Source organism: Solanum dulcamara, chromosome 1 (genome assembly GCF_947179165.1).
Source record: "Solanum dulcamara chromosome 1, daSolDulc1.2, whole genome shotgun sequence".
Taxonomy (NCBI): domain Eukaryota; kingdom Viridiplantae; phylum Streptophyta; class Magnoliopsida; order Solanales; family Solanaceae; genus Solanum; species Solanum dulcamara.
Window position 1 is genome coordinate 65,255,890 of NC_077237.1, and position 72,089 is coordinate 65,327,978.

General features: G+C 38.7%; 1 protein-coding gene and 2 pseudogenes across 1 annotated transcript; all 3 read right to left on the reverse strand.

The window, feature by feature from the left end:
- Positions 1–4,911: 4,911 nt before the first annotated feature.
- Positions 4,912–16,437, reverse strand: LOC129893531 (uncharacterized mitochondrial protein AtMg00860-like). Its single transcript, XM_055969083.1, has 4 exons — positions 16,375–16,437; positions 16,084–16,179; positions 15,626–15,724; positions 4,912–5,181 (listed from the first exon to the last, which is right to left on the reverse strand). Exons 1-4 carry the CDS (start codon positions 16,435–16,437, stop codon positions 4,912–4,914), a joined length of 528 nt encoding a protein of 175 aa, XP_055825058.1.
- Positions 16,438–25,132: 8,695 nt separating this feature from the next.
- On the reverse strand, positions 25,133–25,254 carry LOC129904984 (5S ribosomal RNA; annotated as a pseudogene).
- An 8,395-nt stretch (positions 25,255–33,649) lies between these two features.
- On the reverse strand, positions 33,650–33,771 carry LOC129904200 (5S ribosomal RNA; annotated as a pseudogene).
- Positions 33,772–72,089: the final 38,318 nt, after the last annotated feature.

The following is a 72,089-nucleotide window of genomic DNA, read 5'->3' on the forward strand; positions in this document are numbered from 1 at the left end:
TAATGGTTTCATAAAGAAATTGACCGAAATCCAGTCCACCAAAATATTCATGGGGTAACTTTCACGACCTGATTTCTCAAGTCATGATGACACCTACTATAACCCACTAGTAGGTAAGCCAACCCGACACTCGGAAAGACAAGTAATTGGTTGAGGGCAGAAACTAAACTATAAAAGGAAATTCTAAAATAAACAGAGGTCACACATACATAGTTACTACAAAATAAAAGATGAGTAAAAATTCCAAAAGTGGACCATAATATATACAACAACTAGGTAGTCTCAAAAAGGTAAAAGACGTGCAGCCCATACTGAATCAGATAAAAATGATCCCAAATGTCAAGTGCTCACCCTGGTCTCTGAAGCTGACGGAAACATACTCGATCTATCCGTGATGGTAGGTGGTGCTCGATCCTGCATTACAAAAGTAGATGCAAGGTGTAGTATAAGTACCAAGACAACAAGTACCTAGTAGGCATCATAGGCTGACTGAGCAGGAAAGGTAAAAACAATATGAAAAAGAGGAATAAGCCTAAATAGGAATCATAATAAACATCTAAAGTAAAAAAGGTACCATCTAAGAGTACTACAGCTAACTATACCCAACTTGGCCCCCAAAAGCTCAGCTGAGACACTCGTGCATAATTTTAAATAAAAATCCAGATGAACCCCAGAAGCCTGTCAGTTACACAGAGTGGCTACAACTACTAAGGCTAAAAACCAGGAATCTGCGATGCCAAGAACTGAAGAACCATGTCATTTTCGATCCAAGAGTCTCCAAGAATCGATGAACCAAGAATGGTCTACGTATTGAGGCTGGGGATGGCTACCAAGATGCTCAACCTAGTTCTCAATGTGGTCAAGGCCAGGGCTGGAACCCGGATGCTTGCCTGAGATGTCAAAATGGTCAAGGTCGGGCTTGGAATCCCGATGCTTGCCCGAATACATCGGTATGATCAAGGCCGGGACTGGGACACAAATGCTCACCATACTAACAAGTTAGCATAGGCTGGGACTGGGCCTCGGATGCTCCCTAATGGAATTTTAGAATGGTGGCTGGGACTGGAGACCGGATGCTCACAGATAATTTATTCGAGGGTGTCGATCATTCTCTTTTCCAACGGGATTGGAATAATCACTGAGAATCTCCTCCCCAATGAATCAACTGATATATCACCAAAGATTGAACTAGAGTCGAAAAAAATCATCATAAAGTCTAGCATCATCGACGCACCTCAAAATTCACAATCATAGGGAATTACGGATAAGGTTGTTCTTAAGAAATATGTTACCACCTAGCTATGGCCAAACTACCAGGCACTAACCTTCTTGTCGGAGCGATGTAGGGGCATCTAAAGAAAGTTTCACAATCTATACTAAGGCAACATGCTCCACAATACCAAATATATAAAATCGACATCACTTACTGTACTAATATTTACTGAAAGAGGGCACATGCTTTCAATTACCCGAAATACCCGATATAAGCCTAAAATATGATTTCTAACACATAAGATACATATATAAGCTACCCAACCTGAACCATCTATCTCAACATGATTTCAAACATTCCAACTCAATCTAAAGTAAGGAAAGTTGTAGCCTACCTGTAGGCTGAACACGCGCGCTTCAAATCAATATGCCTGAGCTTTTCCTTTTCCAACGACCTCGAAACACTGCGATGCTGGCAAAAATAGAATCACAAAATCGTTACGATCTTTTAGACACTAATTTTACTATTTTCGGAGATGGACCAATTTTGGGGACTAAAACGAAAAATGTTGGACTCGTGTCCAAAATTTTGGAATTGAACCCAAAAATTAGTCCAAAACAGTACCTAAGCTCAAAATCAAATTGAAACATAGTTCAGGGTTGGAAAACAACACGAAACGAGCATGCAATGAAATTCTCACATTTCAAGCTAAGAGAACAAATATGCCAGCATCTATAACCCATAATTTATCAATATCGAAGCTCCCACGATCCAAACCAAGCATACTATGAAATAAGGTTAGGTTCGTCCTTGGTCTTTTATTAAAAGACCAAGGTATTTACCTTCATGAATGCGGCATAAGTGGCCGGCAATCATGGAGGTTTCGAAGGTTGTCCTTCGTGAACGTGGCCATAAACCCGCGTACTCGAATGCAAAAAAGACAAACCTCTACGAATGTAGCCTAGACCCCATGAGTGCAAAGAACAAATTCCTGGACCTATGCAAATGCGGCCAAGGGCCCATGATCGTAGAGAATTTTTTTCTGCACCAGGTATCAACTGAAATGCTTATTTTAACCAAGTTCAAATACTCTGATGGGGTGCTCGAAATTCAGTCAAAATCCCGTGCATGGAAATGAGATATTTCTCCCTATCAAATTCGATGTTTCGAACTAAATGACACAATCAAAATTTCCATACAAGGTCGTTATGATTGAAAGTGGGTCCCACACCCAAGTGCTCTTTTGATCCTAATTCCACAACGGGCCTCGAGATTAGACTGGAAGCCTCGGAAAGCGAACAAAGGGTTGTTCTAGACCCAAATTAATATTTTGGAGCTAACCGCGCTATCAAAATTTTCATCCGAGCATATTTTTAAAGAATGTTAAACAAGTTAACCATAGGCCAAATATCAAAGGCAAAAGCGTCAAATGGCCCCAAACTCATATTGATTGCCTCATACTCATGCCGACCATTCTACTAGCCTAATTTGACCATTATAGAGCTGATGGAATCATCAAAATTCTCTTCTGAGGTTGTTTACCTGAATTTATGATTAAAGTCAATTTTTCAATTTTTAAAAGCTCCCAAACAGGGAAACGGGTCTAAAATCCGAACGAACGATTAAGCGACCGAGCTATTGGAGCTAGCGGGTCATAAATGACCTAGGGTCACTATTGGAATGCTCTAAATGATGAAATAAAAGTACTATTAGGAAAATGATCTTGAGGGTCATTACAATATTCACTACTAAAAGATCTTTCATCCGCGAAAGTAAATACAAAGATATACCTGGAGGCTCAAATAAGCAGGGAAACTGCTCCCGCATCTCCTTCTCGGTATCCCTGGTAGCCTCCTTGATTAGACAATGGTGCCACTAGACTTTAACTACAGGGATGGACCTAGAACAAAGCTGGCGAATATCTCTAGCTAGAATAGCAACTGGCTCCTTAATAAAAGTTACGTGATCATCCAACTCAACCGAATCATACCGAAGCATGTGGGACTTATCTGGGATGTACTGGCGCAACATAGAAACATGGAAAACTGGATATATAGCCAAAAATATTAGAGGCAAAGCCAGCTAATAAGAAACCTCTCCAACTTTCCTCATAATCTCAAAAGGCCTAATTTATCTGGGGTTAAGCTTACCCCACCTTCCGAATCTTATCACGCCCTTCAAGGGGGACACTTGAAAGAACCCCCGATATCCAACCTTAAAGCACAAGGGTCGGCGCCTGAAATTAGCATAACTCTGGTGCCTACTATAAGATGTCATCAGTCTAGCCTAAATAACCTAGACCCTTGCTAAGGAATCTTGAAGTAAATTGGTACTATGCAGCCTAGGTTCTGATGACTCGAACCAATAAAATGGAGTGCGATAATGCCTACCATATAAAGCCTCAAATGGGGCCATCTGAATACTAGAGTGGTAGCTGTTGTTGTATGCAACTTCGCCAAAGACAAGTATTGCTCCCAATTACCCTGAAATTCTAATACACAAGCTCACAGCATATCCTCCAAAACCTGAATAGTACTCTTTGACTGGACATCAGTCTATTGATGAAATATCGTGTTAAGATCAACTCGGGTGCCCAGCTCTTTATGAAAGGCTCTTTAGAAACTGGAAGTTAACTGAGACCCCCTATCTTATATGATAGACATCGATACCCATAAAGACGGACCACCTCCTAAATATAGATTCGATCTAGATGTCTGCAATGAAAGTGGACTACACTGGAAGAAAGTGTACTGACTTGATCAATCGGTCAATGATTACTCAAATAATATCATTAATTCTGGGTGTCCGAGGCAATCCCATCAAGAAGTTCATAGTGATATACTCTTATTTCCACTCGAAATGGGTAATCTCCGAAACACCTCACCAGGACACTAATGCTCGGCCTTAACCTGCAGGCAACTCAAACAGCAGGACACATACTTTAATACATCTCTCTTCATTCCATACCACCAATAATATTGTCTTAAATCTTGATACATCTTCGTGGTTCCTAGATAGATATAGTTCCTACAATTGTGGACCTCACAAAGGATCAACTAAATAAAGTCTCCAACTCTGGGAACACAAAGGAGACTATAAAATCGTAGTACCCCATTTGAATTTATAGAAGCCTGTCCTCCCTCGCCTCATAATACCAACTCTTGAAGCTCTACCAATGCTCCATCCTCAGACTGTCAGCCAAAAATCTGATCTAATAGAAATGACCGAGCTCCCAAAAAATCCAAAATTGGTCTAAAATCTGAGATGCCTAACCTGACTATCTTTTTATCCAAAGAATGGATGTCCAAGGGTAGGGATTGCTCCATAGCAGGAAAGTAGGCCAAACTACCCATACTCTCCTCCTTCCATCTCAAGCCATCCACTACTACATTCACCTTGCCTAGGTGGTAGAGAATGGATGTGTCATAATCTGCTAAAAACTTAATCCAGTGCTGCTATCTAGAAATATGGTCCTTTTGACTCATAATGTACTGTAGGTTGAGGTGATCTATATATATCTCACAATGGACCCTGTATAAGTAGTACCTCTACATCTTGAGTGCGAAAACTACTGCCGCCAACTCCAAGTCGTGAGTGGGTTAGTTACGCTTGTGCACTCTCAACTATTTGGAAGCAAAAGCAACAACTTAGCCTTGCTGCATCAAAACACACCTAAGGCCGACATGAGAATCATCACATTATACTGAAAAACTCTCTCCCTTAACTAGAAGAGTCAAAACAAGAGTGGTGGTAAGCAACTCCTTAGACCACACAAAGGGGACATCTTGATGGTTCAAATGGGTGAATGAGGCTACAATAGTAGAGAAACCCTCGATGAAGAGCCTATAATAACCGGTCAATCTGATGAAGATCCGAATCTGCATAGTAGATATAGGCCTAGCCCAACTACGAATAGCCTTAAGCTTTGCCAGATCTACCATGATACCCTCCTTGGATATCACGTGTTCCTAAAATGCCATAGAATCAAACCAAAATTTGCACTTTGACAATTTAGCATAAAGCTACTAATCTCTCAAAGTCACGTTCTTCTAAAGTATTTACTTTACCTTGCAATTTGATACTTTGACCTGCCCAGTAGTCTAGGGATGATATGATGTGGCAACCTTGTGCCTGATGCCAAACTTAACTAATAAATTCTTTATCGTTTGATTTATGAAATGCTTACCTCCGTCACTGATGATGGCTCTTGAAGTGTTGAGCCATGTGAATATGTGCTTCTTGAGAAAGTGACTTACCACGTTCGAGTTATTGGTTGGCAAGGCAATAGCCTCAACCTATTTCAAAACATAGTCCACCGCCTCCAGTATGTACTGATTTCCATATGACTGTTGGAAGGGTCCCATGAAGTCTATTCCTTATATATCAAAGATTTCCACCTCAAATATATTGTTCAACGGTATCTCATGCCTCTTCGATATTGTGCTCATCCTTTGACATTGGTCACAACTTTTGACAAACCCTGCAGCATCTTTAAATAAATTAGGACTAAAGAAACCAGATTGCAATACTTTGTGTGACGTGCGTTCTCCTCCATGATGTCCTCTGTAAGCAGATGAATAGCAACTTTGTAGAACTTGTTGAACCTCGTATTCAGGCACACATCAACTAATCATTCATTCAATACCCTATTTGAAGAGGTAAGGTTCATCCCATATATAAAACATTACCTCGTACATCAACCTCTTCTTTTGCTGGGAGTGTGCTTCTAGAGGAAACACTCTACTCACTCTGTAGTTCACAATATCCTCATACTATGGGATTTCTGTGACTTCTATTGCTAACAACTATTTATCTGGAAATTCTTCCTTTATCCACCTCTGTGCACTGGTATGTGATGAATCTTATAATATAAATAGGTGATCTACTATTTGATTTTTGCATCTTTTCCTATCTTTGATCTCTTTATCAAATTCTTGGAGTAGAAGGATCTATCTGATTAGTATGGGTTTGGCATCTTTCTTGTTGAAAAAGTACCTAAGAGCTCCATGGTGAGTATAACCAATCACTTTTGTACCTACAAAGAGTGGAATTTATCAAATGCATAGACCAATGCAAGCATCTCCTTCTCTTTATTAGTGTAATTTGCCTGAGCTGGGTCAAGAGTCTTGCTGGCATAGTAGATAGAGTGAAAGATCTTCTTCCTCAAGGCTCATCGGTTAGTAGGGAAAAAGTGTCTAGCTATATTGCTTATGTCTGTGACACTAGTGCCGACACTCCTTCTATTGATTCTGTTCCAGTGGTCTGAGAGTTCCCTGATGTTTTTCCCACCGATCTACTTGGTCTTTCTCCTGAGCATGATATTAATTTTAGTATTTATGTTGAGTTGGGTACACAGCCAGTCTCTATTCCACCATACCAGATGGATCCAGTTAAGTTGAGGGAGATTAAGGTACAGTTCCAGAACCTCTTGAGTAAGGGGTTTATCCAGACCAGTGTATGAATTCATCTGATTTAGGTAGAATCCTCGCCTACGTTGGCTACATAGTTATTGAGTTCAAGTTGTTCGTTACTCTCACCCAATTCGGTGCTCACTACTCCTTCCAAAATCAATGCTCATAAAACTATATCCAATCAATTCAATCTGGTCATTCAACAAGTCTCATTTGGACTCTTACCAATTCATCAATCCTATCACAATAAAACCTCTCAACCAATCATACTATCCAATCAATCCCAATCACATGTTTCAAGAGTAGTTTAGATATGCATTTATGATAATATTTAATTCTATTCAATCATTTGGGTTTAATTTGTGAAAATACAAAGGACCTTCAAGTCTTATTAAGGCTTCATTCATGTTAAATCCCATTCACATTCAAGGCATTCACCGTTCATGGTTCTAGACTCAATCATTACATAGGGACATTCAAATATTGGAAAATTTTAGTTAGAGTTCATGTAGAAAAAGACCAAATCATTTGTTACAAGTATTATAGTCATAAAACAATCATCAATATCATATTATTCAAGAATATGCTAAGGTTTAAGGAAAACTTTTAAGAAATTACTCATGGAAGACCCAATTCTGTTACACCCCATACTTTTGTACCTTGGAAGGTTCTTAAGATTCTTAAGCTTCTTAAGTATCTTGAAAGGTTCTTAAGTTTTTGGAAGGATTCTTAAGTTTCTTAAAGATTCTTAAAGCTTCTCAAGCTTCTTAGAAGTTACCATGGGAGCCAGATAATCCATAATGCTATCAAACAACTCTAAGGAAGGGAGAATGTGACACCTCATGATAGGGAAGATTGGAAATAGCATTGTAAGAATCTGGAAGAAGTTGGAGACCAAATAATGAGTCGTAGTACTTGATTTACTTACGTAAGCTACCAACTTGGAAATCTTACATACTTAATCTACTTGAGTACATACCAAGCTTACGTAGCAAGGATTATATAGGTTCGTAAAGTAAGACGAGATTACGAACCCACGAGCAGGAAAAAAAGAGGGTGACACGTGGAAGCATAAGAGAGTGCCACATGGAATAAAGGGAGAGTGACATGTGGTAGAAGATGGAGCAAGGGGTGGACCCCACCTTCCACGTGGAAGCCTATGGTAGGAGGAAGGGATGTGTTGGCCCAATGAGGGCTTGACACGTGTCACCACTTAGGGTTTGACATATGTCACCACTTAGGGGTTGAAACGTGTCACCCCCCTAATGTATCATATATATATGTTATGACTCATTCTTATCTACAAGAAAGTCATTTATCTTCCTAGTTCAAGAGACTTCTAGAGAAAGAAAGAAAAGAAAAATCTAGAACTAGAGAGAGAGTAGGTTCGGCCAAGGAGAAAGAAAGGTAAGCCTCCAATTTCGTTCCGTGAATTAATTATCTAGGGTATACAACTATGTTATGAAGATTTTAGTAATTTAAATTTATGTTTTGGAGCATCACCAAAGTGTTAGCAAGCAGCCACAAAGTTTTAATCGCGCTAAAGGAACTTCCGAGGCATGTTTTGGTGAGTTTGGCGAGTTTCGGGCAAGGTAAGGTTTTCCCTTTCAAATTGGAGTTTATGGTGATTTTATAAGGTATATTACTTGTCTTAAATAAGGTTGGAAGTGAAAAAATTGCATAAGGATGCTTGATGTTAGAAACAAACTAAATTGAAGTCGTCATAGCTAAATCAAAATCGCATAGGGTGTTGTGATTATGGGCTGCGGTTGTAGCTGGTGTAGTTGTGTGTTGCAGGGTTTAAAGGGTTCTAAAAAATGTGTGCTTTCTTCTGGTTGCAGCTACACGACCCCCCATTTAGTATGGTTCAAGGTTTTATGAAATAAAGGTTAAAAACTCTATATTGGTATCATAGTTTTGAGCTAGTTGTTTGGAGTTGTATTGGTTAATGTTGAAGTGATTTATTTATATATATGCTGCTGGTTGTTTTTGTCGGTATGGTTTTTGACATTTTGGCCGAGTGAAATCTCGGGGATGTTAAATTTATAGGGGAGATGCTGCCCAATTTTTGGTAACTTTGGAACTAGTAACAAACTAGTCGAGGGTATTGGATAAGGAAATAATTCCTATGGGTACTTGGTTGTAGAGTTAGAAATCAGAAAGAAAAAGGTCATTAACCTCAGTATTAATGTCATGTTATTAGGTCAAGGAGGTAACGAGGCGAGCTGGATTACAGTTAATCCACAAAAGGTATGTAAAGTTTACCCTTTGTTTTCTTTTGGCATGTCTTAGCCTTAAGTTATATATATATGAAACTTGGGAGTCATTCGATTCATAAAGCGTTGAGTAGGAGTTAAGACCCTTGTTCACTTCTAGATTCTAGAACTCCTGCAATAAGTGGAGTCCTCGCCTTTCAAGTCTTCTGTAGGATGATAAGTAGTACATATAAGGCTTGCCTATTTATCTCTTTAAAAGGGGCTTAAGGTAAGGTAAATGATGTCTGATATCAGTTTAGAGATAATTCTATTTAGAGGTTTCAGATGTAATTTGTGACTCGTAGTCACCTCTGAATACTAAGGGTCCTAAAGTAGTTAGATTACTACTCCCGAGCTACCTATATGTTAAATAGTAAGTGGAAATATAAGCTCCTATTCTAAAAGGCTCTGAGAGGATAAATGTCATTGATTGTATAAGCTATATCTCTGATTGCATAAGCTATGTATCTGATTGTATAAATTGTGTCTTTAATTGCATAAACTGTGTGGCATTATCTTGGTACACGTCTGTGCTTCCTGAGGCCCTAATTGATGAAGTCCCTAATAATATCTAAAGGGTACCTCAGAGAATTACTTTCCTGGTCTTCAAGTGATGGTTCACTTGACAGTTTCATTGAGTCTCAAGAGATGACCTAGTTGCATATGATTTCTCACTACTCTACTCATGCATACGGGTCCTACGATGGGATGGGAACGTTATCGTGCACAACTTTATTACTCCTTCACCGAGTCTCGAGCCAGCTATATATATGTATGTATAAAGTATACGATGATAAAATACCATATATGATAAAGTTGAAGCATACGATGATGCCGTATGTGATAAAGTTATTCACCGAGTCCTGAGCCGGATATATATATATATATGATATGATAAAAATGTGGATCGAGCTGTATGTTCCTTGGCATTGTTTTAAATTATGGATCGGGCTGAACGTTCTTTGGTATATTTTACTATGTGATAATGGCACCGAGTCCCATAAAGGGGCCGGGTGCGGTACATTATGTACACTACTCTTTCACCGAGTTCCTCACTAAAGGGTCGGATACTAACGTAGCCATGCATATGAAAATATAGGGATACACTTGTGACCCCGAGCCCCATAGTGGACCAGATGTACTATGATGACATATACGATAAGATTATACCATATACGATGATATGATGTCGTATAGAATGACCTGATGAAATAATATACATGATAAGAGGGGATGGTGATATGTTAATATGATGAAATAGTTATGATACTTGGTTCCTTAGCGAGCCAGGCACATCATATGATGATGTATATGACTACGTGTCCTAAGGTGCGGGTACATTAATTTGTTAATTATTACACTTGTCCCCTGCATCCTTGTTTTAGTTATGGTCTCAGCTATGATGTGTTATTTTTACATACTCAATACATATATCGTACTAACCTCTCTTTCTTCGGGGGAGGGGGGATACATTTCATGCCCGCAGGTACAGGTACTTACTTTGGAGATCCGCCAGCTTAGAACTCCCTCTCAACTATGTTGGAAGTGCTCCACTATTTTGGAGCCTAGCTTTTGGTGCTGATCGTATAATGTATATAGTTGTTTATTCAAGGGTACAGTGGGGGTCCTGTCCCGCCATATGTCACTATTAATATTCTTAGAGGTCTGTAGACATATATAGGTGGGTTGTTTACGAGTTTGATTCAGTTATGCCTATATGACATATTATAAATGTTATTATGTTAAGGCAGCTTTGTCAGACCTTGCATGACATGGTGCAAATAAAAGAGGCTATATGCAAAAGAATTTGCTATCACCCTCTGGATTCTTGTGTATAGTTCTTATAGTTGAGATTTATGTATACGCGAGTCTAGGTTGGACCCTAGTCACAGCCTATGGAGTTGGGTCATGAAAAATTCAACTCAATTCTATACGTCAACTAATTAGGGCATATGGAAGAACTCAAATCCATATTTTAGTTAGCCTTACATACCTGGATTATAGACAGGGCAATCAAATTGCATAGGATTTTGCTTGAATCTCTTGAACCTTAGGGTGACATGCTCCCAAGGTTTTTTATAGCTCTTATTGATGTTGGGATGGGTGACATGCGCCCCAAGGTGTCCAGTTGAGTTTTGAGGTGGTTTGACCATTTTTGAGGCTTAAGAATTGAAAGTGTTGACTTTTTTCAATATCTAAAGATTTGGGTGTCGCATGGAAATTCTGACGATTCCATCAGCTTCGGAAGGTCCAGTTTGGTCTAGAAGGAAAGTTGGTTTGGGTTTTGTAGTTTTTGTTTTGAGTTTAAGTGGTTTTGCCGTTTTAACTTTAAGTTTTGGCCAAGTTTGACTTCAGTCAATATTTTGAGTAAACGCGATCGGATGAAAATTCTATCAGTGCGGTTAGCTCTGAAACATTGAGTTTGGTCTATAATGACCTTAATTCGGTTCTCGAGGTGCTCAGAATGAATTTTAGGCTGTTTGTGCGTTTTAAGTGTTTTCTTTGAAAAGTGTTGACTTTGGTCAATATTTCAACGAGATGACCTCCGTTAGAAAATCCATCAATTTTATTAAGTCTAGCATATCATTTTCAGTTGGGTAGCATAGTCCATTTGCTTTCTCAGGGTTCCGAATGAATTTTGGACCCCCATCAGAGAAAATCTCATTTCCCTAAAGTTCAGCACTAGTTGAACTACTAGTGAAGGTAATTTTGTTCTTCTCGTTTGCGAGCCAGGGGACACGATCTCGAAAAACTGACTACTTTGTCATCAAGATGGTGGGGATAAGTGCAGTGATTAGGAAAATCATTTTGTTTGGGGCTCATGATCGCTGACCTGGGTCCCGCGATAATAAAAAATAAATTCACTAGCTTCAGTGAATTGAAGGCCCATTTTCAACAGTCTATGTCCCATTTTTGGAATTAGAAAAAATGTGATTTGGAGAGAAAATCTTGACCATTTTTGATCATTTTTGTTCTAGTGTGTTGGAAATTCTTGAGGGGATGTTCCGAGACCCTTTCTTGTCCTAAAAACCTTGTAAGTTTCACATAAATTCGTTGTTTCCTTTGATTTGTGACTATTCTAGGGCTTGAAATTGTTAGAATTCTTTTGAGCTCTTACAGTGGTGGGAATGTGCCCATTTTTGGGCAAAAGTTTCTCGAGCTATTTGGGATTTTATGACGGAGTTGGTTTTTGATTTTGTGCGCGAGTCCCAATGCTTAATTTTGACCCAATTTTGGTTTTGTTTTTAATTATAATAATATGGATATCATTGGATTTGTTTTAATGTGTTCTTCGATAATTTGATTAAGTGGCATTGTTCTGAGTCGTCCCAAAAGGGAAAAGCTCAGGTTTAGTGATTCTTGTGCGGATTCGGCTTTAAAGTAGGTTATGGCTTCCTTTTATTAAACTTGACTTGGTTGGAATTGATATATTTTGAGTGCTAACATGTGATTAGGTTGGTGATTTAGGTGTTGATACCTTATTGAGCATTTTAGAGTCGATGATCATCATTAGTATCTAGTTTGGGTTTTAGTCGTTGGAGCCTTAGTCTAAGTGATAAATTGACTTGTTTATATCATTTAGAGTCTTTAGAACTTGCTCCTAGGTTATTTGAACTTTGGATGCCGCTGTTTTGACTTGTTAGTTTTGGATGGCCACTTGCTATGGTTTTGGCTTATACTTATACGTTGTTTACTTATGATATTAAAACGTTGGGCCTAACGCTGTGCTTTTGGTACACCAGAATCTCAGGTTAGTGATATGGTGATACTATTTAGAGTTATTATTTCAATGTTGATTGGATCGAGGTAGAATTCTAGGCCTCCCTTTCATTGATGAGCTTGAGGGTTATTTTGGGCGCTTCATGATACTTTTGGGGGATATTGAGCCATATCTACTAGGTTACATCTGTGTGTTCTTCAGGTGTTTTATGAGTTGTGATTATTAATGTGATTACATTATTAGTTGGATTTACTTGACTATTGTATGGTCTTCCCTTACCCTTTTCCCAAAATCGTAGTTTTATACTTCTTCCCTGTTATTGTTATTAGGATCATCGTGCTACTTATTATATATTTATTTTTTTGAGCTCGGTTGACCTATGATGCCTACTAAGTACCTCATGTTTTGGTACTCATACTTCACTTCTGTATCTTTTTGATGCAGCTCATAGTTTGAGCCACCACAATGCGTGCCTTATCATCCGTAGTGGTACCAGATCCGAATTGTGGTGAGATCTCGGTGTTCAGAGACTTGCTACTTTCCCTTTTTTGCATTGACTTATATTTTGTATTTTTGACAGTCAGTTCTGCATTGTATATTCATTTATTATTAGCTTTTGTACTTAGTAGCTCATGTATAGGTGACACTAGGTCCAAAGTTTGGTCTAGAGTTAGTCCATCATTTTTGGTCACTTTCATGCCCTTTTTATATATTTTGTATCGTATTTACATATCTATACCTTGACCCGATTTCTTTTGTCATATTCATCTTACTTCCACATTCTTATGTTATTAATTGTTTATTTAAATTGAGGTTTGACTTTTACATTAGTTGGGTTTGGCTTGCCTACTCGAGGGTTATAGTAGTGTCATCATGGTCCGGATTCAGGTTGTGACAGAGTAGTATCAGAGCTTAGGTTCATTGATCTTACCATTATAGGAGCAAGTGTTGTAGAGCCTCATAAATTGGTACGATGACGTTCATATCTAATCTTCGAGAGGCTATAGGACATTGTTAGGAATTCACTCACTATTCTTATTTCTAATCTTGCACTTATGATGATGAATACCTCTAAATCTTATTTGTTTCACTCTTTCTCAGATGGAAAGGATGGGATCTACTCAGGGTGGATGAGGACCTCCTGCACCTATAGATAGAGCCCCAGCTTAGGATAAGGATGGAGGTCACACAGAGGCCGGGGAAGATCTCAGGCCACAATATCAATATTGGAGCAAGATTTAGAGGTTGAGTAGTTCGAGCATCAGCAGGCGGAGGAGGATTTAGCCCAGCCTCTACCCAGATTCATGGCCACACCAATGTTACAAGATACTCTGGACTGAATACTTAGCTTCATAGAGGATATGTACCGATCAGGGACACTACCTAGAACTTCAATTGGACCTCAGGTCCGAGAGGAGGCTCAGACTTCAGACCAGACAGGGGCACAGTATGATCTGGCCCAGTTCTACAGCTTACTACTAGAACTCACCATCTAGTGATTCAAATTATATCCACAGTTGTTCAGCACATGGCAGTTAGACTGGTTATGACTGCGGAGGAGAAAAAGATGTTGGAAAGATTTATTAAATTGACCCCTCCTAGATTCTCAGGTGCCGCGAGCGAGGATACCCACGAGTTTTTGGTTAGTTTCCAAGAGAGGTTGCATAACCACGGGTTGTTTGATTCCCATGAGATTGATTACACTACTTTCCTATTGGATGGACCAACGAAGTAGTGGTGCAGATCTTATCTTAGCTTCAGACTTGCGGGCTCGCTGCTGATGTCAAAGACTCAATTATCCGAGTCTTTCTTGGAGAAGTATGTACCCCGCAGTTTGAGAGAGAGGCTAAGAGATAAGTTCACAATATTAGTACAGGTATCGATGACGGTCAAAGAGTATGAGTCATGGTTTCATGAGCTATCTAGGCATGCTACCATGATTATGCTGATAGAGGAGGAGCGGGCGCGCCGTCAAAGGGTTATCTATTCCTTTGAGGTTGGATATAGAGAAGATGGTTGTATCGGGCTATTTGTTCTTGCAGATAGTAGATCATGCCCGTACTATTGAGGCTATATGTCATGAGGCCTACGGAGGCAGCAACAAAAGGCCTATCCGCCAAAGCAGTTTTTCAGTGGACGCAGTCACATAGTAGGGGTTCTTTTGGCAGAGTCCATCCCTAGAAGTATCCATCTTGTAGACCGATTCAGGTAGCCTTACAGCTTATCGACAATGGATCAGCAGGTGCCGGCGGTTAGAGCGGCCAGACTTTGGGTTAGTCTTCTCGAGGTCAGACTTCTAGGTATTCAGGTTGTGGTGGCCACTCAAGTTCAGCTGAGACATCAGAGAGGTTTATTTAGGGGGACGTTCTATGAGTGTGGCATGATAGGTCACTTTGCAAGTGAGTGTCCTACTATTAGCCACCGCAGATGCTAGAGTCAGTAGGGTTACAAGGTCAGCAGGTTTAGGCCCCCAGGGCCCAGTTTAGCTGCCCAAAGAGGGTGTACAGGATAAAAGAGGTGATTCTCAGGTAGGCCAGAGGCAGACACGGCTTTTCTAGGTAGGCCAGAGGCGGAGGTATCAGATATCGTCATTATAGGTACGATCTCTGTCTCTCATCAGCCTGCCTACTCTTTATTTGATCCGAGGTCTACTTACTCATATATGTCTGCTTGTTATGCTAATTGATGGGATGTTTTATGTGAGCCATTTCTTATGCCTATGCGTGTAGCTACCCCCGTAGGTGATTCTTTAGTAGTGGATCGAGTGTGTCAATCTTTTGTAGTGACCATCTTGGGGTATAATACTAGAATGGACTTGATTATGCTAGATATTGTAGACTTCGACTTGATGCTAGGCATGGATTAGCAGTATTAGGAATGGCGGCATCTCTAATCCTCAATTGGTGGTACTTGGACCTTATATCAATCTTAGAAAACATGGCGGCCTAGGAACACAGATACGACCCTCAATACTCAAAATTCCCTCCGGATCTAAGGTCTCCTTCCTAGACTCTCCACTGAGTACCTTATCACGAATCACCCTTAGATGTGGGTCCTCAAACTGTGCCTGAATCTGCTCCATCAAGAAAGACCTAGCCTCTACACAAGCAAGTACCCTGCCTAGCTATGAAATATCAAGAAGAACCATTTGGTTAGATAAGGACTGAATGTTCAAAGCTAAAGGTCACTCCTTAACATATAAGAATTCCAAACTCCCCATAATCACCGCCTTCTAGCTTAAAGCATCTGCTACTATATTTGCCTTGTCGGGAAATAGAGAATAGAGACATCATCGTCCTTCAGTAAATCCAACCACCTACGCTGTCTCAAATTAAGGTCATTCTGGCTGAAGATGTACTAAAGACTACGATGGTCAGTGTAGATCTCACAATGTTCTCCATACAAGTAATTCCCTTAAATCTTCAATGAGAAGACTACCACCACTAACTCTAAATCATGTGTGGGGTAGTTCCGCTCATGAACCTTCAGCTGCCAGGAACCATTTATAATAACTCTATACTGCTGCATCAAAATGCAACCCAAGACAGCACCTGAAGCATAACAATACATTGTAAATCCCTGGTCCTCGATAAGAAGAGTAAAAATCAGAGCTAAACTCAACAAGGCTTTGAGCTTCAGGAAGCTCGCCTCACACTCATCAGACCATTAGAAAGGAATATTCTTCTGAGTCAATCTAGTCAAAGGCACTGCAATAGAAGAGAATCTCTCCATAAATCGTCTATAATATCCTGCCAACCTGATGAAACTGCAAACCTCAGTAGGAGAAGTGGGCCTATCCCAATCACTAACTATTTCTATCTTTGCTGGATCTACCATAATCCCATCCTTAGATACCAGTGTCTTAGGAATGCCACAGACTCAAGCCACAATTCACACATAGTGAATTTGGCATACAACTACTGATCCCATAAGGTTTGAAATACTATCCTCAGATGCTGCTCTCTGCTCGTATAGTAGACTAGGATTTCATTAATAAACATAATGATGAAGGAGTCTAACTAGGGCCTGAACAAATAATTTATCAAATTCATGAATACTGCGGGAGCATTGGTCAACTCAAAAGACATGACTAAGAACTCATAGTACCCGTATGGAGTCCTAAAAGTAGTCTTAGGTATATCTGACTCCCTAATCCTCAACTGGTGATACCCTGATCTCAAGTCTATATTAGAGAAAACTAGCGCACCCTGGAGCTGGTTAAATAAGTCATCAATATGCGGTATCGGGTATCTATTTTTAATGGTCACCTTATTCAGCTATCTATAATCAATACACATACGCAGGGTGCTATCCTTCTTTTTCACAAATAGAATAAGAGCACCCCACCAATTTAGGGATGTTGCACAAATTTGGTTTTGATCAATGGAAAAGTGAGACCCCTAGAGAGGCGAAGCCCATGTCTCGATATGAGTTCAAAGGGGTGTTTCTTGATCGCTCTTTCCTACTAGAGTTGAGGGAGGCCAAGGTGCCAGAGTTCATCAACCTCAAGCAAGGGAATATGAGTGTGAGGGAGTATTCCCTTAAGTTCACCCAATTTTCCAACTATGCCCCATTTATGGTTGCTGACCCTATGGCTTGGATGAGAAAGTTTATTTCTGGAGTCTCGGACTTGGTGTCCAAAGAGTGTAAGATGGATATGTTAGTAAGGGAGATGGATATCTCCCAACTCATGAAATATGTGGAACAAAAACCAGCTCACCAAAATATTCATGGGCTAACACACATTTAAAATGAGAAAATCGCCTATTTTTGCTTGTGCCGCCCCTAAATGCTATGGATGCATCATGGATCTTACCGAGGCTGCACATACTGATGCTCAAGGTACCTATGGATTAGGCTGGGTATAATCTGGTTCAAACCAAAAAATTGATCGAACTGAATTTTGTTTAAATTTTAGTTCGAGTTTTCTGTTCGTTAGGTTTGGTTCGATTTTAAATTCTAAAAATTCAGTTATTTGGTTCAGGTTTCATTTTTTAGATATTTTAATTTGGTTAATCGAAAAACCAAAATTTATTTATATACTCTCCACAGTAGAGACCTGAATCATGTTGCCTAAAGCCACATGACATAGCCTGTAGAAGGGTTGTGTGTGCACTGTATCTCTTTATATATATATTCTCATTGTAATTCACTGGATCTCTTTATATACATTTTGAACAAAATTGTATCTATTTTACTCTTTTCCTTGTGTGAATATTAGTTGTGCGTGTGCATGATGTATTTTCATCTTTGTGATTGAAATATATTAGCCGTGATATATCTTTCAAAATATTCATATGAAGGACTAAAGGAGGTGAATTTGTTCAACTAATCTCAAAAATCAAAAATCGAACCGAAATAAACCAAACTGAAATTGTGAAAACTGTTCTGAACCAAAATTATTTAACTTTAGTTTGTATTAACATTTTCACAAATTGAAAACCTAATTGAAATTTAAAAATCAAACCGAATCGACCGAACGCCAGCCCAACCTGCGGAGGGTCCTATAACAGTTTTGGAAAATAATTGACCAGAAGCCAGTTCACCAAAATATTCATGAGCTAACACACATGAAAAAAAAGAGAAAATCACCTAATTCAGCTTGTGCAACTACTAAATGATATGAATGCACTGTGGATTGTGCCGAGGCTGCATGTACCGATCCCTCAGATACCTATAGAGAGTCTTATAATGATTTTGGAAGGAAATCAATCATAAGTCAGATACCAAAATATTCATAGGATAACACACACGGAAAAAGTGAGCTCACCAAGATACTTTTGGGCTAAATCAAATGAAAAATGAGACAATCGCCTAATTCTACTATTGCGGCTCCTAAATGCTATGAATACACCGTGGATCGTGTACCAAAGCCACACATACTGATCTTTCAGGTACCTAAGGAGGGTCCTATAATAGTTTCGAAAAGAAATTGACAAGAAATAAGTTCACCAAATATTCATGAGCTAACACACGTAAAAAGATGAGAAAATCGCCTAATTTTACTTGTGCAGCCCCTAAACATTATGAATACATTGTGGATCATGTCAAGGATGCATGTACTGATCCCCTGGGTACCTACAGAGGGTCCTGTAACAATTTCAGTAAGAAATCAATTAGAAGCCAATTCACCAAAATATTCATGGGCTAACACATACGAAAAATGAAAAAATCACCTAATTATGCTTGTGCGGCCCATAAATGCTATGAATGCACTGTAGATCATGCTCCAAGACTGCACGTAATGATCTTTTGGGTACCTACGGAGGGTCCCATAAAGGTTTCGGAAAGAAATCAGTGATAAGAAAGTTGTCTAATTCTGCTTCTACTGCCCATAAATGCTATGAATGCCCCGTGAATCATGTTGATGCCGCACTTATTGATCTATCGGATACCTATGGAGGATCCAATAACGGTTTTGGAAGGAAATCGACCAGAATCAAGTTCACCAAAATATTTATGGGCTAACACACATTAATAATGAGAAAATCACCAAATTTTATTTCTATGATCCCTAAATGCTATGAATGCGCCGTGGATCATGTCGAAGCTGCACATACTAATCCCATGGGTACCTATGGAGGGTCCTATAAGGGATTCGGGAATAAATTAATCGGAAGCTAGTTCACTAAAATATTAATGGGCTAACACAAATGAAGAAATGAGAAAATCGCATAATTCTGCTTGTGTGACCCATTAATACTATGAATGCATAGTGGATCATGTCGAGACCATACATATTGATCCCTACAGTACCTACGGAGGGGTCCCATAATTATTTGGGTTAGATATAGACCAGAAGCCAGTTCACCAAAATATTAATGGGTTAACACATGAAAAAATGTGGAAATCACTTTATTCTATTTGTGCGGCCCCTAAATTCTATTATTGCACCGAGAATCATGCCGAGGCCGCACATACTTATACCTGAGTACCTACGAATGGTATCATAATGGTTTCATAAAAAATCGATCAGAAGTCAGTTCACCAAAATATTAATGGTCTAACACACATGAAAAAAATGAGAAAATTGACTAATTCTGCTTGTGCGGCCACTAAATGCTATGAATGCATCGTGTATCATGCTGAAGCCACATGTACTAATCCAACAAGAAGCTACAGAGGGTCTAATAATGAATTTACAAAGAAATCAACCAGAAGCCAGTTCACTAAATATTAATGGGCTAACACACACGAAAATGAGAAAATCGCACAATTCCGCTTTTGCAGCCCCTAAATGCTATGAATGCGGTATGGATCATGTTGAGGTCGCATATACCGATTGATTGGGTACCTATAAAGTTCATATAAGTTTTTCATAAAGCAATTGACCAAAATTCAGTTCACCAAAATATTCATGGGCTAACACACACAAAACAAATGAGGAAATCACCCAATTCCACTTTGTGCCGCCCCAAAGCTTTGAATGCACTATGGATCATGCCAAAGTCGTATGTACTGATCTTCCCAGTACCTATTGAGGGTTCCATAATGGTTTCGTAAAGAAATTGATGGAACCCAGGTCACCAAAATATTAATGGAAAAACACACACGAAAAAAATGAGAAAATAGCCTAGTTCCGCTGGTACACCCCTAAATCCTATGAATACATTGTGGATTCTGTCGAGGTCATACATACTGATCCCTCAGGTAACTATGAAGGGTATCATAAGGATTTCATAAAAAAATCAACCATAAGCTAGTTCACCAAAATATTAATGGCCTAACACAACGAAAAAGTGAGAAAATCACCTAATTCTGCTTGTGTTACCCCTAAATTGTATGAATGCAAAGTGGATTGTGTTAAGGATGAACGTATTGATTTTTTGGGTACCTACGGAAGGTTTCATAATGGTTTCATAAATAAATCGACCAGAAGCTAGTTCCCCAAAATATTAATGGGCTAACACACAAATAAAAAAATGAGAAAATTGCCCAATTCCGCTTTTGCGGCCCTAAATGCTATGAATGCACCATGGATCATGTTGAGGTAGTACGTACTGATCCCCAAGGTATCTATATAGGGTCCCTTGTGTTTTTGGAAAGAAATTAACCAGAAGCCTGTTCACCAAAATATTCATGGGCGTTACACACGAAAAAAATGAGAAAATCACATTATTCCGCATGTGTAGACCATAAATGCTACAAATGAGTGATGTATCATGTCGAGGCCACACCTTTTGATCCCCTGGGTACCTACGTAGGTTCTAATAATTGTTACAAAAAGAACTCAACAACAACCCAGTTCACCAAAATATTAATGGGCTAACAAACACGAAAAATGAGAAAAATGCCTAATTCTGCTTGTGCAGTCCCTAAATGCTATAAATGCACCATGGATCATGCCGATACCGCACATACTAAAATCTTGGGTACCTACGGGGGGTCCCATAATAGTTCCAAATAGAAATAAATCAGATGCAGTTCACCAAAATATTCATTGACTAACACACATGAAAATGAGAAAATTATATAATTTCATTTGTACGACCCATAAATATTATGAATACGGAATGGATCGTATTGAGGCTGCATGTCACGACACAACCGGTGGGCCACAACTAGGGTCCAACCTTGACCCCCGTATGCATACCTATCAACTGTAGTCAAATCAAACTATGAACAAGAGATACAACTCACAAAAACCCCACTGAGTTAAAAGTTTTTCATGTACATGTAGCCTCTTTCATTCGTATTGTACCATAAAAGGGCACGTAAGCCGACAAGGCTGCCATAATATAAAAACATTTACAATATGTCGTATAGGCACAACTGAAATAAACTCATAAACAACCCACTTACATATGTCTAGAGACCTCTAAGAATAGTAACGGTATAATATGGCGGGACAGGGCCCCCGCCGTACCCCTGAATAAACCAATATGTACTTTAAAAGATTAGCACCAAAAGCTAGGCTCCGGAATGGTGGAGCACTTTCAACATAGCTAAGTGGAAATCCTAAGCTGACAAATTTCCAACACGTGTACCTGTACCTGCAGGCATGAAACGCGGCCCTTTGAAGAAAGAGGGTCAATACGATACATGTACTAAGTATATAAAGCATAAAACATTGTAATTAAGACAACAACTAAAATAAAGATGCAGTACATCATAACATGAGGGCATGTACATCATCCTCATATACAGTATCCGGCCCGCAGTGGGACTCGGTGTCAATATATCTTCGTATACGACATCATACAATCGTATACGGTATTATCTCATACGTTAGAAATACATCATTAAGTTTTCATATGCATGCCTATCTATCGTATCTAGCCTTTTAGTGAGGGACTCGGTCAAGAGAGTAATGTGCATCTATATCATACCGTTACCCTCTCATACCATCATATCTTATCATACCGTACCTGGCCCATTATGTGTCTCGGTGTTATAATCATATCATCATATACCATACTTGACCCACTAAGAGACTCGGTGTCATAATTATCATATACCATACCCTGACCTTTATAGGACTCGATGTCATTATCAAATACCGTACCCGTCCCTTTATGGGACTCGATGTCATTATTATATACTGTACCCAGCCCTTTATGGGACTTGGTGTCATTATCATATACCGTACCTGGCCCTTTATAGGACTCGATGTCATTATCATATATGCACGGGTGGATCATTATCTGAAACTTAATAAGGTAGTCATAGAGACTATCATTCGTGAATCAGGATAATAATCATCTCAAGTGCCCTTTGATTGCCCTTAGGGCTACATTAAGTGAAGTCTCAGGAGTTGTAGACATATTTTAAGGTAATGCCAACTAGCTTAAGGAAATTAGGGTCATCTGTCATCCCAGAGTCTTTAAGAAGGGAGCTTTACAGCCCACTACTAATTAATATATAGACGGTTCAGGGAAGGTATCTTAACTACTTTAACAGTTTGACACCTAAAAGTAAGTAAGAGACATGAATCATATTCAGAGCTAAAGAATAGAATTACTCTAGAGCTCATATCATATATCATCTATCCTTGATCCAGGTTCGAAAAGAAGAAGGGATAGGCTTGACATATTTATCACTTCCCATCCTATAGGAGTTTAAGAGACAATAACTTAACTATTGTGGTAGTTTTAGTAGCTGGAGGTAGATAGGAGTTAGGAAGTATGATCGGGGATTTGTGCATGGGATCATCCCCAACTTGCCAAAATAAAGGAAAGAGACTCTTTACCTGTATTACATTTTATCATATAACAGCCTTAAAAGGCAATAGCTCAACTATTACAAGAGTTCTACTATCACGAAATGGATAAAAATTATGAACTGTACTTGGAGATTTACCAATGGAATTATCCCCATGTCTCATATACAAACCATTCGTAACTTATATCTAAGATATGCTAGAAAGAAAGAAGAATAGCTTTACATACTTATGCCAGAAACACTCCAAGAGAAAGCTTCGCATACCTCTTATCGATTGCTTTGAACCCTGCTTGTCTCGTTGTCCTCTGAACCTATTTAACACGAAGGTAATACTAGTATCAATAATCTTTGACTTTCTATCTTTTAATTCTGTCACCAACTATCCATAGGAACCAATTCCTTATTCTCCTTCCTCGACTAGTCTATTAGTTAGTTACGGAGTTAATGAAAATCGGGAAGCACCTCCCCTATAACGTGCCCTATCCGAATTTTCAATTAGATACCTAATTACTACAGCCAACCAACAACAACAACTTGTATGTCATATACAAATACCAACTTGCTTAACATTACAATACCAAAATAGGGTTTTTAGTCGCTATTTCGTAAAACCTTTAACCGTACGAAGTGGAGGGTCATGTGGATGTAACCAGCATCTACCAAACCTCTTTTATAATACTTTTAGTCCCTGCAACACACCACCACACAGCTGCAGTAGCACCCCACACGCACAGTGCCTCATTTCGACTACAATTTAACTATAACGACTTCCATTTTTGATTATTTCCAACGTGAAACATTTCTATGATATTTTCACATTTTCAGCCACTTAAACAACATATAATACACTTCATACAAACACCATAACCTCCAAATAGAAAGTAAAGACCTTACCTTACCCGAAATTGGCCAAACTAGTCAAAACTATCAAAACGTGAATTCTGGACAACCTACTGTCTTATATTGTCGCTTAGTTTCGAAGGGGTAATTGAGGGGAACAGGATTTGTGGATTCAATGAAAGTTATAGACATGTGTCTTAGGTTCACATACAATTTTGAATCAACCCACAGAAAGTTTTTACAAAATGATACGCCCAAAATACCAACAGCAGTCCGTGTAGGATTTCCAAAATAAAATCTTAGCAGCACCTCCCCCATACTTCATTACCCTTTTTCGAGTAGAGAAAAGAAAAAATGGGTTTTAGAGGCTAAATGAAAGTTATATCCCTATAAAATAGATTTTCAAAACATCTTGAATCATTTGAAACGAAGACTTACACAAGGAGTTATACTCGTATTACTAACAGTAGTACAATTCAAAAATGGGTTTGTTTACAAGAACAAAAACCTCCTCTTTGTCCTAACAATAAATTTTTTGTTGTTAAAAACCGTCATATCACCATAGGATACCTTAAAAATTTTATTCACGGAGTGAAATCGAAACCTCACCTTGCTTTGGAGGGAACTCGTAGCTCTCTTCTTCTAGGATTTTCTCTCAACTTATCTTTTAATTTCTAAGTGTATGATGCTGAAAAATGAAATGCTAGTCATCAATATACGTATATATATAATTCCTTAGGAGGTGACATGTCGTATCCCCTAGGAGTGACATGTGGCATCCCCTAGGAGTGACATGTGGCATCCCCTTAGGGTGCCACCTCATGCCATGTAGCCAATCATACGCTTCCACGTGGCAGCATGAGGTCCACCCAAGGTGTGTCACCTACTGCCATGTGTCACTTTCATGTGCTGCCACATTTACCTATCATGTGCTGCCATGTGTCAAGTAGGTGAGTCACTTACTTGCTTCAAGTAGGTGCGTTATTTCCTTATTTCTCTTCCATGGGTTCGTAATCTTGTCACATTTTAAGAGCCTATGTATTCCTTGCTACTTAATCTCAACATACACTCTAGTAGCTTTAGTACGTAAGACCTCCCAGTTGCTAACTTACGCGAGTTAATCGAGTCCAATGACTTATTTCTGGGCCTCCAACTCCTTTCGAATTTTTATAACCCTATTTCCAATCTTCCCTATTATTGGGGTATCTCATTCTCCCCTCCTTAGAGTTGTTTGATAGGGTTATAGACTATCCGACTCACATGATGACTTCTAAGAAACTTAAGAGGCTTCCCAGAAACTTAAGAAGCTTAAGAAGCGTCCCAAGGTATCAAAGTACGGGAGTGTAATATCTTTCCCCCTTTAGAACATTTGTCCTCAAATGTGAACCAAAACCTTCCTCCGGATCTTATATCGACTATATAGAGAGTTCCTCTATCCCGTTGCCATAACATATACTTTTATTGAGCAATCAATAACAAAGTTCCAAAGGTTAGGATTACCTGTAGATGTAGGGAATAGGTACGAATACTTGTGTTTCATTTCCTCTTTTATTTCTCAGGGGGTCACCCATCCTAGTACTACTCTCGCCCAAACATGCTTAACTTCAGAGTTCTGATGGGATCTGGTGCATTAGTGCTGGTATGATCACATCCATCCCTTGTGGGGTCTCATTTGAAGTTTAAGCGTTCCCATGTACACATGATAGCGTCAGTTGATTTCCTCTTATGCTTGTATTTCTCTTGTCCACTTCCCCCCTTTAGGGTGTATCTATGTCATTTTCTGTTTATTTCTAACTTTCCCAATGCATAGAAGTCCTTTCTAACCTATTTAGTATACTGCATTATTTCCATATCTTCCTTTACATCCCCTATACTTTGGGTTACCCATGTACGAAACCTTAATACAATCATGAGGTGCTTAGAATTCTCAATTTATAGTACCAACTCCAGTCTTGAACACTGGTACTCGAGTAATATCCTTAATGTAGTAGTGTATTCGAAGCCACATTCCATTAATCCCGATCAGTAATTAGCTCATGCTCATAATTGGTTCAAATTCTCCACTCGGGAGCACTTATACTTTGATGATCCATGTATCAAGCTTCGTCATAATACTAGCCTTATTCCAGTGGATACCACTTGACCTTTTATTATGAACATTCTCTATAAATTTGTGTAAGTCTTTCTTATCCATTCGCTATTTGCTTTTCTGTCTTTCACTTAACTTATTCTGCTTTACATATTTCACTATACCGGCACACACTCACAGTCTAGTTTGTTACATTTGTTTTCGCTTCTCTTACTTACCCTCAAGTTTTCTCCTATTTCCCTATAAAGGAGATTTCTCGTCCTTTCCTTTTTTTGTTACGTATATATCATAATATCAATTCAGTTGGTACCTTAATATATCGTTCTATCCAGATCTATTAGTCTTTATTAAATCATCTTCTTAGGGTCACAAGTCATTTCCAACTTTGGTTTACCATATTAATATCGACATCCTAGTTTCTATTGCTATCAATTCAGCAATTAACTTATTTCTTGAGGTCATCCATACTCGTGATTTATCCAAATTTCATCATTATTGTGGGCCCGACCTTTCAAGACATACTACAGCCCTATATCTCATTCTATTTCTATTATTTTGGAAAATGTGGATAGAGTTTCCTCTGTATTTCTTACTATCTCAAACCTGCATGCAGAAAATACCAACAGTGCCTCACAGGGCCAGTACGCATAAAGATACATATATACGTATCATATCACATCATCTCGTAGCCTTACAAGCCGCCCAATATCAACAATAGTATAAAACAATGGACTTACCTTACATGTCCAACTCGAACTATGCCTGTTAGTCTTTTCGTCCACTTTTCCTTTCAATTTCTGACTTTACATGTCAATCGTATTTCCATACCTTACCTGGCACACCACTCTCGTGCCTTGCCTTAACTGCTTGCTTTTTAACTTTCCATATCATCAGTCATTTTCTTCTATCGACGTTGTCTTTCATCTTAAATTAGAGGTTAGTATAAGGAATTCCACTTCCTATGACTTGGCTCTATCGCACGACCTTAGATATGAAAGAAACGAAATATCCTAAATGTCCTATAGCCTTCTATTTATAGATGTAGCCCGCAACACATCGATAATCAAGACTCTACTAGACATGGTCTATAGACACTCTGAGGATGAACTGGTCTGATATGACTTCTGTCAAGACCCAACATATAGGCCGCGACTAGGGTCTAACCTGGACCCCCGTATGCATACATATCAATTATAGTCAAATCAAACTATGAACAAGAGATACTACTCACAAAAACAGCACTGAGTTAAAACTTTTTCATATACATGTAGCCTCTTTCATTCGTATCATACCATAAAAGGGCACGAAAGCCGACAAGGCTGCCATAACGTAAAAACATTTACAACATTCCATATAGGCACAACCAAAATAAACTCATAAACAACTCACTTACATATGTCTACAGACCTCTAAGAATAGTAACGATATCATATGCCGGGATAGGTCCCCCGCTGTACCTTTGAATAAACCAATATGTACTTTAAAAGATCACCACCAAAATCTAGGCTTTAGAATAGTGGAGCACTTCCAACATAGCTGAGTGGAAATCCTAAGCTGACAGATTCCCAACACGTGTACCTGTACCTGCATGCATAAAACGCAGCCCCCTAAAGAAAGGGAGTCAGTACGATACATGTACTGAGTATATAAAGCATAAAAATTGTAATTAAGACAATAACTGAAATAAGGATGCAGGACACAAGTGTAACAGTTAGTAAAGCACCATACCTACACCTTATAACATGAGGGCATGTACATCATCCTCATATACCGTATCCGGCCCACAGTGGGACTCGGTGTCACCATATCTTCATCTACGGCATCATACAATCGTATATGATATTATCTCATACATTACAAATACATTATTATGTTTTCATAGGCATGCCTATCTATCGTATCTAACCTTTTAGCAAGGGACTCGGTCAATAGAGTAATGTGCATCTATATCATATCTTTACCCTCTCATACCATCATATCTTATCATACCGTACCTGGCCTATTATGGGTCTCGGTGTTATAATCATATCATCATATACCATACTTGGCCCACTAGGAGACTTAGTGTCATAATAATCAAATACCGTACCGTGAACTTTATAGGACTCGGTGTCATTATCAAATATCGTACCCATCCTTTTATGGGACTCAGTGTCATTATTATATACTGTACCCGGCCCTTTATGGAACTCAGTGTCATTATCATATACCATACCCGGCCATTTATGGGATTCGGTGTCATTATCATATACGCACAGGTGGATCATTATCTGAAACTTAATAAGGTAGTCATAGAGACTATCATTCGTGGATCAGGATAATAATCATCTCAGGTGCCCTTTGAGTGCCCCTAGGGCTACATTAAGTGAAGTCTCAGGAGTTGTAGACATATTTTAGGGTAATGCCAACCGGCTTAAGGAAATCAGCGACATCTGTCATCCCAGAGTCTTTAAGAAGGGAGCTTTACATCCCACTACTAATCGACATATAGACGGTTCAGGGAAGGTAGCTTAACTACTTTAAGAGTTTGTCACCCAAAAGTAAGTAAGAGACATGAATCATATTCAGAGCTAAAGAATAGAATTACTCTAGAGCTCATGTCATATATCATCTATCCTTGAGCCACGTCAAAACGAGGAAGGGATAGACTTGACATATTTATCACTTCCCACCCTATAGGAGTTTGAGAGACAATAACTCAACTATTGTGGGAGTTTAAGTATCCGGAGGTGGATAGGAGTTGGGAAGTATGCTCGGGGATTTGTGCATGGGATCATCCCCAACTTGCACACACATATATACACATTGCACTTCTATTAAGGATATGACAAGAGGAACGAGATAGCTTTATATACCCTTTATGTTTCATCATCGAGGAGATAGTCAGAGGCACTAGCTTAATTAGCATAGGAGCTCTCACCTCAATTGGAAGATAGGAGTCGTGAGTCAGATTCAAAGCTTTCTTTGTAGGTGTATCCTTACATTTCATATACACATCACACCTAAAAATACGACATGACAAAAGAAGGGAAAGAGACGCTTTACCTGCATTACATTTTATTATATAACAGCCTTAAAAGGCAATAGCTCAACTATTACAAGAGTTCTACCATCACGAAATGGATAAAAATTATGAACTGTACTCAGAGATTTACGAATAGAATTATCCCCATGTCTCATATACAAACCATTTGTAACTTATATCTAAGACATGCCATAAAGAAAGAAGAATAGATTTACATACTTAAGCCAGAAACATGCCAAGAGAAAGCTTCACATACCTCTTATCGATTGCTTTGAACCCGGCTTGTCTCATCGTCCTCTGAACCTATTTAACACAAAGGTAATACTAGTATCGATAATCTTTGACTTTCCATCTTTTAATTCTATCACCAACTATCCATAGGAACCTATTCCTTATTTGCCTTCCTCGACTAGTCTATTAGTTAGTTATGGAGTTACTGAAAATCGGGCAGCACCTTCCCTATAACGTGCCCTATCCGAATTTCCAATTAGATTCATAATTACTACAGCCAACCAATAACAACAACCTGCATCTCATATACAAATAATACATAGAAACATTACTCCACATAAGCTCCACACAACTTGCTTAACATTACAATACCAAAATAGGGTTTTTAGTCACTATTTCGAAAAACCTTTACCCGTACGAAGAGGAGGGTCGTGTGGCTGCAACCAGTAGCTCCCAAACCTTTTTTAGAATACTTTTAGGCCCTACAACACACCACCACACACCTGCAGCAGCACCCCACACGCACATACTAAAATCTTGGATACCTACGGGGGGTCCCATAATAGTTCCAAATAGAAATAAATCGGATGCAGTTCACCAAAATATTCATTGACTAACACACATGAAAATGAGAAAATTGTATAATTTCATTTGTACGACCCATAAATATTATGAATACGGAATAGATCGTGTTGAGGCTGCATGTCACGACACAACCGGTGGGCCACAACTGGGGTCCAACCTTGACCCCCGTACGCATACCTATCAACTGTAATCAAATCAAACTATGAATAAGAGATACTACTCACAAAAACCCCACTGAGTTAAAACTTTTTCATGTACATGTAGCCTCTTTCATTCGTATTGTACCATAAAAGGGCATGCAAGCCGACAAGGCTGCCATAATGTAAAAACATTTACAACATGTCGTATAGGCACAACTGAAATAAACTCATAAACAACCCACTTACATATGTCTAGAGACCTCTAAGAATAGTTACGGTATCATATGGTGGGACAGGGCCCCCGCCGTACCCCTGAATAAACCAATATGTACTTTAAAAGATTAGCACCAAAAGCTAGGCTCCGGAGTGGTAGAGCACTTCCAACATAGCTGAGTGGAAATCCTAAGCTGACAAATTTCCAACACGTGTAAATGTACCTGCAGGCATGAAATGCAGCCCTTTGAAGAAAGAGGGTCAGTAAGATACATATACTAAGTATATAAAGCATAAAACATTGTAATTAAGACAACAACTGAAATAAAGATGCAGGACTAACAGTTAGTAAAGCACTATACCTACACCTTATAACATGAGGGTATGTACATCATCCTCATATACCGTATCCATCCCGCAGTGGGACTCGATGTCAACATATCTTCGTTTACGACATCATACAATCGTATACGGTATCATCTCATACGTTACAAATACATCATTATGTTTTCATATGCATGCCTATCTATCGTATCTAGCCTTTTAGTGAGGGACTCGATCAAGAGAGTAATGTGCATCTATATCATACCGTTACCCTCTCATACCATCATATCTTATCATACCATACCTAGCCCATTATGGGTCTCGGTCTTATAATCATATCATCATATATCATACTTGACCCACTAAGAGACTCGGTGTCATAATTATCATATACCATACCCTGACCTTTATAGGACTCGATGTCATTATCAAATACCGTACCCGTCCCTTTATGGGACTCGATGTCATTATTATATACTGTACCCAGCCCTTTATGGGACTCGGTGTCATTATCATATACCGTACCTGGCCCTTTATGGGACTCGGTGTCATTATCATATACGCACGGGTGGATCATTATCTGAAACTTAATAAGGTAGTCATAGAGACTATCATTCGTGAATTAGGATAATAATTATCTCAAGTGCCCTTTGAGTGCCCTTAGGGCTACATTAAGTGAAGTGTTAGGAGTTGTAGACATATTTTAAGGTAATACCAACCGGCTTAAGAAGGGAGCTTTACAGCCCACTACTAATCAATATATAGACGGTTCAGGAAAGGTATCTTAACTACTTTAAGAGTTTGACACCCGAAAGTAAGTAAGAGACATGAATCATATTCAGAGCTAAAGAATAGAATTACTCTAGAGCTCATATAATATATCATCTATCCTTGATCCAGGTTCGAAAGGAGGAAGGGATAGGCTTGACATATTTATCACTTCCCATCCTATAGAAGTTTAAGAGACAATAACTCAACTATTGTGGGAGTTTTAGTAGCTGGAGGTGGATAGGAGTCAAGAAGTATGCTCGAGGATTTGTGCATGGGATCATCCCCAACTTGCCAAAATAAGGGAAAGAGACTCTTTACCTGCATTACACTTTATCATATAACAGCCTTAAAAGGCAATAGCTCAACTATTACAAGAGTTCTACCATCATGAAATGGATAAAAATTATGAACTGTACTTGGAGATTTACCAATGGAATTATCCCCATGTCTCATATACAAACCATTCGTAACTTATATCTAAGATATGCCAGAAAGAAAGAAGAATAGCTTTACATAATTATGCCAGAAACATGCCAAGAGAAAGCTTCACATACCTCTTATCGATTGCTTTGAACCCTGCTTGTCTCGTTGTCCTCTGAACCTATTTAACACGAAGGTAATACTAGTATCAATAATCTTTGACTTTCCATCTTTTAATTCTGTCACCAACTATCCATAGGAACCAATTCCTTATTCTCCTTCCTCGACTAGTCTCGACTAGTCTATTAGTTAGTTACGGAGTTAATGAAAATCGGGCAGTACCTCCCCTATAACATGCCCTATCCGAATTTTCAATTAGATACCTAATTACTACAGCCAACCAACAACAACAACCTGCATGTCATATACAAATACCAACTTGCTTAACATTACAATACCAAAATAGGGTTTTTAGTCGCTATTTCGTAAAACCTTTAACCGTACGAAGTGGAGGGTCATGTGGCTGTAACCAGCATCTACCAAACCTCTTTTATAATACTTTTAGTCCCTGCAACACACCACCACACACCTGTAGTAGCACCCCACACGCACAGTGCCTCATTTCAACTACAATTTAACTATAACGACTTCCATTTTTGATTGTTTCCAACGTCAAACATTTCTATGATATTTTCACATTTCCAGCCACTTTAACAACATATAATACACTTCATACAAACACCATAACCTCCAAATAGAAAGTAAAGACCTTACCTTACCTGAAATTGGCCAAACTCGTCAAAACTATCAAAACGTGAATTCTGGACAGCCTACTGTCTTATATTGTCGCTTAGTTTCGAAGGGGTAATTGAGGGGAACAGTATTTGTGGATTCAATGAAAGTTATAGACATGTGTCTTAGGGTCACATACAATTTTGAATCACCCCACAGAAAGTTTTTACAAAATGATATGCCCAAAATACCAAGAGCAGTCCGTGTAGGATTTCCAAAATAAAATCTTGGCAGCACCTCCCCCATACTTCATTACCCTTTTTCGAGTAGAGAAAAGAAAAAAAGGGTTTTAGAGGCTAAATGAAAGTTATATCCCTATAAAATATATTTCCAAAACATCTTGAATCATTTGAAACGAAGCCTTACACAAGGAGTTATACTCGTATTACTAACAGCAGTACAATTCAAAAATGGGTATGTTTACAAGAACAAAAACCTCCCCTTTGTCCTAACGATAAATTGTTTGTTGTTAAAAACCGTCATATCACCATAGGATACCTTAAAAATTTTATTCACGGAGTGAAATCGAAACCTCACCTTGCTTTGGAGGGAACCCGTAGCTCTCTTCTTCTAGGTTTTTCTCTCAACTTATCTTTTAATTTCTAAGTGTATGATGCTGAAAACTGAAATGCTAGTCATCAATATACGTATATATATAATCCCTTAGGAGGTGACATGTGGAATCCCCTAGGATTGACATGTGGCATCCCCTAGGAGTGACATGTGGCATCCCCTTAGGGTGCCACCTCATGCCATGTAGCCAATCATACGCTTCCACATGGCAGCATGAGGTCCACCCAAGGTGTGCCACCTGCTGCCATATGTCACTTTCATATGCTGCCACATTTACCTATCATGTGCTGCCATGTGTCAAGTAGGTGAGTCACTTACTTGCTTCAAGTAGGTGCGTTATTTCCTTATTTCTCTTCCATGGGTTCGTAATCTTGTCACATTTTAAGAGCCTATGTATTCCTTGCTACTTAATCTCAACATGCACTCGAGTAGCTTAAGTATGTAAGACCTCCCAGTTGGTAACTTACGCGAGTCAATCGGGTCCTATGACTTATTTCTAGGCCTCCAACTCCTTTCGAATTTTTGTAACCCTATTTCCAATCTTCCCTATTATTGGGGTATCTCATTCTCATCTCCTTAGAGTTGTTTGATAGGGTTATAGACTATCCGACTCACATGATGACTTCTAAGAAACTTAAGAGGCTTCCCAGAAACTTAAGAAGCTTAAAAAGCGTCCCAAGGTATCAAAGTACGGGGTGTAACATCCTTCCTTCTTTAGAAAATTTGTCCTCAAATGTGAACCAAAACCTTCCTCCGGATCTTATATCGACTATATAGGGAGTTCCTCTATCCTGTTGCCATAACATATACTTTTATTGAGCAATCAATAACAAAGTTCCAAAGGTTAGGATTACCTGTAGATGTAGGGAATAGGTACGAATACTTGTGTTTCATTTCCTCTTTTATTTCTCAAGGGGTCACCCATCCTAGTACTACTCTCGCCCAAGCATGCTTAACTTCAGAGTTCTGATCGGATCTGGTGCGTTAGTGCTGGTATGATCGTATCCATCCCTTGTGGGGTCTCATTTGAAGTTTAAGCGTTCCTATGTACACATGATAGTGTCAGTTGATTTCCTCTTATGCTTGTATTTCTCTTGTCCACTTCCCCCCTTTACGGTGTATCCATGTCATTTTATGTTTATTTCTAACTTTCCAAATACATAGGAGTCCTTTCTAACCTATTTAGTATACTGCATTATTTCCATATCTTCCTTTACATCCCCTATACTTTGGGTTACCCATGTACGAAACCTTAATACAATCATGAGGTGCTTAGAATTCTCAATTTATAGTACCAACTCCAGTCTTGAACACTGGTACTCGAGTAATATCCTTAATGTAGTAGTGTATTTGAAGCCACATTCCATTTATCCCGATCAGTAATTAGCTCATGCTCATAATTGGTTCAAATTCTCCACTCGGGAGCACTTATACTTTGATGATCCATGTATCAAGCTTCGTCATAATACTAGCCTTATTCCAGTGGATACCACTTGACCTTTTATTATGAACATTCTCTATAAATTTGTGTAAGTCTTTCTTATCCATTCGCTATTTGCTTTTCTGTCTTTCACTTAACTTATTCTGCTTTACATATTTCACTGTACCGACACACACTCACAGTCTAGTTTGTCACATTTGCTTTCGCTTCTCTTACTTACCCTCAAGTTTTCTCCTATTTCCCTATAAAGGAGATTTCTCATCCTTTCCTTTTTTTGTTACGTATATATCATAATATCAATTCAGTTGGTACCTTAATATATCATTCTATCCAGATCTATCAGTCTTCCTTAAATCATCTTCTTAGGGTCACATGTCATTTCCAACTTTGGTTTACCATATTAATATCGACCTCCTAGTTTCTATTGCCATCAATTCAGCAATTAACTTATTTCTTGAGGTTATCCATACTCGTGATTTATCCAAATTTTATCATTATTGTGGGCCCGACCTTTCAAGACATACTACAACCCTATATCTCATTCTTTTTCTATTATTTTGGAAAATGTGGATAGAGTTTCCTCTGTATTTCTTACTATCTCAAACCTGCATGCAGAAAATACCAACAGTGCCTCACAGGCCAGTACGCATAAAGATACATATATACGTATCATATCATATCATATCGTAGCCTTACAAGCCGCCCAATATCAACAATAGTATAAAATAATGGACTTACCTTACATGTCCAACTCGAACTACGCCTGTTAGTCTTTTCGTCCACTTTTCCTTTCAATTTCTGACTTTACATGTCAATCGTATTTCCATACCTTACCTGGCACACCACTCTCGTGCCTTGGCTTACCTGCTTGCTTTTTCACTTCCCATATCGTCAGTCATTTTCTTCTATCGACGTTGTCTTTCATCTAAAATCAGAGGTTAGTATAAGGAATTCCACTTCCTATGACTTGGCTCTATCGCACGACCTTAGATATGAAAGAAAAGAAATATCCTAAATGTCCTGTAGCCTTCTATTTATAGATGTAGCCCGCAACACATCGATAATCAAGATTCTACTAGACATGGTATGTAGACACTCCGAGGAAGAACTGGCCTGATACGACTTCAGTCAAGACCCAACCTATAGGCCGCGATTAGGGTCTAACCTAGACCCCCGTACGCATACCTATCAATTATAGTCAAATCAAACTATGAACAAGAGATACTACTCACAAAAACCCCACTGAGTTAAAACTTTTTCATGTACATATACCCTCTTTCATTCGTATCGTACCATAAAAGGGCACGAAAGCCGACAAGGCTGCCATAACGTAAAATCATTTACAACATGCCATATAGGCACAACCAAAATAAACTCATAAACAACTCACTTACATATGTCTACAGACCTCTAAGAATAGAAACGATATCATATGGCAGGATAGGGCCCCTGCCGTACCTTTGAATAAACCAATATGTACTTTAAATGATCAGCACCAAAATCTAGGCTCTAGAATAGTGGAGCACTTCCAACATAGCTGAGTGGAAATCCTAAGCTGACAAATTCCCAACACATGTACTTGTACCTACAGGAATAAAACGCAGCCCCCTAAAGAAAGGGAGTCAGTACGATATATGTACTGAGTATATAAAGCATAAAAATTGTAATTAAGACAACAACTGAAATAAGGATGCAGGACACAAGTGTAACAGTTAGTAAAGCACTATACCTACACCTTATAACATGAGGGCATGTACATCATCCTCATATACCGTATCCGGCCCACAGTGGGACTCGGTGTCACCATATCTTAATCTACGGCATCATACAATCGTATACGACATCATCTCATACATTACAAATACATCATTATGTTTTCATAGGCATGCCTATCTATCGTATCTGGCCTTTTAGCAAGGGACTCGGTCAAGAGAGTAATGTGCATCTATATCGTACCGTTACCCTCTCATACCATCATATCTTATCATACCGTACCTGGCTCATGATGGGTCTCGGTGCTATAATCATATCATCATATACCATACTTGGCCCACTAGGAGACTCAGTGTCATAATCATTATATACCGTACCCTGACCTTTATAGGACTCGGTGTCATTATCAAATATAGTACCCATCCTTTTATGGGACTCGGTGTTATTATTATATACTGTACCCGACCCTTTATGGAACTCGGTGTCATTATCATATACCATACCCGGCCGTTTACCAGGTTCGGTGTCATTATCATATACGCACAGGTGGATCATTATCTGAAACTTAATAAGGTAGTCATAGAGACTATCATTCGTGGATCAGGATAATAATCATCTCAGGTGCCCTTTGAGTGCCCCTAGGGCTATATTAAGTGAAGTCTCAGGAGTTGTAGACATATTTTAGGGTAATGCCAACCGGCTTAAGGAAATCAGGGACATCTGTCATCCCAGAGTCTTTAAGAAGGGAGCTTTACATCCCACTACTAATCGACATATAGACGGTTCAGGGAAGGTAGCTTAACTACTTTAAGAGTTTGTCACCCGAAAGTAAGTAAGAGACATGAATCATATTCAGAGCTAAAGAATAGAATTACTCTAGAGCTCATGTCATATATCATCTATCCTTGAGCCACGTCAAAAGGAGGAAGGGATAGGCTTGACATATTTATCACTTCCCACCCTATAGGAGTTTGAGAGACAATAACTCAACTATTGTGGGAGTTTAAGTATCCGGAGGTGGATAGGAGTTGGGAAGTATACTCGGGGATTTGTGCATGGGATCATCCCCAACTTGCACATACATATATACACATTGCACTTCTATTAAGGATATGCCAAGAGGAAGGAGATAGCTTTATATACCCTCTATGTTTCATCATCGAGGAGATAGTGGGAGGCACTAGCTTAATTAGCATAGGAGCTCTCACCTCAATTGGTAGGTAGGAGTCGTGAGTCATATTCAAAGCTTTCTTAGTAGGTGTATCCTCACATTTCATATACACATCATACCTAAAAATACGACATGCCAAAAGAAGGGAAAGAGACGCTTTACCTGCATTACATTTTATCATATAACAGCCTTAAAAGGCAATAGCTCAACTATTACAAGAGTTCTACCATCACGAAATGGATAAAAATTATGAACTGTACTCGGAGATTTACGAATGGAATTATCCCCATGTCTCATATACAAACCATTTGTAACTTATATCTAAGACATGCCATAAAGAAAGAAGAATAGCTTTACATACTTAAGCCAGAAACATGCCAAGAGAAAGCTTCACATACCTCTTATCGATTGCTTTGAACCCGGCTTGTCTCATCGTCCTCTGAACCTATTTAACACAAAGGTATTACTAGTATCAATAATCTTTGACTTTCCATCTTTTAATTCTATCACCAACTATCCATAGGAACCTATTCCTTATTTGCCTTCCTCGACTAGTCTCGACTAGTCTATTAGTTAGTTATGGAGTTACTGAAAATCGGGCAGCACCTTCCCTATAACGTGCCCTATCCGAATTTCCAATTAGATTCCTAATTACTACAGCCAACCAATAACAACAACCTGCATCTCATATACAAATAATACATGGAAACATTACACCACATAAGCTCCACACAACTTGCTTAACATTACAATACCAAAATAGGGTTTTTAGTCACTATTTCGAAAAACCTTTACCCGTACGAAGAGGAGGGTCGTGTGGCTTCAACCAGCAGCTCCCAAACCTCTTTTAGAATACTTTTAGGCCCTGCAACACACCACCACACACCTGAAGCAGCACCCCACCACACACCTGAAGCAGCACCCCACATGCACAATGCCTCATTTCGCCTATAATTTAACAATAATGACTTCCATACACTTCATACCAACACCATAACCTCCAAATTTAAAGTAAAGACCTTACCTTACCCGAAATTGGCCAAAACTCGCCAAAACTATCAAAACGTGAATTCTGGACAGCCTACTATCTTGTATTGTCGCTTAGTTTCAAAGGGGTAATTGAGGAAAATATGATTTTTGACCTCAGTGAAAGTTATAGACATGTGTCTTAGGGTGGCATACAATTTTGAATCACCCCTACAGAAATTTTGTACAAAAAGATATGCCCAAAATACCAACAGCAATCCGTATAGGATTTCCAAAACAAAATCTGGGCAGCACCTCCCCAATACCTCATCACCCTTTTTTGAGCAAAGAAAAGAAAAATGGATTTTAGAGGCTAAATGAAAGTTATATCCCTATAACATAGATTTCCAAAACATCTTGAATTACTTGAAATGAAGCCTTACACAAGGAGTTATACTCGTATTACTAACAGTAGTACAATTCAAAAATGGGTCTGTTAATAAGAACAAAAACCTCCTCTTTGTCCTAATGATAACTTTTTTGTTGTTAAAAACCTTTATATCACCATAGGATACCTTAAACAATTTATTCACGGAGCAAAATCGAAACCTTACCTTGCTTTGGAGGGAACCCGTAGCTCTCTTCTCTCTTCTTCTAGTTTTTTCTCTCAACTTATCTTTTAATTTCTAAGTGTATGATGCTGAAAAATGAAAGGGTAGTCATAAATATACATATATATATATATAGTCCCTTAGGAGGTGACGCGTGGAATCCCCTAGGGTTGACACGTGGCATCCCCCTAGGGCACCACATCATGCCATGTAGCCAATCATACACTTCCACGTGGCAGCATGAGGTCCACCCAAGGTGTATCACCAGCTGCCATGTGTCACTTTCATGTGCTACCACATGTACCTATCACGTGTTGCCATGTGTCAAGTAGGTGAGTCACCTACTTTCTTCAAGTAGGTGCATCGTTTCCTTATTTCTCTTTCGTGGGTTTGTAATCTCGTTACATTTTAAGACCCTATGTAGTCCTTGCTACTTAATCTCAACATGCACTCAAGTATCTTAAGTACGTAAGACCTCCCAATTGGTAGCTTACACGAGTCAATCGAGTCCTATGACTCATTTCTTGGCCTCCAACTCCTTTCAAATTTTTATAACCCTATTTCCAATCTTCCCTATTATTGGGGTATTTCATTCTCCCCTCCTTAGAGTTGTTTGATAGCATTATAGACTATTCGACTCACATGACAACTTCTAAGAAACTTAAGAGCCTTCCCAGAAACTTAAGAAGCTTAAGAAGCGTCCTAAGGTACCAAAGTACGGGGTGTAACACTGCATGTATTGATCCCCTTGGTACCAAGGGTCCTATAATGATTTAGTAAAGGAAATTGATCTGAAGCCAATTCACTAAAATATTCATGCGCTAACAGACACCAAAAATAAGGAAATCACCTAATTCGGTTTGTGTGGACCATAAATGCTATGAATGCATTGTGGATCGTACCAAGGCTGCATGTACTAATTCGCCGGGTAACTATCAAGGGTCCTATAATGGTTTCGAAAATAAATTGATGGTAGCCAGGTCACCAAAATATTCAGGGGAAAACACATAGGAAAAAAATGAGAAAATCACATAATTATGCTTGTGCGGCCCCTAATGCTTTACTTCATCATTGATTTCGCTGAGGTCCCACATAGTGATCTCCTGGATAACTATGGAGGGTATCACAATAATTTCAGAAAGAAATCAACCGTAAGTCATTTCACCAAGATATTCATTGGCTAACATACACGAAAAAAATGAGAAAAATCACTTAATTCCGCTTCTACGACCCTTAAATATTATGAATGTGCTGTGAATCGTGCTAAAGCCGCACATACTAATTCCCTGGGTACCTATAGAAGGTATCATAATAGTTTTGGTAAGAAGTCGACTGGAAGCCATTTTACTAAAATATTAATGGGCTAACACACACGAAAAAATGAGAAAATGACCTAATTTCGCTTGTGCGGCCCATAAATGCTATGAATACACGGTGGATCATACTAAGATCACACGTATTAATCCTCATGGTACCTACGAAGGATCCCATAATAGTTTTGTAAAGAAATAGATTGGAATCCAATAAAGTATAAAACATGGGCTAACATATACAAAAAAAATAAGAAAATCGCCTAATTTCACGTGTGTGGCCCCTAAATGCTATGAATGCATCATAGATCATGCTGATGCAGTATGTACTAATAAAAAAGGGACCTACAAAGGGTTCCATAATGGTTTTGGAAAGAAATCAATCGAAAGTCAGTTCACCAAAATATTAATGGGCTAACACACACAAAAGAAAATGAGAAAATCGTCTAATTCTGTTTATACAGCCTCTAGATGCTATGAATACATAGTGGATCATGTCGAGGACGCATGTAATGATCTCTCAGGTACCTATGGAGGGTCCCATAATGATTTCAGAAAAAAATTAACCAAAAACTAGCTCACTAAAATGTTCATTGGCTAATACATATTAAACAAAATGAGAAACATTATCTAATTCCGCTTATGCGGCCCTTACTTTGAATGCGTTGTGGATCGTACCGAGGCTGCACATACTTATCCCTATAGTATATATGGTGTGTTCCATAATAGTTTTAGAAATAAATCGATTGAAAGTCAGTTCACTAAAATATTCATGGACTAACACACACGAAACAAAATGAGAAAATTGCCTAATTCTGCATATGCGACCCCAAAATACTATGAATGCGTTTGAAATTGGGCCAAGAATGCATGTAATGATCCCTCTGTTACCTACGGAGGGTCCCATAATGACTTCGGAGAGAAATCGGCCAAAAACTAGTTCACCAAATATTCATAGGCTAACACACATGAAAATGAGAAAATCACCTAATTTCACTTTTGCCTCAAAATGCTACGAATGTGTCATGGATTGTGTTGAGGGAGAACGTGCTGATCCCCTGAGTACATACATAGAGTTCCATAACAGTTTTGGAAAAAAATCAATAGGAAGCAAGTTCAACCAAATATTCATGGGCTAACACACACGAATAAATGAGGAAATCACATAATTCTGCTTGTGCGCCCCCTAAATGCTTTGATTGAACCTTGAATCATGCCAAGGCCGCACGTCCTGATCTATCGGATACCTACCAAGGATTCCATAATGGTTTCGGAAATAAATCAGAGGAATCCAGGTCACTAATATATTAATGGGCAAACACACATGAAAAAATGAAAAAAAAGCCTAATTCTGTTTGTGCGCACCTAAATGCTATTAATGCACCGTGGATTGTGTTGAGGCTGTACATATTTATCCCTAGGGTACCTACAGAGGGTCTCATAATAATTTCATAAGGAAATCAACCATAAACCAGTTCACCAATATATTCATGGGCTAACACACATTAAAAAAATGAAAAAAATACTTAATTCTGCTTGTATGGCCTTAAATTATTTGAATGCACCATGGATCATGCTGAGGTTTCACGTACAAAATTTACCAAGTAACGATGGAAGGTTCCATAATGGTCTTGGAAAGAAATCGCCCAGAAGCTAGATCACCAAAAATATTAATGGGCTAACACACACGAAACAAATGAGAAAATCATTAAATTCCGCTTGTGCAACCCCTGAATGCTATGAATTCACTGTGGATCATGCCTAGGAAGAAAATATTGATCCCTCAGTGCCTACGGAGGGTCTTATAGTGGTTTTAGAAAGAAATCAATCGAAAGTCAGTTTACCAAAATATTCATGGGCTAATACAAATGAAAAATGAGAAAAACACGTAATTCTCCTTGCGTGGCCCCTAAATGCTATGAATGAATTGTGGATCATACCAATGCCATACGTATTGATCCCCTGGGTACCTAGATAGGGTCATATAATAGTTTCAGAAAGAAATTGATCAGAAGCCAGTTCACCAAAATATTAATGGGCTAAACACACGAAAAATGATAAAAATGCACATTCCGCATATACGACCCCTAAATACTATGAATGCAACATGGATCATGTCGAGGTTGTACATACTGATATACTGGGTACCTAGGAGGGTCCTATAATAGTTCTAAAAATAAATCAACCGGAAGTAATTTATCAAAATATTTATGGGCTAACGCACGCGAAAAGGAGAAAATTGCAAAATTTCCCCATAAATGCTATAAATGTAGAGTGGATCATGTTGAGGCAGCATGTACTGATCCCCAAGGCACCTACAGAGGTTCATAAAATGGTTTTGGAAAAGAAATCGATCTGAAGCCAGCTCACCAAAATATTGATGGGCTAACACATACCAAAAAATAAAGAAATGGCCTATTTTTTGCTTGTACAGACCGTAAATGTTATGAATGCACTGTGGATCATGCCAAGGTCGCATGTACTGATTCGAAAGGTACCTACAAAGGTTCTTACAATGGTTACAAAAAGAAATCGATGGAAGCCAGGTCACCATAATATTCATGGGAAAACACATATGAAAAAATGAGAAAAACGCCTAATTCTGCTTGAGCGGCTCCTAAATGCTTTGAATATGCCGTGGATTGTGACGAGGACACACGTACTTATCCCTTGGTTACCTACAGAGGGCCTCATAATAATTTTGACAAGAAATCAACCATAAGTCATTTCACCAAAATATTCATAGGCTAATACACGAAAAAATGAGAAAAATTGCCTAATTCCGCTTTTGTGTCCCCTAAACGCTATGAATACGTTGTGGATCATGATGAGGCCGCACTTACTAATTCCCTAGGTACCTACATAAAGTCTCATAATGTTTGTGTAAAGAAGTCAACCAGAAGACATTTCACCAAAATATTAATGGGATAACACACACGAAAAAAATAAAACCAGTATCTAATTTGGCTTGTGCGACCCCTAAATGCTATGAATATAATATGGATAGTGTTGAGGCCCCACGTACTGATCCTTAGGGTACCTATAAAGGGTTCCATAATTATTTCAGAAAGAAATTGATCAGAAGTCAGTTCACCAAAATATAAAACATGGGCTAACATGTACGAAAAAATGAGAAAACCACCTAATTTCTCTTGTGTGGCCCCTAAATGCTATGAATGCATCGTGGATGTTACCGAGGCAATACTGAATAATCTCCTGGGTACCTATGGAGGGTACTATAATGGGTTTGGAAAGAAATCGACTGAAATCCAGTTCACCAAAATATTAATGGGCTAACACACACGAAAAAATATGAAAATCATCTAATTTCTCTTCTACAACCTCTAAATGCTGTGAATGCATTATGGATCATATCGAGGCTGCAGGTACTAATTCTCCAGGTACCTATGTAGTTTCCCACAATGGTTTCAAAAATAAATCGCCCAGAATCTAGTTCACTAATATATTCATGGCTAATACACGGAAAATGAGAAAAATGTCTAATTCTTCTTTTGTGGATCCTAAATGCTATGAATGCACTGTAGATTGTGTCGAGAACGCACGCACAAATCCCTCGGGTAACTACATAGGGTCCCATAATAGTTCCCGAAAGAAATCAATGAGAAATCATTTCACCAAAATGTTCATGGGATAATACACACGTAAAAAATGAGAAAATCATCTAATTCCTCTTGTGCATCCCTAGATACTTTAAATGCATTATGGATCGTGCTGAGGCCGCATGTACTTATCCCTCTTGTATCTAAGGAGGCTCCCATAACAGTTTTGGAAAGAATTGATCGGACGCGAGTTCACCAAATATTCTTGGGTTAACACTCAAGAAACAAATGAAAAAATCGCCTAATTCCACTTTTGCAACCCCTAAATACTATGAATGTGCTTTGGATCATATCGATACTGCATGTATTGATCCTCCTAGTACCTATGGAGGGTCCAATAATGATTTAGAAGAGAAATCAATCAGAAGCCAGTTCACCAAATATTCATGGGCTAACACACACAAAAAATACAAAATTATCTAATTCTGCTTTTGCGGCCCCTAAATGCTATGAACATACCATGGATCATGTTGAGGTCATGCGTACTGATCCCCTACATACCTACGGAAGGTCCTATAAGTGTTTCGGAAAAAAATCAAATGAAATCAAGTTCACCAAAAATATTAATGGGCTAATACACACGAAAAAATGAGGAAATCACCTAATTCTGCTTATGCGGCCCCTAAATGCTTTGATTGCACCTTAGATCATTCCAAGGATGCACGTACTTATCTTTCGGATACTTACCGAGGGTCCTATCATCGTTTTGTAAAGACATGGATAAAAGAAAGGTCACCAAAATATTAATTGGCAAACGCACATGAAAAAAATGAGAAAATAGCTTAATTTCGCTTGTGCCCCCATAAATGCTATTAATAAGTTGTGGATTGTGACGATGTCATACGTACTGATCCCCTGGTTACCTACGGAGAATCTCATAAGGATTTTGTTAAGAGATCAACCATAAGCTAGATCACCAAAATATTAATGGACTAACACACACGAAAAAAAATGAAAAAATTACCTAATTCCGCTTGTGTAGCTCCTAAATTATATGAATGCACCGTGGATCATACTGAGGTTGCACATACTATTTTTTCGTGTACCTATGGAAGGTCCTATAATATTTTCGGAAAGAAATCGAATGAAGCTAGTACACCTAAATATTAATGGGCTAAACTACACGATAAAAATGAGAAAATCACCTAATTCTGGCTGTGTGGCCCTAAATGCTATGAATGCACCATTGATCATGCTGAGATAGCACGTACTGATACCCCAGATTCCTATGGAGGTTTCCATAATGGTTTTGGAAAGAAATCGACCGAAAGCCAATTCATCAAACTATTTATGGGCTAACACACACGAAAAAATATGAAAATCGTGTAATTTTACTTGTGTGGCCCCTAAATTCTATGAATGAGTCATGGATCCTGTCGAAGCCACACATACTGATCCCCTGGATACCTATGTATGGTCCCATAACAGTTTGAAAAAGAAATCAACCAAATATCAGTACACTAAACTATTAATGGGCTAATACATACGAAAATGAGAAAAATGCCTAATCCGCTTGTGGGGACCCTAAATGCTATGAATGCATCATGGATCATGTTGAGGTCACACGTACTTATATGTTGGGTACCTACAGAGGGTCCCATAATAGTTTCAAAAAGAAATCAACTGGAAGCAGTTCACCAAAATATTCGTGGGCTAAAGCGCACGAAAATGAAAAAATTACATAATTTTGCTTGTACCGTCCATAAATGTTATGAATGCGGAGTGGATCGTGTTGAGGCAGCATGTACTGACCCCCTGGGTACCTACAGAGGTTCCTCTAATGGTTTTGAAAAAGAAATCAATATGAAGTTAGTTCACCAAAATATTCATGGGCTAATACAAATTAAAAAATAAGGAAATCGCTTAATTCTACTTGTGCGGTCCTTAAATGCTATAAATGCACTGTTGATCATGCCAAGGCCACGCATACTGATTCGACGGGTACCTAAAAAGAGTCCTATAATTTTTGAAAAGAAATCGACAGAATTCAGGTCACCATAATATTCATGCGCAAACACATAGGAAAAAATGAGAAAAATTACATAATTCTGCTTTTGCGGCCCCTAAATGCAATGAATGTATCATGGATTATACCGAGGCAGAATGTACTCATCCCTCGGTTACTTATGAAGAGTCACATAATAATTTAAAAAAGAAATCAACTATAAGAATTTCACCAAAATATTCATGTGTTAACACATACGAAAAAATGAGAAAAATTGTCTAATTCCGCTTCTATGGCCCCTAACTGCTATGAATGGGCCACGGATCATGTTGATCCTGGACGTACTGATTCCATAGGTACCTATGGAAGTTCTTATAATGGTTTCAAAAATAAGTCGATCGAAAGTGAGTTCACAAACATATTAATGGGCTAACACAAACGAAAAAAATGCAAAAATTGCCTAATTTCACTTGTGCGGCCCCTAAATGCTATGAATATACCGTGGATTATGGTAACGCCCAATGTACTGATACCTAGGGTATCTATGAAAGATCTCATAACAGTTTCGAAAAGAAATCGCTGGAAGCCAGTTCACCGAAATATAAAGCATGAGCTAATATACACAAAAAAAGTTATAAAATTGCCTCATTTTGCTTATGCGGCCCCTAATGCTATGAATGTATCGTGGATCATACTGAGGCTGCACATACTGATCCCCGGGTACCTAAGGAGGGTTCCATAATAGTTTCATGAAGCCAGTTTACCAAATTATTCATAGGCTAAGACACATGAAAAAGATGAGAATATCTCTTAATTCTGCTCGTGCGGCCCTAAATGCTATGAATGCATTGTGGATCATGTTGATTCTGCACGTACTGATCCTCCAGGTACCTACATATGGTCCCATAATAATTTTTGAAAGAAATCGACCAGAAGCCAGTTCACTTATTTATTAATGGGCTAACACACATGAAAAATAAGACAAAAGTCTAATTCTGGCTGTGCGGATCCTAAGTGCTATGAATGCGTCGTGGATCATGCCGAGGCTGCATGCACTAATTTCTCAGGTACCTACTAAGGGTCCCATAAAAATTTCAAAAAAAAATCAACCAGAAGCTAGTTCACCAAAATATTCATAAGCTAGTACACCAAAAAAAATTAGAAAATTGTCTAATTTTGCTTGTGCGGACTTTAAATGCTATGAAGACATTTTGGATCATAATGATTTTGAAAATAAATCAATCAAAATCCAGTTCACCAAATTATTTACAGGCTAACACATTCATAAAAAATAAGAAAATTGCCCAATTTTGTTTATGTGGCCCCTAAATGCTATGAATGCATCGTGGATCGTGCCAAGGTCACATGTACTGATCCCGTGGGAACCTACGGAGAGTCCCATAATGTTTTCAGAAATAAATCTACTAGAAGCCAGTTCAACAAAATGTTAATGTACTAACAAACACGGAAACAATGAGAAAATCACCTAATTCCGCTTGTGTGGCCCCTAAATATTATGAATGCATCATGGATCATAACAAGGACGGACATACTGATCCTATGGTTACCTACCAAGGGTCCCATAATTGTTTTGGAAAGAAAATGATCGGAAGCCAATTCACCAAAATATTCACGAGCTAACATATACAAAAAATGCCTAATTCCGCTTGTGTGGCCCCTAAAAGCTATGAATGCTCCTGGGATCATGTTGATTCCACACATACTGATCTCACGGATACCTACGGAAGGTTCTATAATGGTTTTTAAATGAAATTAATCGATATCCAGTTGACTAAAATATTAATGAGCTAACACATACGAAAAAAATGATAAAATCGCCTAATTCTGCTTGTGCGGTCCTTAATTGCTATGAATGTATCGTGGATCATGCCGATGCCGCACTTATTGATCCACTGAGACCTACGAAGGTTTCCATAATGGTATAGGAAATAAATTAACTAAATTGCAGTTCAACAAATTATTCATGGGCTAATACACATGAAAATGAGAAAATTGCATAATATTTTGTATGCGACCCCTAGAAGCTATGAATGGTCTGTGGATCCTATTGAGGCTGCACATACTAATCCCCTGGGTACCTACCTGGGTACCTACGGAAGGTCCTATAATGGTTTTGGAAAAAAATCGATTGGAAGATAGTTCACTAAAATATTCATGAGCAAATATATACGAAAAATGAGAAAATTGCCTAATTCAGCTTGTGCAACTCTTAAATGCTATGAATGCAACATGGATTGTGCTGAGGCCCCGCATACTGATCCTAGGGTTACTTATGAAGGGTCCAATAATGGTTTTGGAAAGAAATCAACCGGAAGCTAGTTCCCCAAAATATAAAACATAGGCTAGCATACACAAAAATAATGAAAAACTCACCTAATTCTGCTTGTGCGACCCCTAAATGCTATGATTGCATCATGGATAATGCCAAGGCTGCACCTATGGATCCCCTGGATACCTACGCAGGGTCCCATAATGGTTTTGGAAAGAAATTGACTGGAAGTCAATTCACCAAAATATTAATGGACTAACATACACAAAAAATGAGAAAGCGCCTAATTTCGCTTGTACGACCACTAATGTTATGAATGCATCATAGATTATGTTGAGGATACATGTAATGATCCCCAAGGTACCTACTTAGGATCTCATAATGGTTACGTAAGGAAATCAAGCAGCAGCAAAAATACTCAAATATTCATGGGCTAACACAAACAAAAAATAATAAAAATATCCAATTTCGCTTATATTGACCCTAAATGCTATGAATGTACTGTGGAACGTGTTGAGGCCACATGCACTGATTCTGTGGATACCTACGTAGGATATCATAATGATTTCAGAAAGAAATCCACCAGAAGCCAGTTCACCAAAATATTAATGGGCTAATACACAAAATAAAATAAAATAATCATCTATTTTTTCTTGTGCGAACCCTAAATGTCATGAATGCACCATCAATCATTCCAAGGCTGTACGTACTTATCCCTATGGTATCTATGGAGGGTCCCATAATTGTTTCAGACATAAATCAATCATAAGTCAGTTCACCAAAATATTCATGGGCTAACACAAATGAAAAAAATGAGAAAATCGCCTAATTCTGTTTGTGCGGTCCATAAATAATATAAATGTGCATTGGATCATGCCGAGGCAGCATTTACAAATCTCCATGATACCTAAAGAGGGTCCTATAATGGTTTTAGAAATAAATCGATCGAAACCCACCTCATCAAATTATTCTTGGACTAACACACACGAAAAAAATAAAAATATCACCTAATTCCGCTTGTGCGGTCCCTAAATGCTCTAAATGCACCATGAATCATGCCAAGGCCGTATGTACTAATCTTGTAGGATGTACTGAGGGTATTATAACAATTTCAAAAAGAAATTGACCGGAAGACAATTTAATAAAATTTATATAGGCTAATACACACTAAACAAATGAGAAAATCGCTTAATTCGGCTTGTGCGGCCCCTAAACACCATGAATGCATCGTGGATAATGCTGAGGCCGCACGTACTGATCCTCCGGGTATATACGGAGGATTCCATAATAGTTTAGGAAAGAAATTGATTGAAAGTCAGTTTATCAAAATATTCATTGGCTAACACATGAAAAACTGAGAAAATCACCTAATTTCACTTGTGCGGCCCTAAATGCTATGAATGCACCATAGATCATGCCGAGGCCATACGTACAGATCCCCTGGGTACGTACATAGGGTCCTATAATAGTTTCGGAAAGAAATCAATCGAAAGTCAGTTCACCAAAATTTTCATGGACTAACACACACGAAAAAAATGAGAAAATTCTTTAATTCCGCTTATGCAGCCCCTAAATGCATTGAATACACGATGGATTCTGTTGAGGACACACGTACTGATCCTATGGGTACCTATCGAGGTTTCCATAATCGTGTTAAAAAGAAATCGACCAAAAGTCAGTTCACCAAAATATTCATGGCTAACACAAGTAAAACAAAATAACAAAATCACCTAATTCCGCTAGTGCAAACCTAAAAGCTATGAATGCGCCTTGGATTGTGCTCAGGCAGCACATACTAATCCCCCGGGTACCTAAGAAAGGTCCTATAATTTTGAAAAGAAATTGACCGGAAGCCAGTTCACTAAAATATTCTTGAGCTAACATATACAAAAAATAAATAAGAAAATTGCATAATTTTACTTCTGTGGTCCCTAATGCTATGAATACATTGTGGATCATGCCAAGGACACACGTACTGATCCCTAGGGTACCTACAGAGGGTCTCATAAATAGTTTAGAAAGAAACCAACCAGAACGTAGTTCAACAAAATATTAATGGGCTAACACACACGAAAAAATGAGAAAATCGCCTAACTCCGCTTGTGAGGCCCTAAATTCTACGAATGCGCATGGATTGCTCCAAGGACGCACGTACTGATACCTTAGTTATATATGGAGGATCCCATAATAGTTTCAAAAAGAAATCGATCGGAAGTCAGTTCACCAAAATATTTATGGGCTAACATACACGAAAAACTATGAAAATAACTAAATTCTACTTGTGCGGCCCCTAAATGCTATGAATATATTGTGGATCATGTCGATGCCACATGCACTGATACCCAGGTACCTACAAAGGGTTATATAATAGTTTCAGAAAAAAATTGATTGGGAGCCAGTTCACAAAAATATTAAGAAGCCAACACAAAAATGAGAAAATAGTCTAATTTTGCTTGTGCAGCCCCTAAATGCTGTGAATCCTCCGTGGATCTTGCCAAGGTTGAACGTACTTATTTTATGGGTACCTATGGATGGTTTCATAATAGTTTCAGAAAGAAATATACTATAACACAGTTCACCAAAATATTAATGGACTAACATACATAAAAGAAATAAGAAAATTGCCTAATTCCCCTTCTGCTCCCCCTAAATGCTATTAATGCGCAATGGATCATGACGAGTCTATAATACTGATCCTCCGAGTACCAAAAGAGGACACCATAGTGATTTCAGAATGAAATTGACCAAAAGTCAGTTCATCATAAAATTCATGGCTAACACACACGAAAAAATGAGAAAATCGTCTAACTTCGCTTGTGTTGTCCCTAAGTTCTATGAATGCACCGTGGATCATGCTGAAGATATGCTTAACTATCCCTAGGTACATATGGATGGTACCATAATAGTTTCGAAAAGGAATCAACCAAAAGCTAGTTCACCAAAATATTCATGAGCTAAAGTACATTAAAAATGAGTAAATTGCCTAATTTTTCTTTTGCGGGCCCTAAATATTATGAATGAGCCGTGAATCATGCCGAGGTCGTACATACTATTCCACGAGTGCTTACAAAAGGTACCATAATGGTTTAAGAAAGAAATCGACCAGAAGCCAGTTCACCAAAATATTAATGGGCTAACACACATGAAAAATGAAAAAATCTCATAATTCCGCTTTTACGCCTAGTAAATGTTATGAATTCATCGTGGATCATACTGATGCCACATGTATGAATCCTCTATTTATCTACGAAAGGTCCAGTAATAATTTTGGAAAGAACTCAATCAAAATTCAGTTCACCAAAATATTCATGAGCCAACACATACGGAAGAAATAAGAAAATTGCCTAATTCCGCTGGTGCAACCCTAAATGTTATGAATGCACCGTAGATCATATCGAGGCCACACATACTGATCCTCCAGGTACCTACGGAGTGTCCCATAAAGGTTTCATAATGAAATCAACCGGAACTCATTTCACCAAAATATTCATGGGTTAACACACATGAGAAAAATGAGAAAATTGCCTAATTTCACTTGTGCGGCCCCTAAATCCATTAATGCACCGTGGAATATGCTGAGGCCGTATGTACTGATCCTCTAAGTATCTACGGAGGGTACCATAATGATTTCAAAAGTACATCAATCGAAGGACAGTTCACCAAAATATTCATTGTGAACATACACAGAAAAATATGAAACAATTGCTAAATTCCGCTTGTGCTGCCCGTAAATGCTATGAATGCATCATAGATCATGTCGAAGGTGCACATATTGATCCCCTGTGTACCAACCTATGGTCCCATAATTGTTTCAGAAGGAAATCAACCATAATATGGTTCACAAAAATATTTATTGGCTAACACACACGAAAAATGAGAAAAACGTCTAATTCCGCTTGTATGACCCCTAAATTCTATGAATGCATAGTGGATCATGCCAAATTCGCACATACTTATTTTCTGGTCTATGGAGGTTCCCATAACAGTTTTGGAAATAAATCAATCGGAAGCTAGTTCACCAAAATATTCATGGGTAATATATACGAAAAATGAGAAAATAGTCTAATTCCGATTGTGCTTCCCCTAAATGCTATGAATGCACGGTGGACCATGCCAAGGTTACACATATAATCCCCCGGGTAACTACGTAGGGTATCATAATGGTTTTGAAAAAAAAATGGCCACAAGCCTTTTATAACATGGGTCATTGTTACCGAATCTACAATTCGAAGCTCAGGAAACATACTTTCAATTTTTGAAGGTTCAATGGACCCATGCAATTTATTGGATCTTAAGCTTAGAACTTGCAAATCTGACAGAGTTCCCAACCACATGGAAAATATGTCGTTGAGATGATTATTAGCCTATTTGGATTGACTTATTGTCACAACCCAATTTATGAGTCGTGGTTGCACCTACACTATCCCTCTAAGTAGGTGAACCATATTACTAAAAACAAGTTAAATAAGCGAAAAAATTTGATAAGAATAAGTTATCAAGCCTTAAATGCTTATCATAATTAGCTATGTCACGACAACCCCAAAATCTGGTCAAGAGTACAAAAGTGCTAACGTAGTACAGAATAGAAGTTTGAAAATACCCGAAGGCTACATGTTGTCTGTCGAATACAAAAATAGAAATAAATAGAGAAGGTCCTTCAGGGGCCACGGATGACAGGTATCTTACCCTGAATAACTAAAAGATGTCACCCTCGAGTATCAGCCACGGGGCTTAGAGGTGGAGCCTGGATTGTACTTTGCACTCAACAAAAGTGCAACAAGAGTAGTATCAGTACAACACTAGTACCGGTAAGCATTATAGGCCGACAATGTTTAGATAACGCATGAAAAAGCTGAAACCAACAAGTAGCACATAGAGCAAATGGGTATGTAATGTATCATATACAAGTAATATATACAGGAATTATGAAATCAACCAAGACCGATATAACTCACCAAATGATCAGTCACATATATGAGTGTATGAATGCAATGTAATGCAATAGTCACCCCCTCACTCCACTCTCGTACACATATGCCAAGGACCGTGCCTCAAAGACATGACCCATGGGGGACCCGCGAAGTCCATGTACCACTCGTACTCTCTAGCAGAAACTTCGGAGGCTTTCAATCACTCTGAATCTCCGGCAAAGACCTCAGAGTCTCTTTGTCACTCTAGATCTCCAGCAAAGACCTCAGAGTCTCTCAATCACTCACTTCACCAGTCATCACAACAATAATATGGAAAGCACGCCATGCATGATATTAGTCTAAAAAATATCATCAATATAAATTAATAAATACCAATCATATTACTTTCCACTGTTCAATTATCACTATTACCATTCTTTTTCATGTGATGAGTGAACTAGTATGTGACATAGATACAAACAAGTGATAATCACATTGATGACACATTTGGCGTCAAGCCCACCTATCAACTAACAAAATCAACCTAATTAGAATTCACATCCACTTTATGGCCAAAGGCTTGTATAATATCCCCATCGCTTTCTACAACTACATACGGTTCTCTAATCAGAGTCTAACTAAAGTAGATTGTAACCTACCTCAATGCCGAGCGGGTGCCACGAACAATCAAACTAAAGCCTTTCCTTTGCGTAAAACCTCTGAACGATAAAAAATCTACAAAATATACGGTCTACGTTAGAATACGAATCTAAGGACACCCATATAGCTATATTTATATTCAAAACCCAAAAATTCACCTCAAAAAGTGGCCTTGGGCCCATAAGGGCAAAATTGGAATTTTATTGAAAAATTGGCATACAATAGTCCAAAGTTTATGATTCAAAAAAAATCATTAAAATCCAATCACGAATGATATATATATATATATATATATATATATATATATATATATATATATATATATATATATATATATATATATATATATTCTTGTTATTAAAAATTAATCATGTATGTAATTAGTTAAATGTTGGATCGTAGTGAGAAATAAAAGTGATTAACTAAAGATTAAGTGGATAACTAGCAGGGGACACCCTTTCACTCTATCAAAGTAAAGAGTATATATTAATTTGGTAGCCATCATTAGTCTTGACAATTTATAACGGCTAGGGGTGGGCCCACATAGAAAGAAAAAGAGGGTTTCTTTTTAATTGCACTTTGAAAAGTTGCTAATTTTGTTAAACAAAACAACAAATTTTCTATAATTCCTAACCAGAACATGGTTCCATTTATAGCAGCCACATGATTTCTTATTTATTTATGGTAGAAACGTTTTGGTTCTTTCCAAAAGGATAGCAACAATAATTTTTACTCTAAATGCATAGTAGCAAATTCCACATTTTACTTGAAAACTCGTTTCCATGGAAAACCCACCAATTTCTAATCTAAACTCATGGATGATATCGCTAAATAATGGATGATATCACGAGAAAATACTTAATTTAAGATTAGAAACTTACCCCCGCTAACTATTGAAATTATTTCCTTGGAATATACAACAAAAAGTTGACACATCATGGTTAGAATTCAGGGAGAATTTAACACAAGTGCTAAAACCCAAACTACTAATACAAAGGAAAGAGCAAACACGCATACACATGGGAATGGGAAAATAAGAAAACACTGAAACAAATGTATAATGCAAGAGCACATCCTAATTTTTCGAATAGAAATCTTAGAATTTCTCTCGCCTGTTTCCTTCTCTTTTCTATCTTTTGCCTTCTTTCCGTGTAAATAAAAAAAACCTTACACTACATTCCTCTTTTATATCACTTATTAAAAATGGATTGCCCACTTCATTTATTTATAAAAATAATATATATATATATATATATATATATATACTTCCACTTTATGTCACTCATTACTGGAAACATCATGAAAGCGGCTTGCCCACTTCATTTATTTCTAATAAATAAATTAAAAAAATAACACCCACTTAATTCCTTAAATTGATTGAATCATTAACTTTGTATCTTAGCATCATACGGCTAAGCACCAACAAAAGTGGAATATTTACTAATTAAGTGTATTTCCACCCAATACTAATATCATATTTAATGTCAAGGGACATGTTTCCTAGAAATTAATCAATCCACGAAAAAAAAGAGTATTCATCAATTATATAACTGTGCCCCTTTCCCTACATAAAAATACCATTTAAGGCTACGGAAAGGGTATTTTAAAGAAAAGGAGCCCAAAAGTGCTGAACGACCAAACGGGTTGTCACATCAGATACCAATCAAACAATCGCTCATCCTCAAGCGATAAGAGAAAGATGGAGAAAAGGGTACCTGATCTGTCTAACAACTGAGGATATCTACTTCGCATATCCTCCTCGGTTTACCATGTGGCCTCCTCAATCGTACGGTGCTTCCACTGTACCTTGACCGAAGCAATCTCCTTGGACCTTAACTTTCTCACTTGCCTATCTATTATTGCTACCGGCTCTTCCTCGAAGGATAGATTCTAATTTAATAGTACCGAATCCCACTAAATGATATAAGACCCATCTGAATGGTACTTCTTCATCATGGAAACATGGAATACCTAATGAACACCAGCGAAACCTGGTGAAAAATCCAACTTATAAGCCACCTCGCCAACACGGCGAAGAACCTCAAAAGGGCCAATAAACCGCGGGCTCAACTTGCCCTTTCCTAAATTGCATCACACCCTTCATGGGGGAGACCTTCAATAGGACTTGCTCACAAACCATGAACTCCATATCACAAACCTTCCGGTCAGCATACTCTTTCTGACTACTCTGAGCTGCCATAAGGTTTTCCTGAATAAGTTTGACCTTGTCCAAGGACTCCCTCAGCAAATCTGTACCCCAAGGTCGAATCTCGAAAGCATCAAACCACCCAATAAGAGAACGAAACTTTCTACCATATAAAGCCTCGAATGACGCCATATCAATATTGGAATGGTAGCTATTGTTGTACGCGAACTCTGCCAAGGGTAAGAATCTATCCCAATGAACCCCAAAATCAATAACACAAGCCCTCAACATATCCTCAAGAACCTGAATAGTCCTCTAGGACTGACTATCTGTCTGCGGGTGGAATGCAGTGCTAAGATCTAACTGAGTTCCCAATTCCTTCTGTAAAGTCCTCCAGAAATGGGAAGTGGACTGAGTGCCTCTATCAAAAATGATAGAAATAGGAACCCGTGCAATCGCACTATCTCTCGGGTGTAGATCCTGGCCAACTTCTCCGCGGTATAAGTAGTTTGAACCAGAATAAAATGTGCAGACTTAGTCAACCTATCCACGATAACCCAAAATCGAATCAAACTTACCTAGAGTCTTCGGAAGACCAACCATGAAATCCATGGCGATCCTTTCCCATTTCCACTTAGGAATGGGCATCCTCTGAAGCACACCACCTGGTCTTTAGTGCTCATACTTAACCTGCTAGCAATTCAAACATCGAATAACAAACTCCACAATGTCTCTCTTCATTCTACCCCACCAATAGTGTTTCCTCAAGTCATAGTACATCTTTGTTTCCCCTGGATTAATGGAGTATCTGGAATTATGAGCCTCCTTCAAGATCAATGGGATCAAATCACCAACTCTAGGAATGCAAATGTGTCCTTTAATTCTCAAAATACCATCATTATCAAGAATAGCCTTTTTGGCTCCTCCACTTAGCACTTTATCCCAAATCTTGTACAATTTCACATCCTCAAACTGTTGGGCCCTAATCTGCTCTAAAAGAGACACCTCGCCTCCATACAAGCTAGAACCTTACTAGGTTCTAAAATATCGAGCCTCACTATACTATTAGCCAAACTCTGCACCTCCATGGCTAAAGGACGCTCTCCCATAATCAAACGCGCCAAGCTACCCATACTTACTGCTTTTCGACTCAACGCATCAGCTACCACATTAGCTTTTCCTGAATGATAAAGGATAGTAATATCATAATCCTTAAGCAACTCCATCCATCTACGCTGCCGAGAATTTAAGTCCCGTGGATTAAACATATGTTGAAGACTATGATGATCCGTGAACACCTTATAATGGACTCCATACAAGTAATGTCTCCAAATCTTCAATGCAAATACTACTACAGCCAACTCTAAGTCATGAGTGGGGTAGTTTTTCTCATATACCTTCAACTATCTTGAAGCATACGCAATTACCCTACCCTCTTGCATCAACACACAACCCAAGACAATACGAGAAGTGTCACAATAAACATTAAAGTCCTTTCCATCTACAAGTAAAGCCAAAATCGGGGCTGAAGTTAATAAAGCCTTGAGCTTTTGAAATCTCTCCTCACATTCATCGAACCATTGGAAAAACATATTCTTCTGAGTCAACCTAGTCAAATGGGAAGCAATAGATGAAAATCCCTTCACAAATCAGCGATAATAACTAGCAACGCCTATGAAGCTCCGAATCTCAGTCACTGAAGTACGTCTGGACCAATCTCCAACCGCCTCAATCTTGTTGGGATCAACCATAATCCCATTCTTAGACACAACATGTCCCAAAAATGCTATAGAACTAAGATAGAACTCACACTTTGAAATCTTGGAATATAATTTTTTCTCCTTCAACAGGCTAAGCACGATCCTCAAATGCTTTTTATGATCTTCCTTACTCTGAGAGTACACCAGGATGTCATCAATAAACATGATCACAAATGAATCTATGTAAGGCTTGAAGATCCTATTCATCAAATCCATGAAGGTTGCAGGGGCATTAGTAAGCCCAAAAGACATCACCAAGAACTCATAATGACCATAACGGGTCCTGAAAGTGGTCTTCAGAACATCCTCCGCTCGAATCTTCAATTGATGATAGCCTGACCTTAAATCAATCTTATAAAATATCAATGCACCATGAAGTTGGTCAAATAAGTCATCAATGTAGGGTATTGGATACTTATTTTTTATTGTAACCTTGTTTAATTGCCGATAATCGATACACATCCGCATAGAACCATCTTTCTTCTTGATGAACAGAATGGGAGCACCCCAAGGGGAAATACTGGGCCTAATAAATCCTTTTCTCAACAAGTCTTGCAATTGCTCCTTCAACTCCCTCAACTCTGCCAGAGTCATTCGATAGAGTGGAATAGAAATTGGTCGAGTGCCGGGCTCAGAGTCAATGCAAAAGTCAATATCTCGATCAGGCGGCATACCAGGTAAATTGTTAGGGAAAACCTCTAAGAACTCACAAACAACTGGCACTGACTCTAGGGAAGGAATGTCCATACTAGTATCCTAAATATGAGCCAAATATGCTAAGCATCCCTTATCCACTAACTTCTTTGCCCGAAGAAATGATATGATCTGCTTAGGTGCTGGATTAGGATTACTCTTCCACTCTAACTGCGGAATACCTGGCATGGCCAATGTGACTGTCTTGGCATGACAGTCTAAAATAGCATGATAGAGAGATAACTAGTCCATGCCCAAAATAATATCAAAGTCCATCATATCTAGAATAACCAAGTCTACCCAAGTATTATACCCCAATAACCTGACCATACAAGACCTACAAACCCGATCTACTATCACAGAATCTCTGACAAGAGTAGAGACACGAATGGGTACATCAAGCATATCACAAATTATATCGAGACCCTTAGAGAAATAAGTGGACACATAAGAGAATGTAGAATCAGGATCAAATAAGACAGAAGTTGATCGGTGACAAACCGAAATAATACTTGTGATAACCACATCAGAGGCCTCGACCTCTAGTCTACCTAGAAAATCATAGAAATGGGCACATCCACCGTCGAACTGTGTGCCTCCCTGACCACTACAGACTGTCTAAGATCCTCCTCTCACTGACTGAGCACTTCCCCTACCGAACTGATGACCATCTCTACTAGGCTGATGGCCACCTCTGCTCGACTGCGAACCCCCTTTATTAGAATATCCTCCTCCTTTAGTTGGCAATATTGGAGGCCTAGATGTTTGAACTCTAGAACCCTGCCTAGATTTACGACACTCTCTTGCATAATGTCCTATCCCACCTCAATCAAAACATGCTTCTCTGGCCATAGACTACTTAACTGTAATAGAAGAACCAGAATACCCACCGCGGTCTAAAGGTCGGGCGTAAGAACCTTGGGAAGTCTGTTCATAACTATGCCCACTATAACCTGAAGAACCACCTGCTAAAGCCTGTAGTGATGACTGTATGGGGCGGCTATAGGGATGATGACGAACCCTGTCATATTGTCCCCCACCTCTAATAGGACCTCAGAAATTGTCAAATCTATGAGCTTTCTTGTTGCCACCCCCACTATGTGCCCGACCCATCTATAAATCGACCCTCCTAGCATGCTCTACCACTGACTGAAATGAGCCCCTAGAAGCCTCCAACTATAAGGTGGCTAGCCGAAGCAGAAGGTCCAAACCTTTCACAAATCTCCTCACTCTCTCAGCCTCGGTAGGAAGCAATGTCATCGCATATTGGGACAAGGCAAGAAATCTTGTCTCATACTCTGCAATAGACCTACCCCGTTGCTCTAATGTCAAAAACTCATCCTTCCTGTTATCTCTCAGAGTATGAGGAACATATTTCTCTAGAAACACCTGGTAGAACTGGGTCCAGGTCAAAGGTGACAATCCAACTGGTAGACACTCTATGTATGACCTCCACCACTACTTGGCATCCCCAATTAACTGGAAAGAAACATTATCGACCCCGTGAGACTCTACTACACCCAACTTATGAATCATCTCATGGCAGCTAACAATAAACTCATACGCATCCTTCCTGGGAGTACTATAGAACCAAGGAGGAGATATCTTAGTAAATCCCTCAAACAATTTTCTCTCCTCACTGGTCAACACTAGCCCATCCATAGGCCTTAGAGCAAAATCAAGCACTGGAGTAGCATCAATACGGGGAGTCACTACTGTTGCCGGCAATACCCTCGATGTTCAAAATCTTAGAGCAACTGTAACATCGGGAGTATGACCTGCCACTCTAGTCTGTGAGCCTTTTGGAGCAACTAGAATCATGCCCGCCTGAGACAAACTGATAAAGTACACCAACACTCGAAACATAGCCTCTTGAAACTCAAGAGTAGCAGCGACCCCAGGTTATGCCTCAGCAACCCTAATCTTTTCCTCTGGAATCTTGTCAAGCTCCGGAGTCAACTCTCTATCAGGGTCCTGAGAAAGTGTTGGTGCTTGGTTCCTATCTGGATTAGCTACATGGCCTCTACCCCTACCATGTCCCCTACCACGTCCCCTACTTCGCCTACGGACAACTGCTGAGGAAACGGGTATGGATGTGGATGCGGGTGTAAGTACAGGTGTAGGTGCTCGAGCAACGGGTATGGATGCAGGTGCGGGTGTAGGTGCAGGCTCCTGGCCCTTAGTAGCGGTCGATCGTGTCCTTACCATCTATGAGCAAACATAGAAGTGAGGTTAAGATACCAATCTGAACAATCTCGCACAAAAAGAATGAACCAGATAGCAATCGGATTGAACTAGCACGAAATGAGAAAAAAAAGTGAAGTGTTTCCTAAATGTCCTATAGCCTCTCGAGGATGGGTACGGACGTCTACGTACCAATCCGCAAGACTTAGACATTGCTCTTGTACTTATTAGACCCATTAATCTAGCTCTGATACCAACTTTTCATGATCCAATTTATGAGTCGTGGTGGCACCTACACTATCCCTCCGTGTAGGCAAACCATATTACTAAAAACAAGTTAAATAAGCAAAATTTTTTTGATAAGAATAAGTTATCAAGCCTTAAATGCTTATCATAATTAGCTATGTCACGACAACCCCAAAATCTGGTCAAGAGTACAAGAGCGCTAATGTAGTACAAAATAGAAGTCTGAAAATTCCCGAAGGCTACATGTTGTTTGTCGAGTACGAAAACAGAAATAAATAGAGAAGTCCCTTCAGGGGCCATGGATGATAGGTAGCTTACCCTGAATAACTGAAAGATGTCACCCTCGAGTATCATCCACGAGGCGTAGAGGTAGATCCTGGATCGTACTCTGCACTCAACAAAAGTGCAGCAAGAGTAGTATCAGTACAACATAGTACCGGTAAGGATCATAGGCCGACAATGATTAGATAACGCATGAAGAAGTTGAAACCAACAAGTAGCACATAGAGCATACAGGTATGTCATGTATCATATACAAGTAATATATAAAGGAATTATGAAATCAACCAAGACCGATATAACTCACCAAATGATCAGTCACATATATGAGTGTATGAATGCAATGTAATACAATAGTCACCCCCTCACTCCACTCTCATACACACATGCCAAGGACCGTGCCTCAAAGCCATGACCCATGGGGGACCCGCGAAGTCCATGTACCACTCGTACTCTCCAGTAGAAACTTCAGAGGCTTTTAATCACTCTCAATCTCCGACAAAGACCTCGGAGTCTCTCTGTCACTCTTGATATCCAGCAAAGACCTCGGAGTCTCTCAATAACTCACTTCACCAATCATCACAACAATAATATGGAAAGCACGCCATGCATGATATAAGTCTCAAAAATATCATCAATATAAATTAACAAATACCAGTCATATTACTGTCCACTGTTCAATTATCAATATTACCATTCTTTTTCATGTGATGAGTGAACTAGTATGTGATAGAGATACAAACAAGTGATAATCACATAGATAACACGTTTGGCGTCAAGCCCACCTATCAACTAACAAAATCAACCTAATTGGAATTCACATCCACTTCATTCCCAAAGGCCTATATAAAAAGAAAAAGAGGGTTTCTTTTTAATTGCACTTTGGAAGGTTGCTAATTTTATTAAACAAAACAATAAATTTTCTATAATTCCTAACAAGAACATGGTTCCATTTATAGCAGTCACGTGATTTTTTATTTATTTATGGTAGCAACATTTTGGTTCTTTCCAAAAGGATAGCAGTAACAATTTTTACTCTAAATGCATAGTAGCAAATTCCACATTTTACTTGAAAACTCGTTTTCATGGAAAACCCACTCATTTCTAATCTAAACTCATGGATGATATCGCTAAATAATGGATGATATCACGAGAAAATACTTAATTTAGGATTAGAAACTTACCCCCGATAACTATTGAAATTATTTCCTTGGAATATACAATAAAACGTTGACACGTCATGGTTAGAATTCAGGGAAAATTTAACACAAGTGCTAAAACCCAAACTACTAATACAAAGGACAGAGAAAACATGCATACACATGGGAATGGGAAAATAAGCAAACACTGAAACAAATGTATAATGCAAGAGCACATCCTAATTTTTGGAATAGAAATCTTAGAATTTTTCTCGCCTGTTTCCTTCTCTTTTCTATCTTTTGCCTTCTTTTCGTGTAAACCAAAAAAAACCTTACACTACATTCCTCTTTTATGTCACTTATTGAAAGTGGCTTGCCCACTTCATTTATTTCTAAAAATAATATATATATATACTTCCACTTTATGTCACTCATTCCTAGAAACATCATGAAACCGGCTTGCCCACTTCATTTATTTCTAATAAATAAATTTAAAAAATAACATCCACTTAATCCCTTAAATTGATTGAATCACTAACTTTGTATCCTAGCATCATATGGCTAACCACCAGTAAAAGTGGAACATTTACTAATTAAGTGTATTTTCACCCAATACTAATATTATATTTAATGTCAAGGGACATGTTTTCTAGAAATTAATGAATCCACAAAAAAAAAAGATTACCCGTCAATTATATAACCGTGCCCCTTTCCCTACATAAAAATACCATTTAAGTCTACGGAAAGGGTATTTTAATGAAAAGGAGCCCAAAAGTATTGAACGACCAAATGGGTCGTCACACTTATTTTTAAGCAGCTTATAAGTTGAAAACTGCTTATAAGTTTAAAAAAAAGTAGGTGTAGACCAATTTTTTTTTGGATTTATAAGCTGTTTTCAACTTATAAATTGCTTAAAATAAGTTCATCCAAATAAACTCAACTATTTACTGGAACTTATTTTAAGTACAAAATGACTTTAAGTTGGCCAGCCAAACACTCAAAAAAAGCTGAAAACAACTTATAAGTCAATCCAAATGGCCTCTATGTCCTAAATCAAGAAGCTGCAACTCTTTGCAATTGGCCAAAGATCGGGGAATTTTCCCCTCTAGTTTATTGCTATGCAAGTTAAGGCTTCTCAGTGAACTTCCATTGCTGAAAATTATTGGAAGAGTCCGAGAAAGTTTGTTGTTGTGCATATCTAGAACCTCGAGGCCACTAATATTACCCAAACATTGCGAAATTGCTCCATTAAAGTTGTTTCTCACCAAATTAAGCAATATTAGTGATGTCAAATTGCAAATAGATGAAGAAATTTCTTCATTGAGATTATTATTATCGGATATGAAGAAGAAACTTGTGGAAATTGATGGAATAGGTAGTGAACCTTGAAGCAAATTGGACCACATATCAATGGTTTGATGTTTGTGAGAGAGATGAGGTAATATAGATATTGGAGAAACAGTAAGTACATCATGACAGAGAAAGACAAGTAGGAGCACAACTGCATAGCCCATGATTAGCTTCAAACACTTCCCAAGTATGCAATGAATAAGGTGTCCAAATATATATATATATTCTTGATTAAGTCCATCACTTTGTTCTACTGAAGAATCAGCAATGGCATAGGCACAGCTACTAAAGACGGAACTTTCCAGAAGTAATGAACTTGAATTTCTGTCTTTAATTATGAGTTTGATTGGAATAATACACCGTGAACGATAGTATTACAGTGTATTGTACTTGGGTTAACATAAGGAAATGTATATGATTTATGAAGACGAGTCTTTAATCCTCTTTAGAATTTGAACTGCTTCTCCATCAAGAAAAGACGCACTTATTATTATACTAGTTTCTAGACACGTGCAACACGTGTGTCCAATTATTTGAAATAGATATTTTGAATCGATAAGACAATAATAAAATATGATTTCAATAATTAATTATAAATCTGAAGAAAGAAACTGCAAGCTGAATTTGATAAATAGTTAGCCTACTCAAAAGACTTGCAATTGTGATACTTAGAATCACCAAAGAATTATATGAATTGCAGCATGGGATATATGTAAACCCATTCCCCATTGTTAATTACTAACTATACAAAAGCAAGTAATTTTTTTTATAGCAATTGCATAAAAATTCGATCGACATTTGATTTTTAGGATGGTCAATAAATTATTGTCAGTTTCATGGTATATAAAGATAAAAGAGTAGTAATTATATGTGATGGAGATAATAGTTACTGAAATATTTAATTAAGGTTATATAGATCGTACAAGTACCCTTTTTCTGATTCAAATTTATGAGTCATTTCATCTATAAATTTTAAAAAATATAAATTGAATTGTAAAATAATAACTGTATTATGAAAGTTAGAATGGTTATCAGCACATCCTGACAATTTGATATTTTAGTACTTCAAAATTTTTTTAAAAAAATACAAGCTCAAATCGGAAAAAGAGCAATAATTTATAAATCTAAGAGAATTGGTTTATTAATTACTTTAGTTTAGTAGAAGTTTATTTGTAATAAGAATAACAAAAACTTCCGATTGGGTGTTCCACTAATTCGGATTCGTGTGTAACGTTTCACTTTGAGGGTATTTCCTATAAGGTAACTCCATATCAAGAATTGAATTCAAAACATCGAATTAAGGATGAATGAATACTTATTAATTAATCACAAGTATTTGATGAAAATTCTAATTATATATAATTATTATGAAAAAAAATATATATATGAGACTTTTAATTTGGTCTCCACAATAATCTTTATATTAAAAGCATGAAAATCCTTAAAATATTGATTGAACTTTTTGCTATTCATTAAAAGATTTAGCTTTAGACAAAATCGTCTTTTTTTATTATTTTTCTTCAATTATTATATCAATATTTTAATGACATTAAATATTGATTAAATCCTAAAATAATTGACCAAAATTGTCTATGGTTAGGTTTAGTAACGTAAGCTATAAGGATGTTAGATTCCTAAATATTTGGTAAAAACTTTTATTTATTAAGGTGTTACACCCCACATTCTTGAACTCGGAAGGTTTCTAAAGTTACTTAAAAGCTATCATGTGAGCCGCCTAAGTTACGACAGTATTAAACAATTCTAAGAAGGGAGGATGTGACACCCCATAGTAGAGGAGATTGGAAATAAGATCAAGAAAGTCGGAAGGAGTAGGAGGCTAAGTAATGAGTCATAGGACTCGATTTACCAACGTACGCCCCTAACTTAGAAGTTTTACACACCTAAGCTATTTGAATACACACCAAGCTTGTGTGGCATGGACGACATAGGCTCTTAAACTAGGACGAGATTATGAACCCACGAGGAGGAGAAAAATAATTCGTGGGGCAGCCAATGGGAGGGTGACACGTGGCAGTCCCTAAGCAAGCAGGTGACCCACCTGCTTGGGGTCAAGTAGGTGACCCACCTGCTTGGGGGGGGGGGGGGCACTGCCATGTGGCAGCCCCGCATGGAGTGCATGGATACGGTGGCCCAATAGAGGCTGGACATGTGTCCCCCTTAGGGGAGACACGTGTCATCCCTTAGGGGAGACACGTGTCATCCCTTGGGACCACCCATATAAGTGATATGTATCTCAAACTTCAGGTTATTCATCAAATTTCCAGCAAGCAACGTGAACAAAAAACCCTAAAGCTAAGGAGAGAAAATTGCGACGGCTTTGGGAGAAAAATAGGTAACGCCTCCATTTTTGATCCGTGAATTAATTATTTAAGGTATGCTACGTTGATATAGCGGGGTTTAACAACATAAAATTCATAGTTGGGGTTTTGAGGAACTTCTCATTTTTGTCAATAAACCCGTTTTTGAATAGGACTGATGTTAGTAATACTAGTATAACTCCTTGTGTAAAGCTTTGTTTTGAGTGATTCAAGATGTTTTGGAAAGCTATTTCATAGGGATATAACTTTCATTTAGTCTCAAAAATCCATTTTTGCTTTTAGCTTCACGAAAAAGGGTGATGAAGTGTAGAGGAGGTACTGCCCAGATTTTGTTTTGAAAATCCTACACGGACAGCTGTGAGTATTTTGAGCATATGTTTTCGTACAAAATTACTGTAGGGGTAATTCAAAATTGTTTGCGACCTTGATACATATTTATATAACTTTCATTGAGTCCACAAATCTTGTTTCCCTTAATTACCCCTCCAAAACGAAGCGACAATATAAGATAGTGGGCTGCCCAGATTTTGCGTTTTGATAAGTTTTGGCGAGTTTGACCAGTTTAACATAAGGTAAGGCCTTTAATTTTAAATTGAAGTTTATGGTATTTTTATATGGTGTATTACACCCTTTTTATGCTGCTGGAAGTTTAAGAATGTCGTAGAAATGCTCGACGATCGAAATAAACTAAATTGGAATTGCTATAGTTAAATTGTCGTCGAAGGATAGTGTTGTTCGTGTGAGGTGCTGATGCAGGGGTGTGATGTGTTATTTCAGGGCCTAAATATGTTTTAATGTGGGTTAGGGTGCTGTTGTTTGAATCCACACGACCCCTCGTTGTGTATAATGAAAGGCGTTGCAAAATAAAGGCTAGACGCCCTATTGTGCTATCGTATTTTTGAATAAGTCGTTTGGAGTTTATGTTGTCTATTGTTGGTGTGAATTGCTACAGGTTGTTGTTGTTGGTTGGTTGTAGGTCTTAGGGACCTAATTGGAAATTTGGATAAAGCACATTATAGGGAAAATGTTGCCCGATTTTCGTTAACTTCTTAACTAGTTAAGGAACTAGTCGAGGATGCGAGCGAGGGGACGAGTTTTATGAATACTCGTGGGTAGTCTAAGTTGCTGAAAAGTCTAAGGTTATTAATACTTACCTTACTTCCGTGTTAAATAGGTTTCGAGGACAACGACGTGGACGATTACGGGGAATCCATATGAGGTATGTAAAGCCTATTCTTTCTCTTCTTTTGGCATGTCGTAGAGGTAAGTAAACAATGATGCGCTCTCTGAAGTAATTCCATTCCTAAGTGTCTCTTATTCACTTCTAGGTAATGAACTTTTATAACAGTTAAGTTACTTTCCTTGAACCTTATCTATACTAAGGATTTAATGAATATACGGGCTCCTAGTTGTAAGGACTATATGAAAACATGTATTCTGGAGTCCTTAAGCGGTTAGCATTACCTTAGTACGTGTCTAAGGACCCCAAGACACTAACTAGTATAGCCCTAATGGCATTTAGAGGGCATTTAAGGTTATTGCATTACAATCTTTATTCTCAGATGATAGCTTAATTTGCTTCTACGGTCGAGTCTTCGATAATGATTTAAATTGCATATAGTTGCTAATTAGTCTACTCGTGTATACAGTGACACATCTTTCACCGAGTCCCGAGCCGGGGTATGTTCTCGTGCACAGTTCACTACCTTATTCCTCGAGTCCCTCACTAGAGGTCCGGGATACGTGTGTATATATTTATATGACGATGTGTGGTAATAAGATGATGATGGCACTGGGTTGTGATGATATTACAGATGTATCCACCGGACCCCTAATAGGGCCGGCTATATGATATAATTTGAACATGCATGCTTTTATGATTCACAAGGTACAGGTACAGATTTTTCATATGATATGTTATCCCCTGCTTCGCGGTTTCAGATATGGTACCAGTTATGTTATATTATGTTTTACATACTCAGTACATATGTCGTACTGACCCCCTTCTTCGGGGGGCTGCATTCATGCCCGCAGGTACAGGTACATAGTTTGGGGGTCCACCAGCATAGGAGTCCTACTCAGCAGTCCGGAAGTGCTCTATTGTGCTGGAGCCGGACTTTGGGGTACTACACCTTATTGTACATATTTGTTTTGTTCACGGGTACAGCGGGGGCCCTGTCCCGCCTTATGGTACAGTTTTCTTACTCTTAGAGGTTTGTGGATACATATGTGGGTGGTATACGTATGTGGGTTGTACATGTATATGAGTGGTGTATGAGCTGTATATGAGTTGTATATGAGTTGTGTATGATCTGTATAAGAGTTGTATATCAATGGTATATGAGTTGTATATGTATGTATGTACAGTTGTACTGATATAACTTATGATTTGGAGCGTTCCCTGTATTGTGGCGGCCTTGTCGTCTCGTGTATGTATGTAGTACGGAACAACCCTATATGTTACTACAACCTTGTCGGCTTGTATGTTTCTTGCATGTTGATGCATTTGGGGTATAAACAGGAGACAGGTTATGTATAGTTGGCAGGGGTAGACATGTATGTCCGGTTTGGGCACCCGTCACGGCCTACGGGGTTGGGTCGTGACAGAAGTGGTATCAAAGCAGTTTTTCCTTGGAGTGTCTACAGACCGTGTCTAGTAGAGGCTTGTTTATCGGTGTGTTGTGCACCACATCTATAAACAGGAGGTTACAGGACATTTAGGATATTACTTTCTTTCTTATCATAGATCATGCAATAGAGCTATGTTTTAGGATGACCCTTCACTAACCTACCTTTATGTTTATAGTGATGCCTCTACAGAAAGCAACCACTGCCCAGAAGGGCAAGTCAGCAGCTGGGGAAACTAGTCAGACCCCAAGAATTACCAGGGCCCGTGCCTAGTCTATGACGAGGATTGTACTTCAGTCGGCAAGCTCTACTACGTCGCCACCCACAGAGGAGTTTAGGGCAGCAGCAGCTGCAGATCCCGAACCTCTAGTACAGTAGCCTCCAGTACCACAGCATGGGGCGGAAGACAGAGCTATGAGAGATGCAGTGCAGTTGCTGACTGGACTGATGGCAGGACAGGCTCGGAGGCACGGCCCAGATGATGCAAATAGATAAGATAGCTTGAGGGTTCGTGACTTCCTAGACTGTAATTCCCCAGAATTTCATGGATCAAGACCTGTAGAGGACCCACAGGAGTTCACTAGACAGATGCAGCGTACACTGCGAATCATTAGGGCCTCGAAGACTGAGTCAGTGGAATTACCCTCCTATCGGCTGCGTGATGTGGCCACTAACTGGCACGAGTCTTGGGAGTTATCGAGGGGTGAGGGTGCTCCTCCATCTTAATGGGATGAATTTGCAGAATCCTTTCTTAGACACTTCCTGCCTCTAGAAATGAAACGATCCAGGGTTGATAAATTTTTGCAGTTAAAGTAGAACGGCAGGAGTATTCACGACTATAGCCTCGAGTTTGACTCATTGGAGAGGCATGCCCCCACAGTTGTAGCAGACATGGCAGACAGGGTGTATCGGTACATTATGGGCTTGGACCTTTATTTGGTTGATAGCTGCATGGCCATGGCTTCTCAGCCAGGCATGGATATTGCCCGGGTGCAAGCCTATGCCCAAGGGGTAGAAGAGCGACATAGAAGGCGGCAGCCCGACAGAGGTTTTGATAGAAGTCAGCCAAAAAGGGCTAGGTCAGTTGGTTATCCAGGGGAATTTCGCAGCGGGCAATTCCAGCAATCTGGTAGGTATCCCTCCCAGCCAGCTCGGAGTGTACCTCCATAGTTTCCAGGTGGAAGAGTTGAGAGCACCAGATATTTGGGGCCTGGTCAAAGCTCCAGAGCTTCAGGTACACAGGTGGACCAGAGTTCTCGACAGTCAAGACCATTAGTACCACAGTGTCCTCATTGTAATAGACTTCATTTTGGGGAATGTCGCTGAAGTACAGGTGCCTATTTTTCTTGTGGCCGCCAAGGATATATTGCGAGGTAATGTCCATTTAAAAGTACTCCTAGTGGTATGGCTCAGCCAACTGGGTCAGTTGCAGGTTCTTCTTCTTCTGTGGCTATGCACCCGAAGGGGCGGGGTATGCAGATACCGGCAGGCCGTGGTAGAAGTCGTGGTGGAACTTCTAGTTCTGGCAGCCCTTCTAACCGTATGTATGCTTTGTCCAGTAGACAAGATCAGGAAGCGTCGCCAAATATAGTCACAGGTATATTATCAATCTTCTCTCGGGACGTATATGCGTTGATGGATCCCGGCTCTACTTTATCATATATATCTCCTTTTGTTGCTAATAGAATTGGAATTAAGCCTGAATTAATAGAATCATTTGAGGTGGCTACACATGTGGGAGACTCTCTTTTGGTGAAACAAGTATATAGAAATTGTCCAGTGAATGTATATAGTCATCATACCTTGGCTGATTTCATAGAATTAGATTTGGTGGAGTTTGATGTTATTATGGGTATGGATTGGTTAGCTTCTTGTCGTGCCAATGTAGACTGTAGAAATAAAGTAATTCGGTTCCAGTTCCCTGGTGAACCAATTGTTGAGTGGGCAGAAAACACGGCGCCGCCAAAGGTAAGTTTATTTCATACCTTAAGGCAAGGAAAATGATTAGGAAGAGGTGTATTTATCATTTAGTCCGCGTGCATGATATGGAAGCAGAGGTGCCAACTCTTCAGTCGGTACCCATGGTTAATGAATATCCGGATGTGTTTCCAGATGAACTTCCAGGTCTTCCTCCCTAATGGGAGATAGAGTTCACGATAGACATGCCACCAGATACTCAGCCTATTTCTATTCCCCCATATAAAATGGCACCCGCGGAGTTAAAGGAGCTAAAGAAGCAACTGAAGGACTTGCTGGAAAAAGGCTTTATTAGGCCTAGTACATCCCCATTGGGAGCGCCGGTATTATTTGTTAAAAAGAAAGATGGATCGCTGCCAATGTACATTTACTATAGGCAGCTGAACAAGGTAACAATTAAGAACAGATATCCCCTCCCCAGGATTGATGATTTGTTTGACCAGTTGTAGGGTGCTAAATGTTTTTCGAAGATAGACCTGCGGTCAAGCTACCATCAGGTACGGGTAAGAGAAGCGGATATCCCAAAGACCGCATTCAGAACTCGATACAGACATTATGAGTTTAAAGTGATGTCTTTTAGGTTAACAAATGCTCCAGCGGTGTTTATGGACTTGATGAACCGAGTGTTCAAACCATTTCTAGATTTGTTCATGATCGTATTTATTGATTATATTTTGGTCTATTCACGATCAAAAAAGGAACATGCGGATCATTTGCGGGTGGTACTAGGAATACTCCAACACCAGAAATTATACGCTAAGTTTTCTAAATGTGAATTTTGGTTAACTTCAGTGGCTTTTCTGGGGCATATTATTGGGATTAATGGTATTCACGTAGATATGCAGAAGATTGAGGCCGTGAAGGCATGGCCAAGACCTACAACTCCTACGGAGGTACGTAGCTTTTTGGGATTAGCAGGATATTATAGGAGGTTCATAGAAAGGTTTGCTTCCATTTTGGCACCTTTAACAAGACTGACTCAAAAGGCGGCTAAGTTTTAGTGGACTGATGCTTGTGAACTGAGCTTTCAGTTGTTAAAAGAAAAATTGACTACGGCTCCTGTTCTAACCCTTCCAGAAGGACCCAATGGCCTTGTTATTTATTGTGATGCTTTCGGTATTGGACTTGGATGTGTATTGATGCAACAGGGTAAAGTTATAGCTTATGCCTCCCGGCAGCTCAGGAAACATGAAAAGAATTATCCAACTCATGACTTGGAATTAGCAGCGGTGATTCATGCCTTGAAAATATGGAGGCACTACTTATACGGCGTATATGTTGATATTTATACAGATCACAAAAGCCTCCAGTATATCTTCAAACAGAAGGAATTAAACTTACGACAGAGAAGGTGGCTGAAATTATTAAAGGATTATGACGTCGACATTTTATACCACCCAGGGAAGGCAAATGTGGTGGCGGATGCGCTCAGCCGTAAGTCGATGGGTAGCTTGGCAGATGTAGCACTAGAACAGAAAGAGATAACTCGTGACACTTGCCAGCTCGCCAATCTGGGAGTCCGTTTAGCTGATTCAGGTGATGACGGGGTTTCTATTCGAGGAGTTATTGAATCCTCAATTTTAGAAAAAATAAAACGATGCCAGTACCAGGACCCTGTTCTAATACAGTATAGGGATGAAACTTTCCAAAAGGTAAAGACTCCATTTGAAATCACATTAGGCGGAGTACTACGACATCAAGGTAGAGTCTGTGTACCGGAGGTTGCAGGACTACGACAGCAAGTACTGGGAGAGGCACATTACGCTCGCTATTCTATTCATCTGGGGTCAACCAAGATGTATCACGACCTCAGATGTCTGTATTGGTGGGACGGTATGAAAAGGGATATAGCAAAGTTCGTAGCCCAATGCCCAAACTGCCAACAAGTTAAAGTTGAACATCAGAAATCGGGTGGGCTACTGTAGGAGATAGAGATTCTAACTTGGA

Excerpts from the sequence above, each read along its gene's own strand:
- LOC129893531 (XM_055969083.1), bottom strand. The coding sequence starts at position 16,437 with ATGGTAGATCCAGCAAAGATAGAAATAGTTAGTGATTGGGATAGGCCC. Across the intron at positions 15,725-16,083 it reads ATGGTTCCTGGCAGCTGAAG|CTAGGCAGGGTACTTGCTTG; the intron begins GTTCATGAGCGG and ends GATATTTCATAG. Across the intron at positions 5,182-15,625 it reads TAAGGGTGATTCGTGATAAG|GAACACGTGATATCCAAGGA; the intron begins GTACTCAGTGGA and ends ATGGCATTTTAG.